General features: G+C 38.9%; 3 protein-coding genes, 2 long non-coding RNA genes and 1 pseudogene across 6 annotated transcripts in view; 4 read left to right on the top strand and 2 right to left on the bottom strand.

Moving 5' to 3' along the window:
* Window positions 1-4,292, top strand: part of LOC106913042 (cadherin-1-like) — an 8,727-nt gene extending 4,435 nt beyond the window's left edge. Inside the window, exons 7-11 of the mRNA XM_088010752.1 lie at window positions 532-679; window positions 2,125-2,297; window positions 2,710-2,838; window positions 3,108-3,293; window positions 3,457-4,292. Of these exons, the coding sequence (XP_087866878.1) occupies window positions 532-679; window positions 2,125-2,297; window positions 2,710-2,838; window positions 3,108-3,293; window positions 3,457-3,711 (891 nt within the window). The 3' untranslated portion in view covers window positions 3,712-4,292. The remainder of the gene's footprint in view (window positions 1-531; window positions 680-2,124; window positions 2,298-2,709; window positions 2,839-3,107; window positions 3,294-3,456) is intronic.
* A 4,975-nt stretch (window positions 4,293-9,267) lies between these two features.
* Window positions 9,268-10,159, top strand: LOC148155946 (uncharacterized; annotated as a pseudogene).
* A 1,949-nt stretch (window positions 10,160-12,108) lies between these two features.
* Window positions 12,109-21,192, top strand: LOC148155945 (uncharacterized). Its single transcript, XR_015764818.1, has 2 exons — window positions 12,109-12,807; window positions 20,979-21,192. It is a non-coding gene; the product is annotated as an uncharacterized LOC148155945 (long non-coding RNA).
* Window positions 21,193-33,387: 12,195 nt separating this feature from the next.
* LOC106908906 (uncharacterized) lies at window positions 33,388-35,367 on the bottom strand. The gene is made up of 2 exons (XR_001415930.2): window positions 34,163-35,367; window positions 33,388-33,849 (listed from the first exon to the last, which is right to left on the bottom strand). It is a non-coding gene; the product is annotated as an uncharacterized LOC106908906 (long non-coding RNA).
* A 2,205-nt stretch (window positions 35,368-37,572) lies between these two features.
* Window positions 37,573-44,160, bottom strand: tmed2 (transmembrane p24 trafficking protein 2). The gene is made up of 4 exons (XM_014975172.2): window positions 43,797-44,160; window positions 40,099-40,291; window positions 39,005-39,112; window positions 37,573-38,910 (listed from the first exon to the last, which is right to left on the bottom strand). Exons 1-4 carry the CDS (start codon window positions 43,974-43,976, stop codon window positions 38,786-38,788), a joined length of 606 nt encoding a protein of 201 aa, XP_014830658.1. The 5' UTR covers window positions 43,977-44,160; the 3' UTR covers window positions 37,573-38,785.
* Window positions 44,161-45,427: 1,267 nt separating this feature from the next.
* Window positions 45,428-63,409, top strand: ptpn11a (protein tyrosine phosphatase non-receptor type 11a). Of its 2 annotated transcripts, XM_014975167.2 has the most exons (16): window positions 45,429-45,779; window positions 48,330-48,452; window positions 52,473-52,667; window positions 54,072-54,264; window positions 54,384-54,503; window positions 54,575-54,688; window positions 55,508-55,604; window positions 55,688-55,767; window positions 56,441-56,599; window positions 56,732-56,863; window positions 57,002-57,156; window positions 57,648-57,715; window positions 58,843-58,994; window positions 59,081-59,199; window positions 59,287-59,392; window positions 60,354-63,409. In XM_014975167.2, the coding sequence occupies exons 1-15, from the start codon at window positions 45,766-45,768 to the stop codon at window positions 59,354-59,356; spliced, it is 1,791 nt and encodes a 596-aa protein (XP_014830653.1). In that variant the 5' UTR covers window positions 45,429-45,765; the 3' UTR covers window positions 59,357-59,392; window positions 60,354-63,409. The 2 variants fall into 2 exon arrangements, 1 of the variants encoding a protein (XP_014830653.1); XR_015764817.1 differs by having other exon boundaries at window positions 45,428-45,779; window positions 58,843-59,199.
* Window positions 63,410-63,669: the final 260 nt, after the last annotated feature.

The raw sequence follows: 63,669 nt of genomic DNA, 5'->3' as shown, positions 1-63,669 counted from the left end.
AATTTGCCGGATCCTCAGTTCTACTCTTTTCAGTCAGTTGTGCCTCCCTGTATTTTCCTCGTGTTTTTTTGGACTTCTTTTTTTGTTGTTTCCCTGGTTCATGTATTTTTGTATTTCTTCATCCTTTTTTCATTAAATCACCAAACTCAGCTGCTGCCTCCACCTCTCTGCATTTGGGCCCAACACTTTACCAACATCATGACAGTGATAACAGCCTTAAACTTGATGCTTTTCTGTCCAATTGATTTTGTTACATCTGTGATATAACATGTTAATCTTTAAATCCTCAGACGATTGCACTGATTTGATCAGAACATTAACATTTCTTCACTTGACTCTAAAAAGCATTCAGTAACTCAGTCTGTTACAGAATACTTAATTGTAATTATTGAAGACTATTAATATTAAGTAACTTTTAATGCCTGCACAAAAAACTACACAGTAAAAATAAAATGAGTTTTCATCAATATGAAATGAAAATAGGAACACAATATAATTGTTCTGGTGATGAAAATTTGCATCATTTTACAGCTTACAGCCCATGCTGTTACAGCAGGATCCACTACAAGTGCAGATGAGCCTATGGATATCATAATCAATGTCATTGACCAGAATGACAACAAACCTGTTTTCAACCAGTCTACCTATAAGGGAGAAGTTCCAGAGGCCTCAGAAAAAGGTAAAGTCACACAAATTAATAATGTCTTACTTTACATATGTAGATATGGGTGCAAAAGTGTAATCATTTTAAAAGTCACAAATATTTGCAACTTTTATCATTTGCGACATGAACTAGCTGCATGCTGAGGAGAAAACTGAGGCTGAATTACATCCTCAGCCTGCAGTTAAGTTCATCGTCTTTGTTTTGCTGATGAACTCATTGTGACTCAGTCACAAGGAGACCATTTCAGATGCATCCGTAAGAGTTTTTTGTTGTTGTTGTTGTTTATGTTGTTTGTCCACATGGATCCGGCTTTTTGAGAGACCAGAGGTGATCTTTTCTGAACAAGGGTCCCAGAGTGGAAACATTTCAAAACTTCAGTTTCATGTTTCAGTTTATACATGTAAGATGTTTTTTTTTTTTTAAACTATGACTGCTGTAGCTCTCTTTGGATCCTACATTCACCTCACTTTTATAAATAACATGGTGACGTTCAGTTCTTTTTTTGTTGTTCTGTGACAGTGTTAGAGCGCCACCAATTGACTGGGCATACCCTCTACGGTGTTTTCAGTGGTGCTACACATTTTTTCTAAATGTTTTATTTTTATTTTTTACAAATATTCACACTCTGATGGTGGCAAACAACTAGATAGTTGGCAGAACCCTGTGGCTGTCAGACATAGGTTCTGGTTCTGCTCTGCATACTCAGAACCAAACATGGAGAGGCAGCATTCAGCTTCTATGCACCACAAATCTGGAACAAACGTCCAGAAAACTGCAAAACAGCTGAAACACTGAGTTCCTTCATATCAGGGGTGTCAAACTCCAGTCCTCAAGGACCGCTGTCCTGCAACTTTTAGATGTGCCTCTGCTGCACCACACCTGAATAGGATAATTAGGTCATTAGCAGGACTATGGAGAACTGATCTACACATGGAGGAGGTAATGAAGCCATTTCATTCCAGTGTTTTGTACGTGTGGCACATCTAAAAACGATAGGACAGGAGGTCTTGAGGACTGGAGTTTGAGAACTGTGCTTTAAATCAAGGACAAGATAAATATTCATTAAATGTTTAAGTTTAGTCTAACTTTTCTTTGCTTTCTTAAATTACACCACTGCAATTTATTTTTATTTAAACCATGTGAAGCTCTTTGAATTGTCTTGTAGCTGAATTGTGATATAAATCTAATCCTGCCTCACCCATCAAACTCAGCGACAATTCAAATACAAATTAAAAATCTCCCACAGATTGCAGAGTCTCAGTTATCGACATAGAAAGGTCACTGTGATGACTTTTAGTGATTTGTCGAGATGTAGAAAAACCTTTGACCTGAATGACCTGTCTAAAGGAACCTGGAATCATCAGCTGGACATGAAGAGGTTCTCAGTTCAGCTCAGCCTCTCTGTTGATAAACTGATGTCTCTGCTCTCACTGACCTGCTTCATGTTTCCTCTTGATTAGGTTCTGAGGTGATTCAGGTTGTGGCCACAGATGCTGATGAGCCAAATACTGATAACTCTGATATCCGGTACCGTATAATGAGTCAGAGGCCACAGCAGCCCAGTCCCAACATGTTTACCATCAACCCAAGAACTGGAGTCATCAGAGTTAATGAAACTGGACTGGAAAGAGAGGTGATGATTCCAACAATAGTTAATCAATGAATCAGTCGACTTTATTTCTTTAGCACATTTCAAAGACTGTTAGGGTCAAAGTGTCTCACTAAATCCTCATGGTCAGATTTCCTGTTTATAACATGTAGCTTTACATTTTGGCCAGAATTCAGCCTTCATGTATTCTTGAAGGTCGAATTATAACTATAGAGCCTGAGAATAACTTAAATATTATTATTAATTATTTATTAATAACTTAATTTACTAAATAAGTTTGAGGCAAGTTTTATAAAACTCAGTTCAGATTATTTTTCCAACATATGATGCAGTGATCAGGAATCGATCCATCAGTGTAAAGTTTTACACTGCAGTTAACAATTTGTAGCCATCAGTAGACAAAGTTGGTGATTCAAGTTCATGTTTGTTGCAACAGAAAATCCCTCAGTATGAACTGCAAGTACAAGCAGCTGACATGAAGGGAGAAGGTTTGACTGCACTTACCAGAGTGATCATCAACGTGACTGACGGCAACGATAACGCTCCGGTCTTTACTGAACCTTCTGTAAGTAGAACACATGACTGCTTTTATTAATCTGCCCCTCTTTTAGTAGCTGGTGGTCAGATTCTACAGTCTGATAGTAATTACTTAGAATGTTTTATTCAGTTTTGTTCATCCCAGTTGATTTGTGCAGCAGCTGGTCAGTAAAGCAGTAGATCACTCTGAATGCTATTAGTGAGTCCATGAAATATAAAACAAATCATAAACTGATGATGGATGATTCAGTAATAACCATGTGGAACTTTTTCTTATGTGTACATCTTCTGTCTCAGTATTCGGCCAAAGTTGAAGAGAATAAAGTCGACGCTCTGGTTGTTAAGATGGAGGTGACAGACAGTGATGATCCTCATACTGCAGCCTGGAATGCAAAGTTCAGCATTATTGATGGAGATCCAGGAAATCTGTTTACTGTGAAAACAGGAACAAACAAACAAGAAGGAATCATCACTACTGCTAAGGTAGGAGGAACAGCAGGTTCTTACTACTAGAGCATAAATGTTAAATATGATTCTTTATTACACTGTTTCAAATAAAGGGACATTTTCTAAACCTGGTATAGGTAAGTGATTGTACTGTTAATGTCTGATCAGTTGATCTATGATCTTTCTTCCATTAAACCAGGGTCTGGACTTTGAGAGGACCAGTAAGCACACTCTACTGGTTACAGTGGAGAATGAGGCTCCTTTTGCTCCTTCTGTTTCATTGGTCACTTCCACTGCTACAGTCGTGGTGACTGTGTTGGATGTCGATGAACCTCCCATCTTTGAATCAGAACAGAAGCTTGTGTCTAAAAGTGAGGCCCTTGCTGTGAGCAGCTCTGTGGTGCAGTACACAGCTTCTGATCCAGACACTGCAGCCAAACAGAAAGTCATGTAAGGAACCTGAAAATCCTCCAACCTGAAGAGACACAGCATACACCTTTAAATTAGATTTCATTTGTGTTGTACATCTGAACCAATCTTGTTTTCCAGTGGTAATTAATCAGGCAGGAAATGTTACTATAGCAACACTGATAGATGGATGTTTTTTTTTCTGATCATACTGCTTATAAAGTCTTGCTTTGTCTTGTCATTTAAATCAATTTTTGTCCTTGATGTTGTAGTGGCAAAATTTAAGGTTACTATGATTTTTAACCGAATCTATGCATAGCAGCATTATGATTCTTGTGTGATGCATGAGCTCATAAAAAATACTTCTGAACAAGTTTAGTTTCTCTGGCCTTAACATTACAATAAAGTCATTGAATTGTTTCTTGATCTCTCATGACTCCTAGTGAAAGAAGACGTGTGTTTGCTGTCTGTTCTGTAATCATGTAGATGATCAAACTGCGATCAGAATGAACCTCTCTCTATAAAAGTGGAAGCTGTGTTCTGCTCCAGGCTCTTTCTCCTGACTGCGCTCAGTGAGCAGAGACTTTAAACGCTGTAAAGCCTTCAAATAAATACTGATTAAGAATATATTCTTTCTCTGGTCCTTGAAACAGGTTTCCCTCACTCTTTGTTAAAGGAAAATTTCCATAACAATGTCCAGGTATAAAATAATCAGTGACCCAGCCGGCTGGCTTGGCATTAATAAGGAGACTGGTGAGATAACAGTGAGAAACCAGATGGACAGAGAATCCAGCTTTGTGAAGGAGGACAAATACACAGCCCTGATTGGTGCATATGATGATGGTGGGTGTGAGGGTTAACTGTCTTAATGGTTTTGGGGGAACTCTTTGTAAATCATGGTTTAAGTTAAAAGGAATTTAATTTAATGATTTGAGCTAAATTTCAATTCAGTTCAAATTCAAAAATTAGATGGATGTTGGAGTTGGGGATATGACCCTGCAGCCATGTCTCAGTAAAACACATTACACTGTATTACCTACACCCTTGCTGAGTCCTTGTCGGGGCTTGTGGCTGTGTGGGTAGAGTAGTCGCCTTGTAATCGGAAGGCTGTAGGTTCGATTCCAGCTTCCTCCTGCCACGTGTTGATGTGGCCAAGGCACATGATCTCATGTTGTCCATAACAAGGGATGATAGAGATGTTTGAATGTCTCTGCTCTGAATTCTCTGGGATTTCTTGCTTCAGCTATGGTATTATTTCAGCTGTTAGTCACCCATTAATCTCCCTGTTGTCAACCACCTTATTACTATGGGTGCACATCATAAAAAAAAAAGTATAAAAACATTCTGCCAAAAATCAGTTCAACTACACAGCACCCAAAACAAAGATGGAACAGTTTCCTAAAAAAAAAAAAAAAGCTATTTCCCCCCAAAAGGCAGGATTGAAAGTTTGAAAAGGAAACAAATCTCAATGGAAGTACAAAGCTACAATTCTAGGATTTATTCAAAATTCAATTCACACTGATCTGTGAAAAGCCATAAAATAGCAGGAGTCCAGGCCAGTGGAGGAGAAACTCTGCTTCCACTTTGTTTAGATAAAGGTGACAACTAGTGTTTGATTTTGAAAACAAATTGCAGGGAGCTTCTAACTTTTAAGAGGGTCCGAGACAGCTCCTGGTTGGTTGAGCAAAGATACGCTTTATTTGAATATGTTAAAGAGAAGAATACGCCTTTACTACAAAAGTTTGTACACAGGACAGTGTTGTGTTCAAGACCACTTAACCCGAGACCAAGACAAGACCAAGACCAGAGTGTATCGAGACCGAGACAAGACCAAGACTTTTGGGGTCCGAGACCAAGTCAAGACCAAGACCGAGGGGAGTCGAGACCGAGTCAAGACCAAGACCAGCGGCCCGTGCTACATGACACAATAAAATGTAAAATATGATCGAAATTGCTTCTCAAAATAATCTGAAAGATCCATATTACCATAAAACACCTAGATATTAAATACTTAATACATTTTACCAATATTAAATATTCCATTTCTGTGCTAAAAAGTGTGATGGTCTCGTGCCATCCCTAAAAACATAACGCCCTGGGCATTTGCCCATATTGCTCATATAAGAAACCACCACTGTCTGCACCATTAAACATAGCAAATGAGGCAACGCCCTGATGGTAAATAATGCTCAACTACGAACACGGACCAAGTAGCAACAAGCAAGAAGTGACCAAACAGAAGGCGCTCATCGTGACTGCTTTCACTCTCTATCCCAGTACATGAAGCCAGGCAGTCTGACGCCATGGCAGACATTACAGCTGCCACTTTGAACAAAAACAATCAAAGAGCAGTGTGCATGCTCTGCATGCTCTTTCGTTCTTGTGTTTTAGTTATTTGTTAATTTAAATATTAACGTACATAATAAAATAAAATAATGATGCAGTGTACACAGAGCATTACAAGAACAAAGAACGGGTGTTCTGTCAGGTCAGATCGTCATACGCTTAGCACGAACTCACGGTGTTCTGTCAGATCAGCATACGTTGTCAGATAGTCGTACGCTTAGCTCAGATTTGCATACGCTGTCATTACCATATGATTTTATTTAATCAGTAACATAGGATCATGACGTAGATCATCATACACTTGGTTATTAACAGTTGTATGGCATCCAGCTGCAGCCAGACCTGCTTTAAACACACTTTGAAACCACGACAACGCATGTATATCCATCTAGTTATCATATTATGTCATATTATAAACAATTTAATGACTTAGTTTCGTCATAACTTGTTGCATATACTGACAACTCCACTGACGGTCGGACTTCTTAATGCGCATGCGCTGGCATGGTACTCACTGCATGTATGCTATTCTGACAGCGTATGGCTATCTGATAGAACACCGGCTATATCTGTCAGACTCGTCATTACCATAAGATTTCATTTAATCAACAACATAGAATCATGACGTAGATTGTCATACATTTTGTTATTAACAGTTGTATGGCATCCTCACTTAGCGGTTAAGTGAGTTTTACACGGTCGTGTGTTGTAGTTGACTCCAGCTGCAGCCAGGCCTGCTTTAAATACACTTTGAAACCATGACAACACATGTATATCTATATAGTTATCATTGAAAACAATTTAATGACTTATGTTCATCATAACTTGCTGCGTATGGTGAACTGACAACTCCTCTGACGGTCGGATTTCTTAATGCTTAATGCATGTATGCTAACCTGACAGCGTATGGCTATCTGATAGAACAACGGCTCTCAGTGAGTGACACTCCAGTCCTATCTAATAAGTAAAGAGCCGTGGAGAAGAATCGACTGTTTCTGAATGTCACATCACTATATTGCAGACTTTTGGACATAGCGTTGTCCCATATATGCGACAAGTCAGTCTACACCTCCGCACAATAATTCAGCGCAGTGAGTGATAACATTTGTCATCACAATGTGTCTCTGTACAGCTAGCTTTGCTAACATCACGTTAACGGAGCTTACCTTCTTTGAGCTACTTTTCTAAGTGACGAAAAAAGTTAGACGTTGTCTCCACCGTCTGTGAAAGCGAAGCGCTGCTGAGTTAGCTGTGGCCATCGGATTTCTTACTATTTATGCAGCGCTATTATATTACTGACGATTAGACAAACATTTTCTGCCGCTGAGAGGAAACCACTGTGCATGTCCTGGAGCGCTGCGCGCGATTGAAAGGTGGGGAGGGGAGGGGGAGGGAGAGTAAAAGGTGAGGAGGGGAGGGGGGAGTAACAGAAACACTTAGTTGCTTGGATTTTAATTGGTGCGTTTTGCATCCACTGAAAACAAAAATGTTAACAAATAAAGTGGACAGAATGCTGTACGTTTAGTGATATTTTCACAGTTGCGGTCTTGACTGGTCTTGAAATAAAATGCCGAGTCCTCAGAGCCTGAGACCGAGACAAGACCGAGACCAAATGCGGTCGAGTCCGAGACCATCAAAAAATGGTCTTAAGACCGGTCTTAAGACCAAGACCAACTTCGAGTACCACAACACTGACACAGGAGTAACAAATCAGATTTGCTCTTGCAATTCTCCAAAGACGTCTTTGCTTTTCTTTCTCTTTCTTTCTTTCTTCTTCTTTTCTATTTGTCTCAGGTAAATGAATGGTTTTAGTGTGTTTGAAATGTCTGTGTTGTTGATGTGATTTTAAACTTTTAAATGTTAGAATAAACTCTGAAAATGTGGAGCGTTGACCGTCATCTCTGTGTGGCTTTTGTTTCCACGCATGGAATCATTCAATCCGGGAGCACAAGAGAATATAATGAGCCAGAAGTTGATGATTTTATTCTCTTAACACTATACATTTTATTAAAATATGCTGACCAATTTGTATTCTCCTCACTTTATCATTAGAGGTTTCCATTTTAAGTTGTTTGGAATAAGTACAACACAATCATAATTATTTTCTAGTATGGATTTAAAGTGTTTTGACGAATTCATTAACATAACATTATGTGTTATTTTATTTGTTCAATTTCCAGAATAATAAAAAAAAGAAAAAGAATAGTCACAGAAGAAATTGTTCCAGAGGTGGAGGAGCTACGGAGTGAAGGGGAAGCCTATGGTGACGATGTCTCTTCAGATGACAGTTTCTGGGCTACAGTTTGTTATGGACTTAAAATTCCTAACAACTCAAACATTCGCTATAGTCTGCAGAAGGCATATATTACATGCAAGGTTGGATTGGTTAATTTTTGTAAAACTACATTTTTTGTTTTATTTTGTGGAGCCTTCTTCAAACTAAATATTACAATTCTTGTAAAAACAAAATGCACAAGATTTGACTCAACACTTCTACCACCTACAGCCTGAGACTTTATCCACTCCACAGGAGGAAACGGAATGAGAGAACAACAACTACCTAGTAAGTCTCTGTCCACCCCACCCACCTTTTTAATTCTCTTGATTGGCCTAAGATCTAGGTAATTAGATGCATTTGATTATTTTTTTTGTTTTGTTTGTTTAATTAGGTCATCTGATGTGATGCATGGGAGATTAACTTTCAATAACAACACATTGGAAAAAAAGGAACTCGACTACTTGTCAACGTAAACATTTACCTATTTTAATGACATATGCAGACTTGGTCATATCCAGATCCATTTAGCTCTAAGGAAGTGCTTCTATCTATTCTGAACCAAGACTATGTTTTTCTTTGAATTATAAGAAATGTTCTCGACATCATCATTTTTAATAGAGCTTATAACTGTAAATACGTAAAGTTCAAAAAATTGAATTGAGGAAAGAGTAGCAAACATTTTTCAAATTTGAATAGATTTTAATGCTCATCCTTAATATATATTTTTTCTTCTGTTAGGAGATACTTGGTGAATCATTTGAGGCTGCATTTGTAAAGATGAACGTACCAAGCTCGTCAAGTTTTTTTTGGGTTGAACAAAACGAATGGACCAAAGTGCAGAATAAAAGAAAAAGAAAAACATTCAAAGGATTGCACTGGACAAACATCATTAGCAAAGGAATTAGGTCCATACACCCGTACTGTTCTTTTGTGTTTAAAAGGGACATACTGAAGGTGTTGGGCTCTACAAAACCTGGTCCACAGTTTCGTTGCACAGGTCACTGTAGATTTGACGACTGCCGTGTAAAAGCGAATGTTGAAATAGCGAACGACAAGGACTTGAAGGCAACTGTGAACTTCGAAGGGGGCCAGACCGTGCAACGCAGACTGTCAGGAGACCAGTATGTGCTGATTTTAGAGAAGCCATGGCAAAAAAACTAGAAAACACGCTTCCTCAAACAATGCACCTGAATCTCCTAATCAAAATAGAAAACAAAACAATAACGATAGGCGCCAGAGATGAGGCTTCAACTAAAGATGTCCTGAAAAATATTTCATTTGAGGCGAGAAAGAAATGTGGACTACGCAACAATGAAATGATCAGTCTTCAGAAAACAGTAAAGCAGAAAAAAAGACATGATGAGGACGTTCTCCAGAAGATGACGATACACCCCAAAGGGGTTTTGTTGTGGTCTGGTCAACTAAGAGCATCAAAATTTTCCAAGAGCGGAGCTGTGAGGACATAATATATCTTGACGCTACAGGCAGCATTCTTAAAAAGCAAAAAGGTTGTCCACCATATTACATATACGAATTAGTTGTGCGCAACCCAAAATGCTTCCCCTCTACCCTGTGGCAACGTGTGACCACGTCACATATTTCTTAGAAGCATTCCATACTGACGTTTACCGGCACTGTGGTAGCAAAGGTTTACGTCCCCAACTCATGATCATGTGTGATGGTTCCATTGTTTTGATGCAGGCTATATGCCTAACATTTGCAAGAAAACACTTACATGAAAGCATAAATCAATACTTCAGCATTGCTGCAGGAAAAGCAACCACAGGACTTAAAAGCTCCACTGCTGCATCGTTGCCTGAGCCATGTCATGAAAAATGCCAAGAATGTGTTTTCACTCCACCTACATTAGTGAACCGGAACGTGACATCAGGTGACCCTAACCCCTAACCCTAACCCCTTTTGAGAAGATCGACGAAGTGGCCAGGTTCAGTTCGAGCTGGCGTTAGAGGAGCTTTTCTATGGGCGTCCTCTGTCTCCTTCACATTTCTGAGTGTCAGCCTGGGGACCAACACCGTTAACCCGTAGATTCTCACTCACACCAGAGGGTATATCAGGTTGGCCCCTCACTCAGCCCTAGTCGAGTGAGGTGGATTGATGTAATAAAGCAATCCACATTTGTAATGCTTAAAGAACTCATCACAATAAGTGAGGATAATGAATATGCTACATGTAGCATTATTTAATATACTGCTAAAGGATGTTACATATACACAGGATACTAAAACATGTCCTAAACCTCACTGAGTGTCCCTCCTTCACTAAGAAGTCATAGCACACAGTTACTTTGTTTAATTAACATTACAGTACATGTACTTCTGCAATTAAATTAGGAAATCAAGGGAAAAAACTACTTTGCCAAGCATTACCACGACGTGGTTGACAGAGCTGCCCTGGATATTTGGTGACATTTTGTGAACCAAATGTCTACTTCTGCAAAGGCTTGATGAAACATGTCACAAAGTACCTGCTGCCATACGCCGGTCTCTGGACAGGGATAATGCTTGGTTTGTAATAAAGCAATCCACATTTGTAATGCCTAAAGCGTTTGATACTACTTCTGCTAAATATTCTTTGCATACTGCTTGATTTAAGGTGACCTTGGGCATCATGGAAATAGTCAGCCATATGAGGATTACTCAAAAAAATACAGCTGTTACGACCGGCGTCGTAAGGTTAATTACACTAACAATGAGTGTGGATCCTTCATGTTGTGACCTGACCCCCCCTAGACGGGTCGTAACAACAGCTTTCTTAAAAGCCGTAAGAGACAGGTATTACAATATTTGAAATGACTAATTTTAATAGTGCTTCAGGTATAAAGCTTTTGTAATCTTTACATGTTTATTGTAAGTCACTTTCAGAACATCACTATCGACAACAGAACACAGGGCATAATGGAGGAAAGCCAGTGGGACCTGAAACATATCCGTTTCACTTCAGGAAGGATGAACAAATTGGATGACATTGTTGTTTGCTACCAGCACCCACACAGCACTTTTGAAAGAGTACAAGGACTCGAAAAAACAACTCCAAGAAAAGGTAATTCACTTAAAAATTAGCTTTTTTTGTCAATGCACAAGCAGCATACCTAAAAACATCTGTATGATGCATAATGTTACTTTTAATTTTAGGATATATCTTACCCCCAAGCCTAATTCTGCCTTTATGAGGGGTGACACTTCAGATGATACTGCCCTTTAATTATTGCAAAAGTGATGTTACAGTTTCCACGGAAGGAATCTATGATAAATATGTTCCTCGTGTTAAGAAACCTATAAGTACTGGTCTATATTATTCCAATATGGTTATGGGTTGTAACAGATGTCCCATTACAAAGACTGTATTTTATTAATATATTTAAAATAATGATTTATACATTAAAAACCTAATTACATTTGAACCTGTATGTGCATTTATTTCAAGTGAGAAAAGAGCAGTGGAAAGTTGAGGAAGAAGGGAAGATATGCATCAGCTATATGCAAGTCTTTCCCCTATCAAAAAGTAACAAAGAAGGTGTGATTGACCTAAACAAACATGTAAAAAAAAAGTCTGTTATGTAATTCCTCAGATAAGCCATTGCCTCAAATGTAAAAACTGTGCATATATACATTTGTGCTGGAATGTTGAATTAGTAATATTGCAATATTGGTTTTGTGTACTTAATCTGCACAAGACCATATTACAATTAAAATTGTGTTACATGTGTTCCACATTGTTACATGGTCTCTTGGCGTGTTTAGCAGCTGTATATATAACTCCCTCCAGGCAGAAAACGGACACAAGGCGTTCTTCGATAGTGTAAGAGCGGAAATACTATCTAAGGAGTTGTTTGGCGGAAAAATGACACTGGCGCCTCGGCGAAGACTTTGGCTTCGCACCAGGTCAACCTGACCAAATTCTTTCCTTCCATTTGCGTGCAAAGCGCAAATGGAGCCAGAATTTACTGGAAAGGATGTCTGTTTGTGCAAGATAAAATCAACAATTTGAGATAAATTGTTCTATTCAGCAATTCTGAAATGGAGCAGATGTTGAGTTCGTGAGGTCCAAAATATTTTAAAGGTCGTCCAATACACACTCAGTATAAAGCGTGCCAGAATCTTTCTGCAAAACAACAGTTGCACGCCATTGGTTGAAACTTTCCAACACACACTGATGAAGATGGAAAAGTATAAAACAGGTCGAGATTAAGACTTCGAGGAGATTTTTTGTGACAAGACGATGATGATGAAGATTTTGTATTGAACTGAAGAAACTGTAAAGAGGAAGCCGTGGAAGTGTAATAAATCTCCAGCTCGTCTATGGCCTAGCAGCAAGAACTACGTCTCTGTGCGTTATTTCTTTTACTTAGATATTTAAGAGTATAGCCACCTTTCTAATCCTCAATAAAAGTGGTGACCCCGACGTTTGAATGAACAATTGAACAACCAGGAGAAGGAAGGTGACTCGCTTCAGCCTGACTGCGGACGGGAGCCGTCTGGGCCCAATCACAGGAAAGAGGTAAGCTTTTATCTCTTTTACTTGTTAAAAACAGAACGGTTTCCTGTCTGCTGGCGGTCTGAAGTGCTAAAAAGAGTGATTAAGTTCTTTCTGCTTACCATAGGCGAGTAATTTCTTTGCGCAAAGAACGAGCTGCCAAAAATCTGAGACTCATAGGTATCTCATACATTCTGGAAACATGCAGCTTGGAAAATAAGCACTTTTTCAGTCTGGTCTCACCCGTTTTGGTGACGGTAACAAGGAATTTTCTTCCATTATAAGTTACCATATATCAGCCAATCTGGTGTAGTTCTTCTGAGCAGGCACTTTCATTGAGCTGACTAATAAATAATATATCACGATTTGTTAAATTTGGCAGGAGGCCAAGAAGCTTAACTTTAACATTAAACCAGCTGAGCCACGAAGAGAGATTGGGATCTCTGTGAAAAGCGCTATAAAAACAAAGAATAAGAATAAGAAGAGGCCAGGAGAGGACAGTTCTTCTTTTCTCTGTGAGACCACCGAATGTCTCCATGAGAGAGACAGCGGAGTTTCCTTAGCGGAGGGAACGTGTTTTTCTCCGAGGAGTGACCACGACATATCCCATCCACGAAGAGAGCAAAAAGCTCGTCTGGTGGGAGAAACCAAAGTCCTCCATGAGATGATGTGTGGCCTGAAATAGAGTTGAAAATGAGTAAAAAGTGAATAAAGAAGTTCAAGTGAAGAAAATAGAGTTTTACAGATTACTTTGTGAGTTAAACTGCAGTAATTGTTCTTTCATTTCTTTGAGTTTTTGGTGAGGAGTTTAAGTGTTTCTGTCAGCCTTGGCTAAAATAACTGAAGTCCTAATATAATTAATTGTGTGCACACATTAAAATTGGACAGCGGCTAAACAGCCAACTAAATTTATATATTTATAATAAATATATTAATAAATATAATTACACTAACTAGAATCCCCGGGGAGGAGAAGGAGTAAGGAAAGAATAAGGAGTAGAAATGCAAATGGAATGATTGTTGCTGAGATGAATGCTGAATAATTGGGAATGTATGTTGTCTATTGTGTAAGTATTTGATTGGCATGCCTGTATATATTGTAAAAATCTGAAATGTGCATGTTTTTGGCTTTTTGGCTTATTAAATAACTGACTGCTTTCAAAGTAATGTTGAGCATTAGAAGCCGCCGTGCTCTGTATTAAAGTTGAAATTTGGTCTTCATTTTGACTGCAATTGTTAACGCTGTTGTAACGTCTAATTTTATGCTGTGCAATATAGATAGGAAATATCCATATCTCGCTGCTATATTTCAGAAAAGTTGGGAGAAAGAAAAGAGTTTCTTGGCTGAATTCCCAGAAACACACACACGAACTTTCCCTCCCACCCCTTCTCTCCCTATCCCTTGACCTCCCTTCCTCACTCTCTTTCCTCCCTCACCCTTTCTCTCTTGCCCTGCCCCTATTCTGCCCCTATTCTGCCTCTCTCTCCCTCTCTCTCTCTCTCTCTCTCTCTCTCTCTCTCTTTCTCTCTCTCTCTCTCTCTCCACAACACGTCATTCGGTCCCGGATCTGTCGTGAACTGAGACCATTCTTTGGTTAACACCCATTTGTAGTCCATAGTATTTAAGACGGCCCACTTCCTATTACGCAAAGTTGGCCCCCACCTTTGCTCATTTCGGACTGAAGCAGACTGAAGTTTAGTTTTTCCTTTTTTCTCTCCTCTGCTTACAACGGTGAACAGGTCCAAGCCTAAAACCTTGCGTTGACTCACATAATACAGACTTTTATCCAAATAATCATTGTTTCTGTGACACTGAACTATGTTAAACATTTTTCAAATGTATATTTTACTGTAAATAGAGTTGAATAACTGTAAAAAACTTGGTTAACAGTTACACTTATTGAAGAATACTTAACACATGTAACAATATATAGCAACTATAAGCAATAATACTACAAGGAAAAAATATTATAAGAATAACTAACTAAAAATCAACTTATTTTTTACTAAATTGGAAAAATTAAAAAGTTAAAGGACAACAAAACTGCAAAAGACAGAATTCTAACAGACAACTGCTAAATAAGCAAGATGAGCAACATACCTATTGTCATTATTGGTTCAAAAAACCCAGAATATGCTTCTCAAATTCCAAAAATTTCTAAGAAGTGGCAAAAGAGAACGCAAGGACTTCCATGCCCATGGCCAGAAAATGGGAGCTTTGACTTATCTCTTTGTGAACAGATGGAAACTCGGATTGCAGACTACAAAGCAAAAAACAAAGGAAAGAAAAGACAAGCCAAAAGAGAACTAGAATTAAACATTTTACAACTATTCAAGGAAGAAGGTGAAAAATACCGGAAAAACTTAAAGCAGCAGGTAATTGAGCTAAAAAATAATTATGAAAAACCAGACGATGATCAAATGAACCCTGCTGGGTTGTATCCAGCCCTGACAGGAGTTCTGAATATCACAGGTGATTTTGGATACAGGAATGATGATCAAATTAGGGACATTAAACAAGGTAAAAACAATGAGATGGAAACTCAATTAGACAGACCCTCTACAGGGCACACACCACGATCAACAGTGGTTCAAACACCAGCTCCACCCAGAGGTGCACCACAGACGAGCACAAGTGCTACAGACAGTAGCACAAATAATAAGCACTCAAAAAGCATGGAACTACCAACGTCATATGCAAATGCAGATGGCTATAAGCCAGCTGGCAGATATGACACATCATTACCGCCAATCAAACCCAGAAGTCAAACCTCTGGTGCCGGATGTTCCACAACACGGACAGTTGGAAATATTAAAATTCTTGACTGCTACGCTGGAAGTAATAATAATAAATTTTTTGATGGCTACGCGGGTCATCTGAAAAGACGCAGAAGCGGAGATGCTTATTGGTTAAAGTTAGGCCCAGAAGTCTTTAATATAGAACGTAAAGCAAACCAAACACAGATACAGGAAATAGAGGAAGAAATTGATGAAGGCCTTGTACGATTAGCTGAAACAGAGTCAAGATGTGATAATGGTGAAGACGGAGCAATGGCTGGTCCAAGTACAAGCACTCCGGTCAAAGAACAAAAAGCCCCAAACCAAAAAGAATACGATTTGAGATCCAGACCTGACATACGCAAACCTGATCGTTATGACCCCTCAAAACAATTACCAATCATATTAAAAGGAGATATTGCTCAATATTTGCCATTTGCCTCGATGGATCTGGTAGGGTTAGTCTCGCGGTTGCCGGACATTCATAATGGTGCAGGAAGATGGATAAGAGCACTAGAAGAAGAGACAGTTGGCAAAATCCTGGCACTTGGAGACATCAAAGCCATTCTAGCAAAAGTTGTTGGAATTCCCACCATGCAGAACATTTTGAAGGATCATCCCTGGATGCTACAAGAAAGAGCAGACGGGATTGAACTAAATGCATGCCGGACAATGATCTGGGCAGCCTTGAGGGCAGAATTTCCAAACAAAGTGGACCCTAAGAACATGAAAGCGGAACCAATTGGTGACTCGGAGAATCCAGCATCCTACGTCGCCAGGCAGTTGAGAAGGTGGAACGAAATAATGGAGTTTGATGTTGACGAGTACCCAATGATTGCAGGTGTGTTTCGAAAGTCATTGGTGGATGTAATGCCTGAGCCAGTGCGCACCAAACTTGAAGAGGTGGTGGCTCTGATGTCTATGCCACACAAAGAATTTCGTGATCATGTGGTACACACAATAGAAAAATACCGAAAAGATGAACAAAAACGCACTGACCAAGACAAAAACATCCAAAGGAAATTGGCTCAATTACAGCTTGGAGAACTTCAAGGAAAAAACAAGACTAAGACCCAAGCTGCAGTGGTAAGGGGGGACCAGCATCCCGCCCCAAATGTAGCCAACCTTCCTAATTCTGTGAATTCAGCGCCACAGATGTATACTCCAACTTCGCAAATGACTCAGCCTTCTCAACCAGTGGTGAATATTTATTCACAACCATGGAACTCACGTCCATTTGTGCCTCGAGGAAGGCAGCAAAGAAGCCCTTCATGGCCTAACAGGGGACGAGGCGGTCCGCCCAGAACACCCGGAGCATGCTGGACATGTGGTTGTTTTGGACATCGTGCTGACCAGTGCCGAAATGGTGACAACTCTTTCCAAAGACGGCCGCGTGGCAGAGCCAGACCAGGTCCACCGACAGCCCCATACAATCACCAAGCAGTTCCATACAATCAACAGGGAACTCCATACGATCCTCAAGGAGTCCCATACGATCCACCAGTTCAACAAAATTCATCAGCTCAATACAATCCACCAAATTTTGGATACTAGGGATGCCCAGAGGACCCTAGGGGAGAGAGTCAGTACCCAATTCTAACTACAGGTGCTGACGATGAACCAATATTGAAAATTCAAATTGAAAACAGAGAAACTCCAATGTTGGTCGATACAGGAGCAGCTTACACTTGTGTAAGTCCAAACTATGCAACGCATCTCCCCATGTCTGATAAATTTGTATCAACAATAGGGTTCTCGGGAACAAGACAATTAATCCAAATGACAGCTCCTGTTCGACTTACAACAGATGACAATGAAATAAAAATACCAATTTTGGTATCTGATCAAACCCCAATAAACCTGTTGGGAAGAGACGCTCTATGCAAATTAAAAATAAAAATCTGGTGTTCTCCTCAAGGTGTGTATGTTGAAAAAGAAGGTGTGGATCTTCAAATGTTCATGCAACAACATGAAGCCAAAGTTTATTGGCTTGGAGACATTAATAACTCTATTGAAGAGGTAATTTCCAAATGGGGACAGTACATTCAAATTCAAATTCCAGAAGCTAAGAAACCATTTCTAGACTATCATTGCACAATGTACTATGACATTTCAAAAAGTACAGAGTTTGAAGAACAATGGGACAAGGAAACACAAGGTGAAGCGGTGAACCTTGAGTCCCAATATATCATTGTTGGGAGACAAGGAGCAGCGCTAAATGTAGAAATTAATGATTTCATTTCACAATGGTACAACGTTGCAGAATCTGTACCCCACATAACCTTGTTTGTAAATAAAAACTTTCATGCCAAAGATCTTGGACCAATGATGAAAATTGCAACACAGATTAAATGGGAACAGACAGAAAGCCCATTAATTTTCCAATCAGAAGATGCAACAATGATTAAAATAATAAGTGAAACTACTATGACAGCAAAACCACAGGTGGTAACAGTACCGATTAATGACACAAAACAAACAGAAGAAAAAGATGAGTCAGTTGAAAACCCATTAATGCAGGACATGTTAAAGCTAGTTCCTGAATCAGTATGGTCAAAACATGAAACAGATGTGGGATTAGTGAAATCAGCTAACCCATTTAAAGTTGAACTGAAACCAAATGCTAAACTTCCATTTCGTCCTCAATATCCATTAAAACCAGAAGCAGAAGAAGGAATCAGCAAAACCATTGAAGGATTGTTAACAGCAGGAGTGTTGGTGGAAATTGAAAGTCCATGCAATACGCCAATTTTTCCAGTTCTGAAAGCAGATAAGTCAAAGTATCGCCTGGTACATGACCTTCGCACAATAAACGATGTAGTAGAAGACAGATCATCGGCAGAAATGCCCAACCCACACACACTTTTAACCGCAATCCCTGCTGAAGCAAAATTTTTCACAGTAATTGATCTTTGTTCAGCATTTTTCACCATTCCCTTAGCGGAACAATCTCAATACCTGTTCGCATTTACCTACAGAGGTAAGAAGTACAGCTACACCCGATTACCCCAAGGTTTCAAACACAGCCCTCATTTGTTCAATCAAGCACTCAGACAGGACTTAGAAGGATTGGAAATAAATAGCACATTGCTACAATTTGTTGATGACATTCTAATTGCGTCACCTACATTGGATGATTGCCATCAGGATTCGATAAAAGTCCTTGAAAGACTGGCTGAAGGAGGTTACAAAGCCTCCAATGACAAATTACGGTATTGTCAGACACAGGTAGAATACCTGGGTAGACAACTCTCAGAAGGGAGCATTGGCATATCACCTTCTCAACTAGAGGGTGTCAGCAAAGCTCCATGTCCACGGTTGGAGAAATGATGACATTTCTCGGTATGACAGGTTTCAATGCTGATTGGATAGAAAGTTATGCAGAAAAAACAGCACCACTCAGAGAACTCATGAAAGAACCAGGTCATCAAAACCAAAAGAATCTGATAAATTGGACTTTAGAAGCAAAAGTAGCATTTGAATCTCTAAAATGTGAAATGCAGAGTGCACCTGCACTAGCAGTTCCAAACTATGACAAACCATTCTACCTATATGTTGCGAACAAAAAAGACATGTATGTCACAGCAGCTTTGATGCAAGAAACATGTACAGGTCGAAGAAAACAACCAATTGCTTATTACAGCACAAAGTTGGACAATGTAGCACAAGGCTGGCCACCATGTTATCAGGGGCTAGCAGCAGTCTACCATGCTTATGAAAAAGCTTCAACCATAACAATGGGTTATCCAGTTACAATATTAACTCACCACAAAATCGCAGAGTTAATAAATCTAGGAAAGTTTGTCGTAACACAAGCAAGAAGTTTGCAGTATATGCTACTTCTGACATACCCTGACATAACTATTCAAAGATGTATCACCAACAATCCAGCAAATGTGATTCCTTTGGATTGTGACGGAGAACCACATGAGTGTGTAGCAGAAACAATGAAATACACAAGACTCAGACCTGATTTGGAATCCACTCCATTGCCTGACGCAGAAGTCACATACTTTGTTGACGGGTCATGTTTCAGAGACCACCTAGGAAACCACGCAGGTTTTGCAGTGGTACAACAAATAGGTGAAAATTTTGTAACCATCAAAGCTGAAAGATGTGACCAACCATGTTCTGCACAACTTGCGGAACTTAAAGCATTAACTGAAGCCTGTAAAATGGCTAGGTCAAAAGTCGCAAATGTGTTCACTGATTCAGCATATGCCCACGGCGTATGCTTTTTATTTGCCGCAATTTGGAAACAAAGAGGTTTCAAAAGAGCAGACGGAACCCCAGTGCAGCACGAAGCACAACTGAAAGAATTAATTGCTGCCATGATGCTTCCTTCGAAGCTGGCAGTGATCAAGTGTCAAGCACATCGCAAAGGCAATGACATCGTTGTGAGAGGTAACAACATGGCTGATGAATCAGCAAAAATGGCGTCCAGGAGCCAAATGGCTATCTTGGCACCTGTGATAGCTTTAGAACCAGCTGTAACACCGGAAGATGTCATTTTGATGCAACAACAAGCAAGTAACAGTGAACGTGATCTTTGGGCACGAAGAGGTGCTACGATGAGTGAAAATGGCTTATGGAGGTCACACCAAGGCCTACTAATAGCACCAGTAGCATTATTAACATTATTGGTCTCAGAAGCCCATGGCTTAGACCACTGTGCCCGAGGAAAAGTCATGGACAAATTGAAAAAACAAGGTTTCTGGTCTCCATACATGCAAGACATGGTGGATGAAATTCTAAGCCAGTGTGAAATATGTGCCGAAAACAATGCTCGGAAAGGCATAAAGCCAGGTATTGGACACATTCCAGTTCCAGACGGACCTTTCAAACACCTGGTGATAGATTATGTAGACATGCTCAAACCAGTTCAAGGTAAAAGGTACATGTTGGTGATAATTGATCGTTTCAGTCGATGGGTCGAAGCAGTACCATCAAAAACCTTAGGAGCAGACACAGTTATCAAATTTTTGACAAGAGAAGTAATTCCAAGATTTGGAATTCCATCTGAAATCAGTTCAGACAATGGTTCGGCTTTTGTACAAAAAGTTGTTAAAGGCATTTTGCAAAAGCTACAGATCAAACAACGTTTTGGCGCAGTCTACCACCCTCAGAGCCAGGGAATGGTGGAACGCATCAACGCCACGTTGAAAGCAAAGCTTCGGAAAATTTGTGCATCAACTAAACTAAACTGGGTAGATGCTTTGCCACTAGCATTAATGAGCTATCGCATGCAAATGCACAGAAGCACGCATTTAACACCGCATGAAATGCTGACTGGCAGACCTATGCCTGTGCCGCAATGGAGGTTACCTTTCAAGGGACCTCCCCTTGAGCAATTGCAAACTGAGTTGAAAGACTATGTTGAACAACTAACTGCTATCCATAGAGCTATCTATTTGCAGGAAAAATCCAGAAGTCCAGAGTCGACGGTGTGGGAACCACCGGTGAAACCTGGAGATTTGGTGTACATCAAGGTGTACAGACGGAGATGGCATGAGGCCCGATGGGAAGGACCTTATGAAGTCAAGAGAGCAACCCCAACGGCTGTCCAAGTAGAAGGAAGTACCACTTGGCATCATTTGACTCATTGCACTAAAGTTCAAAATAAAGACAAAATGAGACTTGAGTTTCACAAAGAAAATGAGCAGAAGCCTCACAGCGATGAGACTGATACTGATAACTGTCCAACTGTGGATATTGACAGAAGTGGTGAACCAAGCAGCAGTGACGGCAAAGACGAACTTACACAATCTGCAGCCGACACTATGGACCAAACCAACCACGACGAACCACAGTGACAGAGAATGGACTCAAAGACAGCCTCCAGGGGGGACAAACGGTGATTCAACGATGACTGTTCACAACACAAGATCCATCCCCAATGACAAAGATAAGTATCACACAACTTATAGAAATCCAGACAAGTACATACCAGTGTTCTTTCCAGCAAGTGTCAATTTAAATGTACCCACAAAATTGATTCGTAAAACTAGATATGTGCACTTACAATGGAAATGGACAGCAAGTTTAACAGATACCGAATTTCAGAATAATTCAAAAACAGAGTATGAAGCCCATGTGAGCTATGCCAACCGGAAACTGTGTGGCAGAGCTCTTAAAAAGCAGGGGGAAAGATACATTACAGATCAATGTTTAATCATTATGTACATTAAAGATGACGGCTTTGACATTGAAGTGAAAATGGGAAAACAGTGGAGTGCAGACGGTGAGTTTAAACATGATATGATAATGACAAACATCGAATCTAATACTTCGATAACAGGTAAAGGCACTTTAAGACGAGTATTAGACACGAAGAAAGAGGGTACTGTTGAAATTATTAATGACAGAGTCAAAATACATATTTCAATTGATGATGTTGGTGACAGCATGTTAGGAAGGGAACTAATACTTTCAAGGATAGTGTTCAACAGAGATCGTCGAGAGATGTGTAGATGGTTCATGAATTTGGAGAGTAATGTCTTAGTCAAAGACCAAAATGACACAAAATGTAATTTACAAGTCACAAAAACGACTTGTGGTTGGACAATTGAAGCAAATGTTTTAGCCTTTCGAATGGATAAATCATACGAAATAAAAATTACCAATGGTGTAATAGAAGAAATCAGGGTAATTTGGAAATTACCAGATGTAGAGACAGCAGTAAGTAACTGCTTAACGCTTATTAGCTACACTACCAGGCCAGAAGCAACGGTCAAAACCATTACAACAGCTACACCAATTACCACTGTTAAAACAATCAAACCTGTTGTCAGCGCAGCTCATACAACCATGAAAATTATTGAGGAGGATGAAGATGATGAGGATTTTCCACCAGTAAAAGATGTGACAGCTGTGAAAGTTCAGTTTATCTTAACTACAAAAGCCTTATCCACCCAAAGACCTTCGAAACCAAACCCAATTAGGAAATTAGTCACTAAACCAACAACCTTAATTGATGTGACAACACCCTCAAAGGTTCTTGTAACACCAAGAGTTCCAGGAGAAAACGCAAACACTAGAAATGAGCAGATTGTGACACCTCAAACACAGAAATATGTTACCGTAGCAACAAGAGTTAATAATGAAATCGATAACAGTGAAAATTTAGATGTTATTCAAACCACACCGGCACAAGACCAATTGGCTAATAAGTCAATTTCAGGTAGATATGGATGTTCTGAAAAAGAAGGTTGTCATGAATATCATGGCGGTTTAGATACGTTCTACAATGAAAGACAGGACGCTAAAGTAGCTCCCAGAGCAACGCATACATTAAGGGACATTAAATGGCCCTCCTTCCGGCCAAGAGGAGATCCACTTTGGCAAAGAGCGATTCAGAACACCTGGTACACTTGGTCTTGGTATACTGCAAAGGAATTAACAAAAAATGACTGCCTAGTTTGTACAGCTGCTCCTGGAGCAGCACCAATTGTTATTCCAGAGAAATACACATCTTCAGAATGTGCACTAAGACAACAACAAATATGTAAGGAAGGTAAATTTGTTCCTGAAAAAGATGTAGTTTCATTCTTTAAACTACCAATGTGTGGTATGAACTGTAGATTATTATATGGTTCACGTAAATCACACCGTTATTTAGACAACTGGGCAGGTTATAAGTTTGAAACTGTTTGTGCAGAATTTAATATTACCACTACACAGTCTGGTCCTCCAGTAAATTATGAGGTAGATTATGATGCGGAATATGAATGTTTTGCAAATGGCGGATTTGAAAATAACGGAGGAACACATGTAGGTAATACCACGGTTCAATGTAATGTTACTTGGGTTTTATCTTGGTTCAAACATGCTAAGATGACACCAATATTTGTCAAAACTCCTGTCTGGTATCAAAATCCGGACTATAAAGAACAAAAATGTGTAAATATAACTAGGACTATCCCCACACTATTTTTTCTTGGTGATCAAACATATCCGGTAGCAGACAGTTACTGGATGTGTGGTGATGACGTTTTGATCAACACTTTGCCCCTAAAATGGGTAGGCCTTTGTGCTCTTGTACGAATGAAATTACCAGTAACCCTAGTGTATGAAGGAGTTAAAGACTTAGTAGGAATGCACAACAATAAAACAAGGCTTCGTAGAAGCCTGGGGGATTATGGGTTGAATGAAGGAGTATATTTAAATCTTATAGGTCAACCAAGAGGAATTCCAGATGAATTCAAAGCGCAACATGAACTTCGCGCAGGTTTTGAATCTATCTTACCTTGGATCACAATTAACAAAAATGTTGAATGGATTAACTATGTTTATTACAATCAACAGAGAATGATCAACTTTACAGTTGAAGGATTTATGGCCCTAGGAGAACAACTCCATGAAACAAGTAGAATGGCAAAACAAAACAGACAAGCATTAGATTGGATCTTAGCCAATATGGGAGGAGTTTGCCATATGTTTGCTAATGAATGCTGTACTTATATCCCTATGAATACCTCGCCAAAAGGTACATTTAGAGCAGTAATGACTAAGTTGAAGAAACTGAAATCGGAATTCAAAGAAAATGCAGGAAAGAACACTTGGTCATGGAAAAGTCTGGAGGAAATTTTAGGTGAATGGGGAGCCTTTGTAGTTAAAATAGGAATAACACTGGTAGTAATACTAATTGTTATTTTTCTGCTTGTGTGTTGTGTGATCCCTATCATGAGGAAATGGATTGTAGGGACTGTATACAGATGGATGACCAAGGACGGTAAACATCAGACGGACTAAGCACAAGGCCGCCCGGACCAGTGAACCTATGACCGATTCGAAGGACTGCTGAGCTCAAGGACAATTGATGCCTGAATTAAAATGGCTTATGGAATGTTGAAAGATCTAAAAGGTTCAAGGGAAATGAAGTCAAACTTGGGTTGGAATAAACGGACTCATGAAAAAGACACTGTTTGCATACACCATTACACATACTCATTACACATAGTTTATACACTTTATATACAATACAACACGGGTGGCCCACACATAGTTAACACACTAGGAACACGTGTGAATGAGAATGAATGTGTGAGACAGTATGAACAAGAATGTGAGTATGAATGATAATGTAAGAGAGCGTGGATGAGCACAAGCATTAAGCGACCAATACTTTGATCATTATGATTAGCATTTAAATCACACAATCACTCTGATTATATGTGCGTCATGGACACTTCTTCATAATTGTCATCAAGATTATGTATCAATGTTGAAGTACTATTGTTACCATGTATATCTATGATTTTGGTCACTGTGGATCCATGATTGTGTTACATTTGTGCCAGATTATGGAATACTGGTGGTCGCCCATGGCGAGCGGGGGCCATAAGGTAATTTTTTCCCTGGAAAGCAACAAAAGGCCAACAGGGTTTTTCGACCTTATACAGATGGAAGAACAATCATGGAAGCAATGACCAAGCAATGTTTAATCAATGTATTGGAATTGTTGTATTAGTTACAGTAACTCATGAAACAATGTTGCCCCCACTATTCATTTTATTTCACTTTTAAGTGACTTCTATATATATTTCTAAGGTTTATATACAGAGTTGTACTCACAGGTAGATATGTAAACTTAGTATAGCAATTAACCAAACAACTGCTAAGGTTAATTAGGATTCCACTTGAAAGCGGAATAGGGGGGATTATGTAAGAGCGGAAATACTATCTAAGGAGTTGTTTGGCGGAAAAATGACACTGGCGCCTCGGCGAAGACTTTGGCTTCGCACCAGGTCAACCTGACCAAATTCTTTCCTTCCATTTGCGTGCAAAGCGCAAATGGAGCCAGAATTTACTGGAAAGGATGTCTGTTTGTGCAAGATAAAATCAACAATTTGAGATAAATTGTTCTATTCAGCAATTCTGAAATGGAGCAGATGTTGAGTTCGTGAGGTCCAAAATATTTTAAAGGTCGTCCAATACACACTCAGTATAAAGCGTGCCAGAATCTTTCTGCAAAACAACAGTTGCACGCCATTGGTTGAAACTTTCCAACACACACTGATGAAGATGGAAAAGTATAAAACAGGTCGAGATTAAGACTTCGAGGAGATTTTTTGTGACAAGACGATGATGATGAAGATTTTGTATTGAACTGAAGAAACTGTAAAGAGGAAGCCGTGGAAGTGTAATAAATCTCCAGCTCGTCTATGGCCTAGCAGCAAGAACTACGTCTCTGTGCGTTATTTCTTTTACTTAGATATTTAAGAGTATAGCCACCTTTCTAATCCTCAATAATAGTTACTGGCATTTAATAATTATGCCGTGAGAACTATACAAAAGACATAAAATACATTTTACAGAAAGAAAGACATTCACATAAAGAAAACTACGGTAAAACATTTACAATAAAGTGGCTTGACTTACAAAAACAGACTCATTACGTGATCCAACACGTGGCTAACAAACTCGACAAATTCTTAAAATAAACATTCAATTTACAAACAAAACTAAAATACAAAAATGTGTACCTCATTGGCCGCTTCAACCTGAAAGGGTTAGTAACAAAACTCCGTGTAGCTTCTTTTTGTAACCCAGCTACACGAGTCTCGGTGCCTCACCAAATCTCTCCATCAACAAAGGAAAATAAAGCATGCTGCCCTCTACAGAGTGTGGCGTGTAACTAAAAATATGTGCCTAAACGAAACAGCAAATTAACATTGGTTCCACTCCGGTAACCTTTGCACAACTTATAATAAACATAAAATATTTTACATCAACTTAAAATCATTAAATTAAACCAAACTGTATAACTGCCGCCGATGGCAGCCACAGTTAACACAAAGAAAATTGTGGGGGGCTTTTTCTTAAAAATGTTTTTATCAAGTATGCACCTAAAGCAAGGTTTAGCAACATTTACAATTCAAAGAGCCATTTTTAAATTACCTTGTGGGGAAAACATTATTTTGATATGTACTACAGCAATTTTGTCATTTTATAAGTAACAATTTTATGACAGTTTTGAAAATTTTGACAATATTTACATAAGAAATAGGAATGAATTTACAATGTGCAGTAATGGTTAAGGTGTTTTGGACTAGTTACATAAATTCGAGGTGGCATGTTCAACTCTAATATTTAATTCTGTCTTCATATCTCTTTTAGTAATTTTCCACTTCCCTCAATTTAGCTCATTGTTTGACTAATTGTGTAGGGGCAAACAGGATGAGAAAATCTAATTCTTAAATGCTTGATACTGGACGTTTGTAGAAATAAAAATATTACAGGACAGCAATAATCAGCATATTTCAATGGTTCAAGATTGTCATGAATATGTAGTTGAACCTTCAATGAAACCTGTAGATCGATATACTGGTTGTATTCTAAGGCACAGATTAATGAAGAGGAATCTAGCCAAATTTGGTATCAATCTTACATAAATATAGGACACAGTGCAAAGTACATCACAGTTATGCTATTTCAAGTTACACAAGGGTAATTTTTAGTCAATCAAGCTGTGCTTAAGTAGGAAAGTTAAAATATGAGCAATTAAATGGCATATGAAAACAAATATATGTTGCTCATTTCCAAATGGTGCACTTATCTCTACAAGCAATTTGAGTCTATGGCAAAAGCATATCAAAACTGAAAAGTATCGAACTATTAATACCTATGAAACTGTATGCAAAACAGATTAAGCCATGTCTTAAACCCCAAAATGTATTTTTTAAACTCAACTTTAATCTTACTTAATTAGGTCTAGACATAGAAAACTGCAACATTAACATTTTTTTAAACAATGAAATCAGGCTGCACAGTGGTGCAGTTGGTAGAGCCTTGTAGCAAGAAGGTTCTGGGTTCTTTCTGCATAGAGTTTGTATGTTCTCCCTGTGCATGCGTGGGTTTTCTCTGGTTTCCTCCCACAGTCCAAAAACATGACTGTCAGGTTAATTGGCCTCTCCAAATTGCCTCTAGGTGTGAGTGTGTGTATGCATGGTTGTGTGTCTCTGTGTTGCCCTGCGACAGACTGGCGACCTGTCCAAGGTGACCCCACCTCTCGCCCGGAATGTTAGCTGGAGATAGGCACCAGCAACCCTCCTGACCCCAATAAGGGACAAGGGTGTAAAGAAAATGAATGGATAAACAATGAAATCAGTGTTTGATTATTTTTATGATTTCTTTGCCACTATTCTTCCTTTCTCCAGCTCAGCATCAAATGGCTGCCACAGAGCACCGGAAATCACACAGGTCTCATCATTCTCCAGAAGGACTTCTTTTGTGTTTGGATCATCTGTTTCCATCACTCCAATGATCACAGCTGTAGTTTAGCCCTCCTTTTTAGCCTGTTAATACAGTACAAACATATATTATATTATAAATATAGTCAGGTTTGTGAGTTTACATGTTGTCATCTAAAAACAAGAACAAAAAAGAAAAACATCAAGACTAGATGTAAAATAAAAGTAGCAATTTGCTTAAGCTTTTATAATATGTATTATTTACTTCTGGTTTATGTTTTTTAAGTTCAAGTTCATTTGTTTTGTACATTTCAGCAAGCAGGAAGTTCAAAGTGCTTTATATAGTAAAATATCACCAACTGTAAATCAAGCAACAGTAAACATGACATTTTGTCACCTGTCATGGCTCTAGATCTGTGGTGCATATATGCTAGTTGTGTCTCCTTTTTTAATTCTTGTTTTGGCAATGCATAATAGACTTCAGCCATAAAATATTGACAAGTTAACAGGATGTTAATATAGAGGGGTGATTCACTGATTTTGAAGTTGGCATTGCAAATTGCCATCTGAATAAAGGTGCTGATGATACAAGTTTACCCCCTTATAGCTGACAAAAAAATGTATAATGGTCTTTACTGTTTTCTTTAGAGGCTGATTCTACACCAGTGTTTCTCAACCCTGGTCCTCAGGCCCCCCTGTCCTGCATGTTTTAGGTGTTTCCTTTCTGCCACACCTGAATTGTATGTCTGGGTGATTAACAGGCCTCTGCAGTACTTGATGGTCATGCAATCATTTGAATCAGCTGTTCTGGAATAGAGGCACATCTAAAACATGCAGAGCAGGGGGGCGGTGAGGACCAGGGCTGAGAAACACTGTTCTACACCAAATTTACCACAGGGGCCAGTGCAGTCAGTGTTTTTTAACTGGTATTGCAGTACTTAATTCATTTAGAATTATTTTTGTGATATTTATTAATGGAAACTGCGTACAGCATTGGCTTTATTTATTTGAAGAATACTTTGTAGTTCAATACAAAATGTTGTATGTGTACAAAATATTTGGATAAATAATGGGTTATTATGATCCTGGTGGGCTGCACAGTGGCGCAGTTGCCTTGCAGCAAGGAGGTTCTGGGTTCGATTCCCAGCCTGGGGTCTTTCTGCATGGAGTTTGCATGTTCTCCCTATGCATGGTGGGATCTCTCTGGGTACTCTGGCTTCCTCCCACAGTCCAAAAACATGACTGTCAGGTTAATTGGTTGGTTTCTCTAAATTTTCCCAAGGTGTGTGTGTGCATGGTTGTGTGTCCTGTCTGTCTCTGTGTTGCGACAAACTGGCGGATTGTCCAGGGTGTACCCTGCCTCTCACCCAGAAAGATATTGACGTTTCCTTTTTCCACATTTTGTAATGTTATTGTTATTCCTTATTGTATTGATTTAATTCTGCACACAAATATCCCATTAGAAACAGAAATAAGGCTGGTTTTATCAAAACAAAAAAGATAACAAATGGCAAAAACTAAATAAGTTTTTTTTTTTAAATCTATGAGTCTGACAGTCTAAAGTTTTTGCACAATGAAGTTAATTTATGCATATCTGATCAGGCTTAATTAACCCTTGTGCATGTGAGGACTGAGGCAAATGATACAAGTGATATGGGTGTGGGATCGGTTGGACCCCATTTGTAAACACAAGGGTTAAACTGTGAGGATTTGAGTTTTTTGTGTTTATTTAGGTTCCTGTGTCAGTTGAGTCCTGTCTACCCCTTGATTGATCCCAGCTGTGTCTTGTTTCCTTGATTAATCCCCTGTGTATTTAATCCCACCCACCTGTGTCTCTTGTTTCCTTGTCGGGTCCTCTCTATTCTGTCTCAAGTTGTGTCTGTTGTCAGTTGTCTTCAACCTGTTGCTACCAGTGTGAGAGTTCATTGCTCACCTGTGCTGCCTGGGAAATATTAACCAGCTGCTATCAGCGTCTGAGCTCCTTTCCTGTGCTGCTTGGATTGTGTATTTTATCACTTATCATTAAATAATCAATTCTCTCACTTCAACCTGGGTCCACCTCATCTACCTCACCACCCCTACAACCGCAAATCATGACAGAAACAAGAAATCGGATTAATCCTGACGATTCGACTATTGAAATAATAATTGGCTAATTCAGGCTGTTGATAAAAACACAGTCTTTAATTTAGACTGCTTTTTCCAGTGAAAACAAAGATGTAGACAAATAAACTGGACAATATGCTGGCAATTTTGTGATATTTCCGCAGTTGTGGTCTTAAAATCCTGAGTCCTCAACAGTGACGAGCGGTGAGGTGCATTGCTGGTGAGGCACTGACTTACGACTCATAGACACCATGCATGTTATTGGACTTACGGAAATTTCGCGCAGTCATACAACGCTGGGGGACAAAAAGACTAATCTTTTACATGTCATCCATAGCCGCGTTAACCCTCCTGTTATGTTCACTTTTGAGGTACAGCAATAATGTTCGCGGGTCAATTTGACCCGGGGAGTTCTATAGTGTTCTATAGTGTCAGAAACCAAAAAAATCCTCCAAATCTTTTTTGTGTCTGATTAACTCCTATACTAACCATTTCAATCAATATTTGTGCAATTATGTTTTTTATTCCTCACAAATAAAGGATCAATGACAACAATTTACTCATTCGGACATAAAAAAATGTGACTTACATTTTTTTTATGGCCACTGAAAAACCTAAACACAAAATAACACTAATTATCTTTGAAAGTGACTTTTTGAAAAAAAAAATTATATTACATTTAGATTTTTTTTTGAAGGGGTCATCTTTATAATTGAACTTGAGACACTATTCTGCCCTGGGTCAAATTGACCTGCTGACTAAAATCAAGACAAATGAGTCCTGAAGATGATCCTCCAAGTGGATTTCCAGTTTAAACCTGCATGTCCAAAACATAACTGGGTTTTTCATCACATGCTGCCCAGATTTTTATGTCATATTTAGCTGGTGTGGAAGGCATATATAGCGTAAATGAGCAGCGACCTCTGAATGCCAGCGGTGATCTTTATGAATGCCACAAATCTTCCACCTATTGTGACATTGATTATAGGACAGGAGAAGTTACAACCCACATGTTCCACACTGTTCTATTAGCTGCTAGTTTGTCTTGTCTGTCGATTATCAAATCAGATTACTCTGGAGAAAAGTCTCCAGAAACATTATGGCCCATAATATTACCCTGCCTGTCTCTGCATCCCTTAGACTGGCTGTTGATTCATCCTTTGACTTGAAAACTCTGGTCAGAATGAGGACCTCCAAATATGCATGTAAATGCATCTGGTCCAGCTCCTTCCAGTTCTCTCCAAAAACTCGCCTTCCTTTTAGACTTGTCATTTCAACAATGATTTTCTGTATTGCACTAGGCATGAGTAGCTCAAAGACTGACTTGATGTTTGTGATGTGAATTACTGCCATCCTGGCATGATCAACAAGAAGTTCCAGAGCTTCTATGGTTGTCATCTTTTTATTTCCTGCTGCTCATTTCCTGATCTCCAACAGTGACGATATTACATGTACCTTCAGTGTGTAATGCGTTTAGGACTCCCTTGCAGAGAGTATTTATGTCCCCCCCCCCACTTCTGCTGAGTGTCCACTCAGTGTGGGTGGAGTTTGTCCACAGGAACAGAAAAGGTTCCTGTCAAAAGTTGCATGAACACCTGCTTTCTGGCAGCTTCCTAGTGAAGTAAAGAGAATAGTGAAAGAGTGGGTTTGTGTGTGTGTGGTGTGTGTGTGTGTGTGTATGTGTGTGTGTTCATGCATGTGTGGTGTGGTGTTTGTGTGTGTGTGGTGAAATATGTCTCATAGGTGCAAGGAAACAAATAGAATTGGACATTGTTTTAACCTTTTTACCCTTCAACTTGTATGCCGGGTCAAATTGACCCATAACAGTACGTCTGTAACAAATGGACCTAGGGGGGGCTGCAAGTGTGTAAAATGAACCATTTTCATTTTATACACAGAGTGCACCTATTAAGACAAATAGAAAAAGTTTCATGCAGAAAAAATACTTACTATACTTACTAATAATACCCGCAACATAACAGGAGGGTTAACTCAGTGAAACTTAGAAATGTAGGTATTAATTTCGTGCTATGATCCACAGCAAAGGGAAAGAGCGAGAAAGCACTTTCTCACTCTTTTTTCCGCCAAGCTACACGCAGACTTACCTTGTCTTACCTTTACTTAAAAATGAAATCCATGCACCGCTAATTCTGCACAAAAATATCGGTTCATCCAAAGCCAAGTCTATCCTCAGCATGTCTTTTCTACTCTGTTTAAGAATCATCAAACTGTCTCGAAGCAAAACTTTCAGCTCCGGTGTTGGTCTTCCTTTAGTTATTATCTTCTGCTTCAATTGAAAATCCACTTTAGAAAATTGTTTAAGTGTAGACGTCGGAAGTGTTGACGTCGGAAGAGAGGAGAAAACAATTATGTCGCTGTACTTTACTTATTTACTGTATGGCTAGCTCCATGGCTAGCTCACTGTGTCTTACTCTGCAGTTGTGGAGTCACAATATCTGGGATCATGAGCGCCCCCAGGCGATGAGGCAAGAGAACTGCCTGCCTCACCTCCAGTCTGTTCTCTGCTGTTTCTGATCGCTCCTCACACAAAGCACGATACACACACAGTTGGTAACAAAAAAGACTGTACTGTATGTATTATATACATAAGCTAAATTATGGAAAATCAGTCCATATATTCAATGTTTTTCTAGCCATTTTATAACAGGTGTTCTATCTGTCATACCTCCTCAATCCAGCATACCTTGTGGTAATTCGCATGCGCACATCGATGTTACGTTTCTTATAAATCCGTCATACCTGTAGAAGTTTCATTTTTATAAATCCGTCATAAATGTAAAAGTTTCATTTTGTGTGTTTTAGTTCTCAGACGTTTACGATAAATGAAAAGAAAATTAAATAAGAAAAACATTTTTTTTCTTATTTCCACTGCGTGGAAATAACTAGATTTTTCTTATTTAATAAGCAGAACGTGTTGTTCTGCTTGTTGCCTAACAGCTTCGGTAAGCATCCAGCGTTATTCATGTGTGTCTTTTTTTTTTTATTTTTTTTTTTTAGGACGTATTCCGTGCAGTTTTCAGCATTATTCGTGTGCTTTTATCAGATCACAACCAAATTTGTAGTCAAACAGTATTTGTAGTAATAGTGACGCTAAACGGGGCTAATGTCTTGTTTACAGTATGGTAACGATATTGGAAACAGCAAAAGTCATTTATGTTAATATGTTTAACATAGCAGCTTAATTAAATAAAATTTACCGTAAAACTTCTGAGAAATAAAACACACAAAATGCAACTTATATGACGGATTTATAAGAAATCTGCTGAGCAAGCAGTATGTAACGTAACATCGATGTGCGCATGCGCATTACCATAAAGTATGCCGGATTGACGGGTATGACAGAACACCTGTTCACAGACAGGACCAACATGCTCTCATAGAATGGCAGTTAACCAGGTGAGGCTCAGCTCGCTGCTGCCTCACTGGCTTCGCTTCTGAGCATTTGAATGGGAAAATGTGAAAATCCAGCGATTTTGAAGAAAAAATAATCAGAATTGGTTAAGCTAAGTAAAAAAATAGGTACTTTATTGTACAAACCACAGGGTGAAAATAGCAATATAAATGATTTTATTATTATATATTTTTCCATGATGACAGCCTCCCCTGACCCGCACGTCACTGGTCCTCAATGGCAGAGACCAAGACCATCAAGAAGTGGTCTTGAAACCTATCTCGACATCAAGACCTGTCTCGAGTACTGCAACACATGCAAGGCCTATGCCGAAGCCCATGGTGAAATATTTTAAGAGACGCATGTTACTCCGTGGCTGGTCTGAATCCAGCTGCCTTTCCTTTTCCTTCTCTATTTTCTTCAGCTTTTCGGTCAGCTGTTGCACTTTTTGCTCCAGTGCCTTGTTTTCTTGAAACAATTTGACAATTTCCTTGTCCATTTCCTTAAACCGCTTGTCGTATTCAAGCTTGATCTCTGCAAGTTGAGTCTTTAGCTCTTTGTTTTCTTCCATGGCCATTTCTGGACAAACAAATCACAAACAAGCAATGTGGTATGACCATAAGATATCCTAAATGTTCAATATTTTCCTGGTTGTTACCTAGAATTCAAGAATGCTGCTTTATGATGTCACACACAGAAGAGCATGATGTCACAAATTGATGTAACTGCCTCAGCAGAACAACTAGAAACTTCTGAAGTCTGAATAAAAACAATTTGTATTTTCTATTTCAAATTGTGAAACTAGGAAAAAAAACTATATAAACATAAAACATTTTATACCAGTTATCAATGAATATATGAATTACTTTTGAGCCAGTGATATTTATCATACATGTCATATGTGACGGCTCCTCTTACTCGTCCCATCATGCACACAGCGGAGGCCAGTCAGTTGGATTTTAGATGATTTACTGCAATTGGTGGTTGACAAACACAAATGGCGCAGTTAGCCTCCCTACTGGTCAACTTATCTATCACAGCAGAGCTGAGTTCCAACAAAATATTTTCCGTGACATGTGATCATATAATGGTTTCAGAACACAAATCAATTTTAAAAAAATCTATTGAATACAATTTGTTTTAAAAAAAATAATAAATTAGAAAAATAAATACAGTCAAAATTAATCATTAAATTACTTGAGAGCGCCCTCTGGTGATTAGCAGAAAATAAACCTGGCCATGTCATGTCGTCATAGAAACAAATAAAAAAACAAACTGGCTAACATAAATGACAAACTGACAAACATAACTGACTACATAAATTACTGACATTTAATGTAACATAATGACCTGCAATTGGTGGATGACCAACACAAATGGCGCAGTTAGCCTCCCTACTCGCCAACTTATCTATCTGCATACTGTAACAAACCTCCAAGTTACCCTTTGAACAAACCTCCAACATCACTCAGAAGAGAACCGGATTTGTTGACTTACCACAGCAGATCGCTGAACAGACTGCGTGGAATTCTCGGTTTCTCATCTAATTTATACGCAACCAGTAGGGGGCGCCAAAAACCACCAACTACAGGACAACTATGAAGAATATTTTAGCAGGAATTTCATTTGTATCTTTAATACTCGTTACACTGTCTTTAATCAAATAGTAGAAATTAATTGCATTAAGAATTAAAAATAAATAAATAAATAAAAAATAATAATACAATTTAACTTTCATGTGGAATATTTTCCCAAATCATCTGTTCAGCAAACTAGGGTGTCTAAATTTGTTGTTGTGTTGTAATTTTTAAGTTAGAAAATATCCAGTCAAATTAGCTAAGTTTCATCAGCAGGTTCTGTTGCTGCATAAAAACAAATCATTACTTCTACCTAGCTGGGTTGATAAAAATATAAATTTGATAAGCCAGTTACTCCATAGTAATTGTGAATGGCATACCTATGAGTGTTTTATGAACAACAATAACAGATATATCTCAAAAAGAATTTGGATTGGTCGGTCAATAGGCCTGTTTTTATAGCTTACATTCCTTCCTACCCATTTTCTTAAAATAGTCTTGCCTGTCATTGCTAATGACCTGATTAAAGTAGTAACTCTTCCCTCTCATCAGGTGTTTTCCCCCGGACTTTGAAAACAGCAGTTATCAAACCACTGAAGAACAATCTGGACAAATCACTACTGCAGAATTACAGGCAGATCATGACATGTTACTGAATCGACTGAGAGTTGGGCCCGACTCTGTGGTCCAGTATTCAACTGGTTTGAATCTTACATAAAGCACAGATATTTATTTGTTTCAGTAGGTAACTTCTCATCAAGGTGGACAGATGTCAGATGCGGGGTACCGCAAGGTTCAATCCATTAAAGAGCTGATGTTGTATTAATATTCCAGACTTAAATGTTGATGACCTTAAGAGGTTTATTTGCTTTCACGTTGTGAAAGCAGCACTGAACGTCTCAAAGAACTGTCTAATGGTATCACTTCATGTCAACCTAAGCATTTTGTCAATGGAAATTAACGTTAACAGTAGTGAGTCATTGGAACCAGACAATGTGTTATTTGGATAAGAGCTCAAATGCAAGTGTCTTAAATTATAAAATAACAAAATAACCGAATGCTACATCCGCCAATGCTTTTGTGATTTTTGAAAAATTGATATTCTGATGACAATTGTGACTCAGCATATTGTTCTGGTTTCATCAGCTCATTCTTAGTCACTTCTTCCCCCATTCACTTTCAGTTCAACTCAGCAGTTTAGTTCATTGAATTTCCAAAAGCTGAAAACTAAATCAGCCTTAAACCAACATTTTTTTGTTTTAGATTTCAGGCGTCCCAAGGTGTTTTTATAGAAAATTAAACTGTAATTCTGATTTATTCTTCTGTTAGGTGGGATGTTGTACTTGTAGCTGCGTCTGAGGTTTTTACCGGTTGCCTTGCGTTCATCGCTGTGTGTTTGTTTTTTGTTACAGACAGCACTGACTGTTGTTGGGGCAAAGGTAGGGAACAGGAGCAGAGAACGTTCCCTCATAGGTCCAGATGTGGCTGCTTTTTATGTGGACAAGGTCTTTATCCTATGTAGACCTGCTAATGAGCCTTCAGTCCTGTTCAGTTACATCACAGGTGTCAAACTCCAGTTCTGGAGCGCCGCTGTCCTGTAACTTTTAGATGTGCCTCTGCTGCACCACACCTGAATAGAATAATTAGGTCATTAGCAGGACTCTGGAGAACTGATCTACACATGGAGGAGGTAATGAAGCCATTTCATTCCAGCGGTTTTTGTACCTGTGGCACATCTACAAACTGCAGGACAGGAGTTTGACACCCCTGAGTTACATTATAATCACAATGCATGCTGTCAATGGCAACTGGAAAATGGTGCCAAAATAAATAAAAAAAGAGAACTTTGTAGCATAAATTTGATCTTTGGAGTTTTCCAGAAAGTAGCATTAAAATCTTATCCCCTCATGTTTTAGGTATCGTTAGCAATGACCTTTTGTGACCTACTCTCCTTTTGGAGGGTGTCTTCTGGACAGTCTGTCCATGATTTTGTGGGCCATACCTTAACATTTCTGTATCTTAACACGTCTTTAGCTGGAAGTCTTAAGTATAAAAAAGAACAGAAAACCTTGGATTAATGAGGTTTTTTTCCCCCTCAAAGAAACACCAATAAAAACACAGGCATTCAGTCTCAGGAGTTGTGAAAAGAGTAGAGCTACACCGATCCTATACTAGTATCTGTCTCAATATTGAAAAAGATTCTAGATCTGGTATTGTGACCATGTATGATAAGGGCAGATCTATTGTCTAATTCAATGATCTGTGATCTAAGCAACACCATGTTTTACTTTACATTATATTTCCAATTCATAATTTCACTTTCTGAACCTTTTAAAAGGTTTGTTGCAGTTTTTTACTTGTTTGACCAAAGTAGTCAAACTGGTTTTTGTCAGTTTGTTATTTTACATTGGCTGTTATACTCCTAATTGCATTGACTGAACAAATGAACTTGTTTTTTTCCGTTTGACCAAGCTTGTGTATGTGTGCTGTACTAGTGCAGCAAATAAATGTTCAGTACATTTATGTAAAAAAATAAATAAAATCAAAACATGTTGTCATTGCAGAACCGTTTTTCTGTATTGGATCATATCGGCCGACACCAATGCAGATATCAGGGGTTCAGTATCGAGTGAAAAAAGTGGACTGCTGCATCCCTGGACAAAGGCAATCTCCTTTCTTCCTAGAAATTTGCTGCTAAAAGACGTTTTATAAAGACAAAAAGTCATACAGAATATTGGCTTTATTATGAAACCTGGGGCATTTGTTCACAGGAAGCCATCCTACATTTGTACAGACCCATGAAGCAAGTTGTTGTTGCAATCACAAAAACAAAAGGAGACACTGTGTCCAGAGCAGGCTGAGGTCGCCAAAACTGTTTTAATACAAAACTGAAGCATGTTTCGTTCCACGCAGCGTTCAGTGACCGTAGGAATTACGCCGCAGCGTTCTGATGGCTGCGTGACACTCGACACGCTCCAGAAACAAAACATGGAATATTGTTGAAAACGGTATCGTCGTGAAACCCAAACCCTGACGAGAATTCTAAAAGCAACTAAGCCCGACAAAAATATATTAAGTGTATAAACCCCCACCCGACCCCCTTTCCACCCTGCCCTCAGTCAACATTTAATATGGATTTCAGATTTCATTCACTTTGTTTTTGGAGCCGTCATCCAAACAGCTCAGTTAAAATCTGACCCTCAACGTCCTGCAGTCGAGTTTTAAACTGTGTAAAAACGTACTACATGTGTGAACAAGTGGCCTGGTTGGATTTAGTTAAATACACGGGGAGCAGAGACGAACCTCCATGAAAATGTCCACCGAGTTCCCCCTTGGCATGTTCCACTTTCAATCCAATAACAGTGGTAGAGGTTGTCTCATTTTTTATTTATTTATTTTTTTAGAAAGACCAGCTGCAATATGAATCCTTCAAACTTCAAAACATGAGTGGAGTTGGTGAACTTTGACCCTAGGAACAACCCTCCACCTCCTAGATACTGCGTTCCCAATTGAAATCCTACATTCCCCCTGTGGTGACACCGCACACGTGTTCTGAAATCTTGTGTTGTGGTTGCAGAAGCCTCTGCCTCTTGCGCCAGCGAATGCTTCCTGGCAAGTAACCGGCGTTTAGCTAGATTTTAATCAAACCTCGACAAAAAACTGGCAAACCCAAAAAGAGAAGGAAAAGAACTAAAGAATCCGACATCTACAAGCAGACTCTTTTGGCCATTTGTTTCCAAACATACAATTAAAAAGGGAATCAAGCAAGTAACAGAGCAGCAACAACAACAAAAAAAATTCATCAGATCAAATCACATGTTGGCTTTTCTCAAAACGGCCAGTCTTGTCTTTCAGTGTGGAAATAATTGTCTTGATGTTGGAGGGGGGGAAAAAAAAAAATAAGAACAGTGGAGGACACACAGGGATGGATGAGGGAACTACACCACTCGTCGCACTTCGAAAAATCTCTTCAAGTAGTAAATCTGTCCGAGTGTCATGGCCACCAGAACAAGGGCTTCGAAGAAGGACCACAGGACCACTCTGCTGTTTGTGTTGTCGTTAACTAGTAGAAGGAAAAAAATAAACAGGAGACGAGATGTGAGGATAACTTTTACTGCGTTCATCAGATCAAACGGCTCTTGAGTTTGTGTTCTTACCCGCTCTGTGTATCCTCTCGCGGACCTCCATGTACTCCTGCTCGTGCTTCACTGCCGTCATGGCGACGGCGAGCTCGTTGATCATCTCCTCCAGCTTGTTTTGATGAGCTGAAACGAGCAGCGAATGAGCCGTTAAACCCAGAAGGACGACATGCACAGAGGACATGCGTCAGGCTTTTACGCGGTACATGCAAAACCTTTCTTGCATCTGTGACACGATTCCTTTACATCTACAGTCTGTGGAGGAGTATTTGTTTCGCTTATGGATTTCATCTGCCTCACATTTAAATGACTGCTGTCAAACAAAAAAAAAACCCACACTTGGATAACATGAAGAAATACAAAATGGACAGATGAGGCAAAAGTGGAACTTTTTTTTGGGAAAGACCTGCAACTTTTCAGAAAAGAGAACCATACAAACGGTGAAACATGGTAGTGGCAGTATGATGGTCTGGAGCTGCTTTACCGTTTTAAGACATGAAGTGATGAAACCATGATTTTTTTTTCTCTCTAGAAGAAAAATCCTGAAGTAAACAAATGTTCAGATGTTTATGCAGCAGGTTCAACCCAAGCAAAACGGAAGGCTTCTGAGTGTTTCGGTCGTTGTGTGCACTTAAACCAGATCGAGATGCTGTAAAGTAACCTTACACCTTAAACTGACATTTGCATCAGTTAATTTCTGTCTGATGCTCTTTAGTAACCAAGAAAGACGAGCTAAACCTGTTGAAATCCATAAAAGAAGCAAATACTTTTTCATAGCACACCATTTTTCTGATACAGTGCAAACAGTCAAACCGTTAAAAAAAGAAAAACAAACATTAAGGCTGCCTCTGTTGCAAACATGTAATATTAGTTTACAATATAAAAACAAGACTGGTTAGAGAAAACTCCACGGTGCATCCCAAACTTAATGACAGTTTTCACTTATTCTGCCTTTCCCGTTTTTTTCCTACCATCCCAGCTGTCACCACCTATAAAGGAGGGAAATTTACCCAAAGTAAAGTCAAAAAAGAAATTCAAAAGATAAAATCTTTAAAATAGAAATAGCATGACAAAAAACGGGCCGTGTACTCAAGCGTGGCCGGTCTGAGTACCTTCCGTCTCCATGTCCTGGCCTTTCGGCGCTTCTCCGATGTCAATGGTGAACATGACGATCTTGGGTGTCATGGTGGACATCTTGTTGCTGAAGCAGAACTTGTAGGTTCCGTCCATGTGTGCAGCAACGGAGTATTTCCCACTGGACTCTCTGTCCCCTTTGTAAATCTGTTTACCATCAGGCCCTGTTATCTGAAAAGAGAACGATATCTGGGTAAAAAGTATTGAAAGAGTGCAGTTTCACACCTACAAAACTTGCTAAGCCTGGTGGTAGGGGGCACTACTGTGTTCGAGTTAAACAAAAAAGACCAAAAACTCAAATTGTGTAAAATAAAAACACCTGACCTCAGTCTCCCTACTTATCTGCATACTGACCATTCTATGTTGCCATTGTGCTTCCAACCGTTTCACTAACTAGAGACTTGTTAACCCATCTTGATGGTCCATCAGGCTTATGAAACACTGTATGGGGCAGATATATAGTAAATTCTTTTTCGACAATTTTTATTGCCATTGTACATGCATCCATCCATCCATTTTCTTTACACCCTTGTCCCTTAGTGGTGTCGGGAGGGTTGCTGGTGCCCATCTCCAGCTATTGTTCCGGGCGAGAGGCGGGGTCACCCTGGACAGGTCACCAGTCTATCGCAGTTATACATCCACAAAAGCACAATAACACTCTCAAATAAAGGCCCACTCACCTACAATCTCAAAACTGATTTTCAGTAATGTTTAAATTTTGTGGAAGGTTTAAAAGAAAATGACAGGGGGAAAAAAGTGAAGTAGTGAAAATTTTACCCATGTATCCATCGCTGCTACGTCTTAGGCAAAAATGCCATTGTTTGGATTTCTGGTGATCCAAATCTTTAGTGAGGAGAGAGAACTACTTGTGAGCTTTACTCAGCAGCCTGTGGTCTCTCACTCTTGCGATAATACAATGACGGTGTCTATATTTCTTCAATGTCATCTCGATCTGATGAGAGCATCTGCTGCCAATGGACTGTCCAACATTACGTTAACATAAAATGCAAGTTCCCAATAGTTGACATATATTAGCCAACAATTATCATGCTCCAGTCAACATGAATACTGCACTCTGGTATCATGCAGTGAGCAACGCAGGAGTTACCCTTACAGCCATTTAGAATATTTTAATAGCAATTTATTCCAAGTTTTAACATCTTATAAATAGAGACCTATCAGCATAGATGCAACTCTGGTTAATAAATTATGACTAATGGAAATGAGTAAGAAATTGATCACTTTATCAGTGTGAGGAACTCAAATCATGACTCATTATATACAATCATATTGATCCGCTACTCATTTTAAATGAGTAGAGGAGTCCATGAGTTAAATCTCACTTTGAAGCTTCTAAAATACAAGATCACTTTGCAAGAGGGAAACAGTTCACGGTGAACTGAATTGTCTCTAAACACCCTCCAAATTGATTGAACCATTTTATCATCAAACTGTTAATATTTTTATTCAAAAATTCCTCCACAACAAACTCAGCTATTTTTAACCAAATTTATTGTTGTATTAGGGCTGCACAATAAATCAATAATACATATATCGCAATACACAGGTGACATCAGCAATAATACATCTCACAGAAAGATTAATATTCAATTTATAGATTGTTCACGGAACACCAATCCAGAACCGCACAGCATCCTGGGGGATGTAGGCAGAGTAAAGTCTTTAGCCACTCAACCTCTCAGCTGACTCGCTCTTTCATTACCTAGCAACAACCTGTTGAGTAACTTGCGCCGCAGCAGTTTAAGGTTTCCTCACAGTGCCTAACTGCTTAAAAATAAAACTGCGTATAGTGAAAACTTCAGATATTTAAAACAAACAAAAACACACAAAACACTATAGACAAAACACTGATCTCATGATACGATTTTCAGTCACATAGTCCAACCCTAATTTGTATAATATATTTATTCAATGACAAAAACACCAACGTTCCAGTTTCAAATTGCTAGAAGACACTGATAAAATGACATTACTGTCAGTCTGGTTTTTGTACAATCAGAGCTACTTCTATGAAGCACACATTATTGGAAAATAAGACTTAATTTTTCAATCATGCACTGTACAGATTGGTAATCAATATACTTTGTGAATTTTCACCATCATCAAGTCTATCTTGATATGGTTCAGTTTTGATGGACAAAACAATAGAGAAACAGAGAAACTGCCCGCTGACCAGAATCAGATTATTTTCAGTTAAACAGCCCTTGATCAGAAACTGGAGAGTTAAAAAAAAAAAAAAAAACAAACAAAATGAAATCTAATCTGTCTCTGACTGCGCCATTAAAAGTCTCTTAACTATACACTTAAACACAGAATGAAAAAGTCACACAGGAAGTTCCGAGATGAAATTTTTTTGTGAAACTTCATCAAGACACGTTGAGGGGTGAAGTCATTCACGTTGTGAGAGGGAGTTACATTTTTTAGCCGAAAATGGCTAAATGGAGTAAAGGAAGGTTACTCTGTTTTTCCCTTTGACATTAAAATGTCAAAGGAAGTTGGACATGGTGGCCTCTTTTAGGAAATCTCAAAACTTTAGACTTTAAGTAAAGATCTTCACTCCCCAGGGAAAAACACAGAGCCTGCCAGTCCGGTAACGCTGGCTGTGCAAAATGCAAAAACAGGAGTTAAAAATGTCACATTTGTAATATTTTTTTCTCCCTTCAATAAAAGCCACAAATAAAAAACACCAGAAACACAACCCTGTTTTCCAGCAGAGGCAAGATTTCAAAAGTATACTCTAAAATCCATTTATCTTGGAGCTCAGCATAGCTGTGTATCGATTTTGTGGAATCCATTAGTCTGCATGCTTCATTTTTTTGTTTATTTATTTAGCACATGGTTATGTATTTGCTCAAGCAAAAAGAAAACCATCACAATTTAATGAATGTATAAAAGCTAACATTATCAAATTCCTTCTTATGTAAAAGTGAACGGCTGGATAAAGAAAGTACGACTGACCCAGACCAGGAACAAGCAGGTGAACCCAATGGGTGGGTCAGCTGCCAGGTCAGGTTACTAAGCAAAATTTATTATAAAGCGTTTATTTCTGATGAAATACGACATAAATTGTTATTTTTCCAGAGGTGTCGTTCCTTTCATGTGTGATTTTGAAGACCTTTCTGTTTGCTTCTGCGAAATCTGGCAACCCTGACACGATTTTTACCAAATGATTGAGAGGTCGGCATATGGCAGCTGCCAGGGGGTTAAATTATATATATATGTGTTTGGCTATTTGAGTTAGAAGCAGAACTCCAGAACACTTGTGGGAAGCAAAGCTGAACTCTATTTTAAACTTACAATTCAAAATATACTCCTAAATGCTGTCTGATATAGTAGCCTACCCAGATATAATGCTAAAGCTGCATCCAATTTATCAACACTGCATCACCCTTGCAATGTCTTAACCACAATGGCGACTTTGTGATATATACAACGAGATAAATGTTAATTCCTTGCAATTGACTAAAATGCCATAAATAAATCCGGACCATAGGTACTTAGCTTCAGGTGACGTTTCACAGAGAGACAGCTAATCGCTAGCAGCTAACGTTAGCACAGGGCCTGTCGATCCAGTTCAGAATTTGAGTAGAAATAGCTCCAAGTCGTACACAATACACGGGTATGATAGTTGGACGCACTTGAAGAAGCATATTACCTCTACGTCGATGTCCAGGAAGCCTCCCTCGGCCACCTCGAACATGAGGCCCATCTTCGTGCCGGAGTTGACCCGCTCGTAGAAGCACTCTTCAGCATGAGCATCTATGCTAACAAAGTAGCCGGACGCGGTAGCACACAGAACGGCCAGCAAGACAACAAGTTCTGAGACGGTAAACATAATTGAAACGATGTGCTGAAAACACCAACGCTATAAGGAGTGTCTCTCTTTTTCTTTTACAGAACAGACAGGAAAACTGCCGTGTTTCCAGGAGCGGACAGTTGGAACAGGGAAGGCGCTCCACTCTACAGCCGTGTTCCGCTCTCTGACTGCCACGTACGGTTTATTAAACGACAAGCTGCAAGGGCCAATCTTTACGGCAGCGCCTCAGGATGAGACACTTTACGACTTATATGAGAATTAATTTCCAAATCACAATCGAAAGAATTCCGATGAAAGTCTTGAATAAATTCACTGATTTCTAATGGAAGTCATGATTAAAAAGCAAGTTAGTACGCAGAACCTAAATAACACAATGTTCTTAGGGGTTGATTTGATGAACAGTCTTTGTCATATTGTTGTGTTTTGTTATTCAAGTTAACCCTTAAAAGTGAAAATAATAATCATAACTCAAATGACTTTAAAAATTCTGACTTCTATTTAAGTGTTTTTGTTGCCTTTTGCTTCATTTGTCAGGTTAGTTTGATCTTACAAGACAATTATTTTATCACATATGAGCAGGATAATTTGGACTTTTTTCATTAAAGTAATTATCAAATTGGATATCACATGTTGCATTTACTCAGGTTATCTTAGAAATTGACATTTCCTTGATCGTCTGAAATATTTAAGCAGGACCAAAAAATAGGGGTCAGATAATTTTTCACAGCACTTTTAATTTCAGGTGGCTACACAAACAACATACTTGTCACTTTATTATCAAAATGCAATGTATTACCTGTTTCTCAGCTTGTTTTTAGCATTTAATCTCAAGTGCCTTTAAATCTATGACTGTCTTTTTGTGTTTTTACAATGTCATGAGGAACCAAAATTCAGTTTTATACTTCACTAATCTTATTTAAATCAAGAGTGAAAACTCACGTGTTACCTCAGATTAAGATCAACTGAAACATTTTATAGTGTAGTTTTTCTTTTGCTGTGCTTATTTTTGTTTTTCTTCTAATCATGTAAAGCATTTTGAACTGCCTTGTTGCTGAAAACGTGCTATAAATAAACTTCTGAAGAATAGAATAGAATCTTTTTTTATTTTCACATAATCCTCTACCCTCATAATATCATACACTTGGTGAAGTGCCAAAAACGGGAAAGGTTTATTCGGATTTAGTGTAATATCTGGTTTCAACTATCCTTATTGAAATATACTCAAACAAAAATATATAAACAAGCAAAAGCTTGAGTCCAAGATTCAGCGGAAAACTGCTTCTTTAAAACTCCTAAAGACAATTATAGTTTGCTTGGATCTGACACACTCCGGAGTTAACTCTTTTTTTTCTGATGAGCCGTCTCTCTCGCAGCTAAATAACATAAAAAAGGACTTTAGTGGGCATGCGCAACGTAAGGGTTATCGGGGCTTTTCATTTTAGTCACACCGTTTGCCGATTAGGGGGCTCGGGCGGAGACTGTACAAAAGCTAACTTTATATCAAGGTTCTCAGAAAACGGACACTCACGGTAACAAAATCCGAGCAGCCTTTGTGGCGTCGCATGTTTGGTGACGTCCAACAGCCGACTGGCTGTGAAGTCTTCAGGGCCGAGGCCTAGAGACTTTTTGCAGCGGACGCTACTGTCATTTTATGTGGATGTCTAGCCAGTTTTCAGTGCCCGGTCTGATGGGGTGTTGTCCGATGAAGCACTTTATTGACTAGCTGAAGCGGAAACGGTCGCAAACGTTCGTCATCTTGTTGACGCTACCGCTAAGTGCCAGCGAGGAAGTAAGAAACGGAAAAAAAATGACATCTCGGAGGTAAGGGGGGTGTAGGGGGGATTTTGCTGTCTGGAAAACAATGTCTGGTCACAATGTTAGCTGAGCCAGCTAAGTTTAACAGCGCTCAGCTGTTTGGGGTTCGGTTTGTTGGGGGTAATGAAGGTTCTGGAAGAAAAGCGAAGAGAGTGAAACAGTTAGCTTGGTTAGGTTGCCGGGGGCAGCGCTAACGGTCACTTGAAAAGCCCACTCTGAACATGTTCAGTAAACAATACTTTTTACTCTGTTTTCAGCAACTCTTTTCACATTCACACGTTTCCCTATGCATCATTTATCCGTGTAGGGGGGGGGGGGGGACATATATTGGCTATTAAGATGAGCTTTTTATTCAATGTGTATGTAGTGTATAATTATATCAGGTATCACATCACTGAAACTCTGGTATTTATTAAAAATAAACATACAAATAAAATAAAGTCCGAAATTCTTAGGTATTGTACTTACACTGAACATGTTTAATTAATCGTCAGAAATAAAGTTTCAAAACTGAGGAATCCGATCATATCACATTAAAGTAAGATTTTACTTTATTAGCATCAAGCTAATGTTGCTAATGTTTTTTTTTTTTTTTGCAAGCATTTAAAAGGTTTTGGAAGGGATGGTGAGAAATTTTTAAAGAGTTGTAGCTGTCTTCGAAAGTTTATTTTAATCTCTTTCAAATAAGTTAATTTGCATGTAACTATTTTGAAGGTTTACGGCTTGTATTTCTCTTTCTTCAATTCATATTCATAAAAGTTCAAGATACTAAATAAATACCAATGAGTCTATGAGTGGTCACGTTTTTAAGGGTAGCCGTTGCATCTGCATACATAATATGCATCAAAAAGACATTTGCTGAATGAAATGTCTTTGAGTCATTTCAGTGATAGAATAATTAATATGTGTGAAACTTGAATAAGCGTGAAAGGTTGTGGCAGAGGACTAAAAATATGACTTCCTCTAGGTTATGTGTTTAACAGAATAAGTTGGTCCCTGTTGGGTTTGACTGGAGTCGCAGACCTCTGCTCAATGAAGGTCCGCTGGTAGACATGACAGAAACTGAGTCTGTTCTGGGAAAAATACCGAGTCAGCATCACATGCAAAATATCATCTCTGCTCAGCATACGTTTATATTTGGTCTGAATGGATTAACGGAAAATGCTGGTAAATGTTTCTCTGGCTAACATTTCGAAAACCTTGTTGTGTTCAGCAATAATAATAACTTGAAAATTTCTGAATAAATTTAAACGGGGCCTGCCAAAGTGTGCCCAGCGTTCTGATGCTAAAAATTAGCGTCAATACTAAGTTTAGCTAACAATTACAAAATAGAATGTGGAGAGTCACAAGAATGTTAACTAACATGGACTTGCACCATTCAGTATATTCAAATTAATGCATAAGCTAAAATTATCTAAAGTGCTAATGTTGGTGTGAATGCTGTCAGTAGCATGTGGGGCATCACTAGCATGTTGTCTGTCATTGACTTATTCCATTCAGTATAGTAAACATGGCTAATAAGTAAGAAAAATAGGTAAAAGCTTTTATTAGGGAAAATGCTAATGCACTGCCTTGCAAAGCAACATCTCATTGCTTTGCAAGGGAGTGCATTAGTGGGCGGAGTGAAATGCTAATGTTTGTGCTAATGTTAATGCACTGCCTTGCAATACATGGAAGGCACTGCCATGCAATGCCTTCCATGCATTGCATGAGAGGCAGTGACTGACTTCCTTTGAAAGTCAATCACTGTCCTTCCTATGTATTGCTATGGGTAGGCCCCAATAAAGAGACATTCTATTAGGTGTAGAACAATAGATGCCTTCCATGAATTACATGGAAGGCAGTCACTGCCCTTCCTTATGTAATGCTATGGCAGGCCCCAATAATAATAATAATAATAATAATAGCCTAATAAATAAAATCAGTTTCACCCTGAAAAGTAAGAAAAACTAGAAGTTTATATTTTGCAATTAAAGAAAGCTATGCTTAAGTTCTATTTGCACATCTGTTGAAATATGTTTGTAATTTATTTATTAATTTGCATCCATCTCTGCCGGCCTATGATAATGCAGAGCAGCAAAAGCAAATGAGGAGGATTAGCAGCCAGCAACTGGTTGTCATCTAGAACATTTTACTGCGGAATATCATTTCTGACACTATTTTTTAAGTAAGTGGTGTCCTGAAGAAGCCTGTTTTTAAATGATAATGTTTTTGTGTGTGTGTGTGTGTGTGTGTGTGCGCGCGTGTGTGTTTGTGGCGCTATGGAGTCACAGCTATGCAGTTAACTAGAAAACAAAACAATCAATTTCTTAGGATTTTTATTGTTATCTTAATAGTGCTACACAATATTATGAAAAAAAATTCCACCCTAAGTTACTGCCAGAACTATATTGATAGTTCATTTCATGCGTTTGCGTTCTGGAAGATGAGTGTTTTATTTTTATTTTTTTTTTTTAAATGGGTAGTTATGGGAGTGATGCTTTATATTTTTCAAACTTAGTTCCCCATTTAAAATTGAATCCACTTATGGTTTATCCTCATTCCTCCATGTTCTAGGTGGTTTCACCCCAACATCTCAGGCGTGGAGGCGGAGAACCTCCTGCTGACCCGAGGAGTGGACGGGAGCTTTTTAGCCAGACCCAGCAAAAGCAATCCAGGAGACTTCACCCTCTCAGTACGGTAAGCCGCGAGGCTCAGGACACAGTTGGAATTCAGATGGGATATCCAAAGCAATAAATTGCAAATTGGCAAGCTTCTTCTTGGATTTGTCCGGAATGAAAAGGGAACATACTACACATTTTAATCGCAATCTTTGCAGGAAACGCTGTCGGAGCCTTGGAATACACGACTTTACGTCACCTAAAATGTAATTTTCTGAAAACGGTGGCATCAATAAATAGAAACTCGGGATTTGAAAGTATTGGATATGCAATTTAGAAACTTAATATTTTGCAGACAGGTGCTTTACGTAGGGCTGGGCAATAAATTGATTTGTTGTTGTTTTTTTGTTTGTTGTTTTTTTAATGATTTTTTTTTGGACAATCTGTTTTTTTTTTCTTTCACAAATCCGCTTCCTAGGTTTCCATAGGTCAGAGGGATGTCAGCGCTCCCAGTTGACAAGTGTGTTTTAATAAATCTTCTACTTATTAGGTCTTTAAAATTAAGTGAATTCTGTTATAAAATATTAGGGTCAGACTAGGATTTAAAAAAAAAAAAATACGAGAATGAAGTCATAATATTACCAGAATAAAGTTGTAATTTACACAAACTCCAAAACAAAAAAATAACAGATGAGGAATGTTGAGCATTTTGTGAAGTTTTACTTCACAAAATGCTAAGTATATGTTCTGTAAAACATATACTTAGTATATGTTTTACAGAAAATACTAAATATAAATCCTTCGTCTTTTAATATATTAACATAATTATCAGCAGCAGTACTTTGAAACTATCGGGAAAACGACCAAGTCTATTTCGAAGAAATAACCACACAAACTGAGCTGGTCAAATAAATTCCTGATAACTCTATGGAAACTTTTTTTTTTCTCGTTAAAGCAACATTTTTTTTCTTGTAATTTTAAGACGTTTTTCTTGCAATATTGCGTCTTTATCTTGCTAATATCCAGACTATATTCTAGTAGAAAAGCAAAAATCCTTGCAGTTTGGCCTTAATGCTCTGATGTACAGCTCACAGGAGGGATTAGGGCTGAAACGATTCCTCGAATGATTCGAGTACCTCGATTACTAAAATTCCTCGAGGAAAATTTACCTGCCTCGAAGCTTCGTTAATTTATGTTTTATTAGTTAGCGCACCGTGTTCCGGCCGGGACTTCATTTGCGTTGCGCGGAGCTCTCACTTCCGCCTCTGAGTTGTTGACAAAAGCTAATATAAGTCTCAGCGGCATAAAGTCCAATCTTCAAGATTGGCCCGTGGGGATTTTATTGATTGATGATAATGCCCGACTTTTTATCGTTTTTGGGGAACCAATAAGCGTCCTTAAAATGACTGGGGGATGCCTGGAGTACGGAAGCATTTCTCCTCCGGGGCTGCTGGTTGAAAGCGAACGGCGGGAAGAGCGCTGAGGTGAGCGGATAGACTGAACAGGGCGGGCGACTGAGTAGCTGATGCTTACCGTGTAAATGTAGCTTTACCGACGAACCGCACAATAAATTTCATATCCCGGTCTGAAGAAACGGGTGGCGGAGCGCATCGTACATGACTGGTAGATGAGTTTCTGAGTGTGACCAGTGAAGGTGTCGTAAATATCCCGTATTGCTTCCCCCCGTGTTCGTCCCCCGGTCTAACGGTTCGTCAGTCCGCTGGTCTATTTCTTCCCCTCCACCCCATGTTCGTTCATTCGCCCTCTCCTCCCACTCCAGGCGGCATTTCCCGTATTTTCAAACCCAAAGCGTGACAGGTTAGGTGGCAAGGTGAGTTTAATTAATCTATTAAACTCACTGAAGATGAATACATAAACTAAAAGCTGGATTGTACACATTTTTTATAAGCATATTTGTGAGCCTGCCTCTTTGTTATTAAATTCAATATAATTTCAGATTTTTCTATAACTTTTCTTCTGGTTAACTTAGAAAGTGAGCTATTATTGTTACAGGTTAGTTTTCTAAACTACAAAAAAGCAACTGTTAGGGATGCTCAAATATGAAAAATTGAACTGATATTGATATCTGATAGTAACACCGGTATTATGCCAGATTTACCAATATTTCATTTTATAATTTTTTTTATCCGATTACTCGATTAATCGTAAGAATAATCGATAGATTACTCGATTACTAAAATATTCGTTTACAACAGCCCTAGGAGGGATGATTAATAAATGGCAGAAAATATTTTCTTTCATTTGTAAAAAAAAAAATAGAAAAAAGAGAGTAATATTGAATCTGGTATGAAATAATTGGATATTTTATTTTTAAGTAATGTCACCCAATACTAGCTTTACCAGAGATCCCCCACTTTGCATCTGCTTCTCTAAACTAACCTAACAGAGAGGCGGTTAGCTGCTAGCCGGGCAGCATGCAGCAGATGGTCCACCAGGAGCTCGTAAAGAGCAATCCAGGCCTAAAAGGAGAGCAAATATTAGACTTTCATTTATAAGCCAGACACAAACATGACTTGGAATGAAAGCTCAGTGTTTTCTGGAAATGTGGATTTAAAGCATGTTAGTGTGCCTCTCCCTAGAGAACTAAATTGACAGTAGAATCATTCTAGGATATTTATATTAAACTGAGTGAATGATTGCCAGGAAAAAAAGCACCATTCTTTTTTTTTTTTTTTTTTTTTTCTAATATGAAACGTGGTTTTATCTCTGGTCTGTCAGGACGTTCATTTTTCAGATGAAGTATCATTAAGTCAGTGCAGCTGACAAGAGACGATGTTATTTTAGTCGCAGGCTTGTATTTCAGCTGTACGCTCTCTCATCTTTCTCTGTATTTACTTCCTGTGGAGACAAAACAAGTCCCGCTCGCCTCGTGGACACGGGGCGTTCTCACAGGGGAGAACCAGTCGCTGCTGGTTCAGACCAGCAAGTCTCGTCTCTTAACTCCCACAGCCACCAGTAAGCTGGCGACAGTTACATGTTGGTGAGCCTCTGACCTGCCACAAGTTCTCTTTTTCTATTTTCTCAGAGAGCGGTGGTCGCCTGCAATGACTAAGTTTATTTAATCTGTTGGGTTGAATCAGGAAGAAGAGATATGCTTTTTTTTCTTTCTTTTTTTTTGTTGGTTACAAAACGCTCACCATTCATCTGACAGCTTCTTTAACTGCACTTTCAATATGTGCAGTTGGTATAAGGGGCTCCTGGATTAAATAATAAAACATTAGTTTATAGTTGGGGTGCACCAATTGCAGTTTTCTGGCCCATTACTGATATTTAAAAATCCTAAACTGCCGATTCCGTTTTTTTTTTTTTTTAAGTGGAGCTAACTGTATCGACTCCAGCCCTCTTTAATCCGCAGAACTCTTGTTCTGTCGCCTATAAAGTCGAGTTCAACCAAAACAAAGTCTAACGCCAGCAGGAGAATTGGCTCATTTTCTTCTACCAAAGAGAAAAGGCAAATCCTTCAACCACTAAAATCTGACGCCACTCCATTTTTGTTTACATTTTGTGAAGAAGGAAGTTGAGCTCAATGTCTTCTTCAGAGGTTTTTGTGTAGTTTCCTTCAGTGGTTCTTGGTACAGCACCCCCATAGGCTAGGAGATGAACATTTACATTTTTTTTAAAGGTTTTGGTTGGTTTGTTACAGTTCAGTGTGAAAAAGAACCACAGCATCTGAAGTTGTGACACGTCACAGTTTTGGTCTCCAACTGAACCGCTATCAGCTGTGAAAACACCCAAAGTGAAGGAAATTAAGGTCAATTTATTGATGCATCCCTAATTTTTCTCCACAGACGCACTCAAAGCTTGTTTCTCTTGTTTTAAAAAATATAACCCAGTTTTTTTTTTATCTTATCTTGTTTACTGTACATCTACAAGACTGAAAACATGAGGCAAATTTACTTCTAAAGAATTAGTATTTTTATTTTTTTTGTTTCAAGCATTTTTACCACATAGTTGTTGACTTTAGTCTTTTTTGAATAAAATTTGCTCTCAGAGCTAACAGTTTGGCTGTAAACTCTGCTCTTTGTTTTGATTTGATTGCATTCACATTTCCTGAACATTTTTTTGTCCCTCTGTTTAGGCGAAATGGAGCCGTCACCCACATTAAGATCCAAAACACAGGAGACTACTACGACCTGTACGGCGGGGAGAAGTTTGCCACGCTAGCTGAGCTGGTGCAGTATTACATGGAGCATCATGGGCAACTGAAGGAGAAAAACGGAGACGTTATCGAGCTCAAGTATCCGCTCAACTGTGCTGACCCCACATCAGAGAGGTGAGCGAAGGATGCTGTCAGACATCCAGATCATTGAGGTCCGATGATGATGCGGTAATGTCACGAGACTATATCTTTTCAGGTGTACACATAAAGGTGTTTTGTTACATCATGTCCAAATTCTTACAGTTTCCAGATTAAATTAAGTGATGGGATTTTAGTTTGGAGATAAATACTGTTACATTTTTCTTATAAAGTCAGAAACCAGTGGTATTTGGGTTTGGTTTAAACTTATATTGTTAGCAATCCAAGTTTATAACATATTTCTCTTCATTTAATGCATGTAAACACAAAAGATTCATGATATTTTCCAGAACTATACGTACCACTAGTTTAATGAGATAGAAGCAACTTTATCTACATGGTATAAACATGGCGGCCATATTGGATACAAAAGTCAGGTTTCCTTGGCGAGTTCCAACTTTCCCAGTCAAAATTTTCAACTTGTAACATCAGACAAAAAATGATCCTAATGCTGCTGTTACAACTGTTACCCATACTGTGATGTATTGAAACTCAATGAATACACTGGTCTGAATCAGGGGAAGCGACGTGGGTTTTGTAGAAAATTAAGTCCCATTACATCTTTGATATTACTGTATATTTATTTCAATGTATTTGTGGTTTAAACAATATGTGTGTATTGGGATCAAGGTTGTGGCATTCAATATATTCCACAGAACATTTATTTATTTATTTATTTATTTTTCCACTGTGCTTACTTTCTTGAAATGACCACCTGTGAATAAAGTTTCACTGCAGTAGCTGTCAAGGGTAGAGTTACTTATTGGCAGAATAATCAGAATGTAGGTCATGGCATCAGTTTCACTTTCAGGTTTAGATAACTGGGATCTTGAGGTGAGGTAATGGTGTGGTGGGCTTGGCGTGTGAGAGCCACAGTGCTGAAGGAGGAGAAGTTTTTGACATGTCAAAAACACCCATGGCTGCCTGGCTTTGCTAGCATCATGGAACAAAAGCAACATGTCATCTTATGCCATGGAAATCCAAGGAAGACACACAACAGATTACAGGCTTATGATATTTAAATTCGGCTTCACTTAATGCATGCCACCTCAAAGGAAATCTACAGAAATATTTCAGTCCAGTTTTATTTTCAGTTATTTTGAAAGTGTATTGTCAAAGAAATTTTAATTCTTATATAAATATAGCATTTTTATAACAGCTGAACTTAACTTAGTTACTTGATTGTGCTATAAAATGGCATTAAAAGCTCGGTTTGAGTGTAAGGATATATACTTGAGGATGTGATGTAGTTTTGTTATTTTAACAAAGGTTTTACCTCGATACTTTGATCCTTTTGGATTGCAACATGTTTTAGTTTGTGTGCTACTCTCTTGATTTATTACAAGGTTTATTTTTTTTTTCTTCCTCTTCTTCACCCAGATGGTTTCACGGACATCTGTCAGGCCGCGACGCGGAGAAGCTGCTGACGGAGAAAGGCAAGAACGGCAGCTTCCTGGTGAGGGAGAGCCAGAGCCACCCCGGGGACTTTGTTCTGTCGGTCCGCACCGGAGACGACAAAACGGACACCAACGACGGCAAACCCAAGGTCACTCACGTCATGATCCGCTGCCAGGTGAGAGAGGTCAATTCTTTTATGTCCAGCTTCCGGTATGACGTTACGATACGTTCAAGTCGTATATCTAAAAAGGTCACATTTACCAGCACAAACTTAACACGTGCGTTCTTTCTCAGGGTGACCTGAAGTACGACGTGGGGGGAGGAGAGAAGTTCGACTCCCTCACAGACCTTGTAGAGCACTACAAGAAAAACCCCATGGTGGAAACTCTTGGCACCGTCCTCCAGCTGAAGCAGGTCTGCTCTGTTTTCAGTTCAGTAGGACAATTTCTGCTCAGTAGAAAGCTAACCTGTCCTTCCCTCTGCAGCCGCTGAACACTACCCGCATTAACGCAGCCGAGATCGAAAGTCGAGTTCGGGAGCTGAGCAAGCTGGCAGAGGCCACGGACAAGGTCAAGCAAGGCTTCTGGGAAGAATTTGAGGTAAAAAAAAATCTTACTGTTTACAGAACAAATACATTTCATCTTTTTCTACTCTGATATTAAACGTATGTTTATAGATGTGCATAATGAGAGTCATGGGGAGTTATTTTCCAATGCAACAGACAATAACCAAATCTTCCTAGCAAATATTTGATAATAAAGTACAAAAGTTTTAGTATTTTGTTGGCACTAAACCTGTCGCAGTCGGCATGATAAATCAAAATGAGCTCAATTCAATTTCCATTCTGATGATTTAATATTTTATCGATATAATACCTGGAAATGGTCTCAAAACCATCATATTATTATTTATCGCAATGATCTAATCAATAATCCTGGTGTTTATTTAACAGAAGTGAAAAAAGTAATTTTAATTGTATTTTTTTAAAACTCATTCAAATTTTCTGTGAACCTTAAACATCTTTTTTATGCAAAAAGACTAACATAAAGTCTTCTACCCACACGGCTGGAGCAATACGAAAGTAGTGTAAGATTTTCATAAAAATCTGATGTTGGTGCACACTTCAGTGTTCACCATCCACAACAGATACTTACTCAAATCCATGCTAGGTTTGGGGAAATTTGTGCCTTTTTTTCTGCAGAATTCATCTTTCTTTTTCTAGACCCAAACCAAATGATATGAAATGTTGTTTTAGTCAACAGTAATTGATGGACAAATAAATAAATAAAAACAAACAAGCACTGCAAGTAGTTTTGAAAGGCCTCCAAACCCTCATCAGTTCATCTCAGGGCCTGTTAAAAAAACAAACAAAAAACCCCACAGTGACACCATTTTGTCTCTTCTTTTCTCTCGTTCAGACTCTGCAGCAACAGGAGTGCAAGCTGCTCTACAGCCGCAAAGAGGGTCAGCGACCAGAAAACAAAAACAAGAACAGATACAAGAACATTTTGCCTTGTGAGTATTGCACACGGCTCTTTAGATATAAAACAACTTGAGTCGGCTTTTGTACTAAGTGTCTTGTTTTTTCTGTTTGACAGTCGACCACTCGCGCGTCGTGCTGAACGATGGCGACCCGAGCGAGGCCGGCTCCGACTACATCAACGCCAACATCATCATGGTAGACTTTCCTGTCCCCATCACCTCCTTCAGGGCCCAAACAAATACAGATATAATTTGTTTGTAACACCAGAAGTTATTTAGTATATTGTTGGAAAGCTTAGTAACTCACATAGACAAGCCTTTATTGCTGTGAATTATAATGACTTTCTCAGTTCAGCTAAAAAAAAAAAACACCCATGAAGTTTAAAGGGACAGTATTATGTAAAATTGACTTTTTTGAGCTTTACATCATGTTATAATGTCCCCCCCCCACATCAAAAACATACATGAGGTGTTGCCTTGCTTCTTTCATGAATGTTTGAGAAATCCTTTAGTCTCCCCTGGCAACCATTCAAAAAACTCTTGGGAGAACCGAAGGCGCATCGCCTCCTCAGAGCTTCCGCCTCACAGAGCAGACCATGTTGTGATCACTTCCTGAAGGCGGAGTTTCAGAAAGAGCAGGAGTTTTTAAAGAGACAGAGGCCCAATTTCAAGACGTTTCATTACAAATAACAGCTGATGTTAACATAGTTACTTGATGGTGCTATAAAATGGAACTATGTGCATGGGAAATGCATAATGCTGCCGCTTAATGCTTAGAATATTACATCAAAAACATTTTTATTCCAGAGAATCAGTTTCTTTCCTTGCCAGTTGATTTGTGTTTCTTGGCCTGAATGTGTGCTTTGCAGCCTGAGGCAGACTCCAAGTGCAACAATGCCAAGCCGAAGAAGAGCTACATTGCCACTCAGGGTTGTTTGCAGAACACCATCAGTGACTTCTGGAGGATGGTGTTTCAGGAGAACTCTCGGGTCATCGTGATGACCACCAAAGAGGTGGAACGAGGGAAGGTAAGGATTCCTGGAGTTAGATTTGTTTGTTGTGTTAGCCGGTTGTTTTTCATCTGTCTTTTAGCAGCGGCCCTTTAAATCCAACTGGACAGATTAGAATCAGACTTTAAAATGATGGAATTATCTCCACAGAGCAAGTGTGTAAAGTACTGGCCCGAGATGTCGGCTCTGAAGGAGTATGGCGCAATGCGTGTCCGCAATGTCAAGGAGACGAAAGCTCACGACTTCATCCTCAGAGAACTGAAGCTGTCCGAAGTTGGTCAGGTGAGTTGCCCATCTACCCGTCAAGAAGGTTTGTCGGAGCAGCACCATGAGGATTTGGGAATTTAAAAGTTTCAGACAATGGATGCATCACATTTCTGATTGGAAAACGTTATACTTGCAATCCCAAACTGGCTTCAGGGTAACACAGAACGCACAGTGTGGCAGTACCACTTCAGAACCTGGCCGGACCACGGCGTCCCCGCTGACCCGGGCGGCGTGCTGGACTTCTTGGAGGAAGTCAACCTGAAACAGGAGAGCATTTTGGATGCTGGGCCCATAACAGTACACTGCAGGTACTCACAGATCTACACTAAAAAAAAAAAAAAATCTCACTTAAAGCTGCAGTATGTAACATTTATAAAAGTATTTTTACATATTTCTTGAAACTGTCAACCTTCTCCCAGTGCTCTTAGAAATAACCAATCAGAGCCAGGAGGCAGGTCTTAGCACTAGCATAGCCTGCTATGAATGCTGGGCTAGTTAGCATAGCCACCAATGATGGTGGATAAACGTTTTTTATTTATCAGTGAGTTGTTTCTGGCCATTAACATATTGAGCAACAAGTAGATGAGAATGATTTACAGCGCTAAGACCCGCCTCCTGGCTCTGATTGGTTGTTTTTGCGTTGCATTTCTTCAGACAGCATTATAGAGGAGGTGGATGAGATTGGTCTTTTCACAGATTATCTGCATCATTGTCGCATAGTTTTGTAAAACTTACATACTGCAGCTTTCATACAGAAGCAACTTTAACTCAGACTTTGGTTTTCCCACCCATCCATTAGTGCAGGGATCGGACGGACAGGGACGTTTATAGTGATCGACATCCTGATCGATGTGATCAGAGAAAAAGGTGAGAACTTCTTTTATAAGGATACAAAAATGATTAAAAAGTGTTACCATTTAATTATATTATTTTGTGTAATGTTTATAAAGCAGTTAATTCTGACAAAAGGAGAAAAATGACATGTTCTAGTATTTTAAGTCAAGTTTATTTGTATAGGACATTTCAGCAACAAGCCAGTTCAAAGTGCTTTACATTATGAAAACATGGTAAAGTCACCAACTGTGAAACAAGCAGTAAACATGACATTTTGTCAAATGTCATCATCAAAATCATTAAGCCAATACACAAAATATGTTGATCAATTTTCTATTTATTACTAATCAAAGGCATCTCTAAACAAATAGCCTTAGTTTAAAGGATCTCAGTGTCTTGCAGTTTTGTGAACGTTTGTTCCAGATTTGTGGAGCATATAGAAGCTGAATGCTGCTTTAAATCAAATAAACACAGTAGTGAACAAAATGTTGAACCCTCCCCCCACTGAGTCTTGCGACAAACTAAGGCTGAATCCAGTGGAGCTCGTTGCCACTTTTTTTTTTTTTTAGCTCTAACCCAACATTTTGAGGTAGATCCCCCCTCTAGTGTTTTGCAGCAGGGTGCAGGCGAAGCGGCACGTCTTTTCAGCCCACAGAATTTTCTGTGGTTTACTTTGAAATTAAAGGGTAAGGACTGTGCTTTTAAACTCACAAACGCAGCATACGCTTAATGGCCCAATAAACACTGTAATCTGTAGCTCAAAGTGTGAAGTGTAGTTCCTGCAACGCGAGGTAAAGTCTAGGCAGAGCCGCTTAGAGCAGGCCTCATGAAGCAGACTGGGAGGAACAAACTTCATGTATTGGTAATTAATAAAATGAACTTACAGTGTTTTTGTAAATATATCAGATTTAGCAAATTGACAATTTCCATCCATAAAACAAACAAAAAAAAATACAAACATTCATACATTAATAAATACAGTAAAAGAACCCAAAAACAAAGTATAGTTGGGAAAACATATTTCAAGAGGCTTGTATTAAAAAAAAAAAAAAAAAAAAAAAAGAAGTTGTCTGGTTCATTTCATCATAGAAAGATCCAAAACCTGTAAACCTGATTTATACGAGACGCCGTCGTCTGAAAGTGTCTCCGTCCCACGGCAGGGGTGGACTGTGACATCGACGTGCCGAAGACCATCCAGATGGTTCGCTCCCAGCGCTCGGGGATGGTGCAGACGGAGGCGCAGTACCGGTTCATCTACATGGCCGTGCAGCACTACATAGAAACACTGCAGAGGCGCATCGAGGAGGAGCTGGTGTGGAGCAGGTCGCATCACGGCTTCGCCTCCAACCGCACGGCTGTTTGCTGTAACGATCTGTGTGCTCTCTTCCCCGTCCACAGAAAAGCAAGATCAAAGGACGCGAGTACACCAACATCAAGTACTCGTTGTCTGACCTGTCCGGCGGAGAGCAGAGCCCCTTACCGCTCTGCTCGCCCAGTCCGACTCCCGTCTGCACAGAGTGAGTAATCGTGGGAGAAGGCGGAGCGAATTTCCGATATTTCTAACGCTGATGTTGTTTCTGACTGAACGGTGTTGGTGTGGTTAGGATGAGGGACGACAGCTCCAGAGTTTATGAGAACGTGGGGCTGATGCAACAGCAGAAGACCTTCAGATGAGACTCGCCTTTAATTCCAGGACTCTATCAGTACCAGGTAACTTACTGCATATATCAAATCCCTGCATTATGCAGTTCTATTCAACCCCTTGGATCTTATGCCGTTTTTATTGCCTTCATAAATCAATCATAATCAACAGACGTTAGCTTTTTTTTTTTTTTTTTTGCAAAAAAAAAGACAAAAATATCTCTTCAGTGTCAAAGTGAAAACTAATTTCTACAACATAATGACAATTAAATTATATGCAAGCTCTTAATTCAAGAGAGGTCAGTTCACTTCAAAAATTATATTTATTAATTCAGGGTGTCCACATATTCCTAAAGTTTATCTACATCTAAATCCAAAGTGTATCTACAATTAAAGCCTTAAGACGTCCTAAATTCATTTTAAAAGGTTGGCTTTAATACGATAATCACAAGTTTAACATTTTGTCTTGACAGGACTGTATATATTACACGCATATTTATATTTGATGCTTTTTTCGTGTCAAGTAAAAGCTTGAGTTGAATCTACGTATCTGTTTCAATGTCCTAAATCGACTCTTGTGCATCAGATTTGCGGGCGTACCAGAAATGTGCGAATACGAAGGTTCCTGCCGAAAGTTTTTGCATTTAAAAAAAAAAAAATAATCCGAACCATGCGACTGTACATGCGTTTAAAATTTCTGTAATTAATTCATTGAAATGAACGGGTTAAATTCCCTGCTTTAGTTTTTGCAAATTGAGTTCTCAACAAAAGTTAAAACATTTAGTTGGTTAATGCAAAAATGAAGCTATTCATTAAAGTTCAAAGAAAAGAAAAGAAAATCCATCCTGCAAATTCAACAAAATCCAGTGGGTCCAACTAAGAAACAGCAGACATATCTGAAGAAGCTAGATCAACAGATGACATCTCCAAGAAGTGATCTTATTATAATATTCTATCTTGTATTCAAACCAGTTTTTAAGAAAACTCCCCCCTCACTCCCTATCTCCCCCAATTATGTTTCTCCTTCCAGGATCCTGATATCTGACAGTTTTTCGCCAGCTACACCTTGACGCCTGAGACTTGACCATGTGGAACAATAGGAGGTGGGGTTGGGTGGGTGGAGGGATGGGTGGGGGGCTATTGGACATACAACAACCAAACTAAAACCTGAGGGAGAACCAGATGGCGGGCTCATAATCTTGTCGCGCTTTCTACTCGACCATTTTCCCTCAAGTTGAACTCTAAACCACTGTGATCATCAGAGGAGCCTTTGAGAAGCCAAACGCGTCACCTGCTTAAAGCCCAGCTCCAGTTCAGTCCTTGGGTGTCAACAGGGGGGATACACAGTTAACCTTCGCTCATCTTCTGTATATTTTATGTTTTTTTTTCTTTATTAACCAAAGTTAAGGTAGAGTATTTAGAAAAAGATGTGAGGAGTTTCTTGGAAAAGGCCTGTGCCAAACCCACAAGTGATTTCTTATTTTCATTGGTTGTTTTTATTTTAGCTCCATTATGTGAACCGGTTAGCCTTCGACACAGGAGAAAAGACGATGGTTTCTGCATTGTAGGGCAAAATTACCATCCATTAATGTTTGTAATTAATGAAATGATTGAATATTAATTTAGATTTATAACCCAGTGACTTCTAAAATGAGGGTTTAGGTTGTTTTTTTTTTTGTTTTTTTTTCAGGTGTTGAACCACCTGAAATGCACTCAAACTGAACTTGTTTAGAGTGTAAATGATCTTTTTTTTCTGTCTTCTAGTTTACATAGACTTAATATTCTTTCAGTGGAATTCAGTCTGTTTATTAACCATTCCTTAGCTGAAGCCGGATATCCTTAATGCTGCGCTTTTTGTTGAGCAGCAGAGCAGTTTCAGTCTTGAATTAGCTTTTTATAAATGGTCTCATTCTATGTTTTAGGGGAGGAGTCACCACGGCGGCCTGTATTTCTGCCACACACAGTATGTTGACATACTGAGATTTCAGGGGAATCTGTTGTCTGTTTCACCTGCTGGCATCGTCACAGGTCCATGGCTGCCACAGTGTTTTTTTTTTCTTATTTTTTAATTCCTCTTTTTTTTTTTTTTAAGTGCATTTCTTTATTTTTATTTTTCCACTATTGAAGACAAATGCCTGTTGTGTACCATTGCCTTTTTACGAACACCACATGTACTTAAGTTTGAGAGTCACCGTTTAACGAAACAATCGCACATCTCTCAGCTTCTAGAGCGTAACATTGGTCATTGACTTGGTTTATGCGTGCACACACACACACACACACACACACATACATACACACACATCTATACAGCTTTTTAGGAAAGTCATTTCAACTGGTGTTTAAAGAAAATGTTTGACATTTTGTGAAAAGAACTGATTTACTTTATCAAGGCTTGCGTTCATTTAGACAATTGCATTTTTTTTCTTTTACATTGTTGTCAAAATTTACTCAAACTGCTGAATCCAGAATTTAGTCGTGTTTTATAGAATTTTGTGGATTTTCTAACCAACATATATTGACACATAAAGAAGAAAAATGTTGCTTCTCGTTAATTCCGGTGTTCCACAGGGCAGTGTCCTGAGCCCACTGCTCAGCTTGTTAGTACATGTATCCAGAAACAGGCAGAAATGCTGATAGAACTTCCTAAGAGGGTCAGCGGTTTATGATATCCCAGCATTCTCTCTTAGGTCCTCTAGCCTGGGTGGAAACCGTGGCGCCATCTTAATTTTTAAACAGGAAATGGCTCCTCAGCAGCAACCCTAACATCACTGTAGGCACATTTGGGGTGGTATTGAACTAAAATGCATCTAAAAGACATGTAAGCTTTGTAATACTTCTGCACCAACGATTTCAAATCGTATCTTATCAATTAATATATATTTTATCAGGTAGCTGTACTAAAATGTAGCTGACGGCTACAAACCGACTGAATGAGATATGTATCTAGGGGCTGCGGGTTCGAACGGGGCTAAAACAAGAAGCAGTTTCAAGAGGAAGTTAAGTGCTGGACTTATTTTCGGGCTAGTTTCATACGTTAGGTTGACGAGACTAATCAGTATCTCTTTTTCTTTTTTTTATTTTTATTTTAAACATACATTTTCTTTTAAGAATCATAAAATTGGAGGGATTTTTTTAAATTTTATTTTACTTTTTCTAAATGTCAAACTCCACAATCAGCTGCACTTGCGCAGAGCAGTCCTAACTCTCACTCAGACATGTAACTTAAGCGTTGCTCCACTTGCTTTTGGCTGTTTAGGGGCGTGGGGAACGAAGAGGAAGTCGCTGTGCTCTTTGCCTTTGGAGACACTTTTTTCACAACCACTGAATCAGGGCCGACCAGCTTCTCTTTTACTGTAGGAATCATGAAGTTCTCCCAGCGCGGATCTCTCCTGCTTCAAAGTGTTCTTTGATTATTCTGATCGAAGTCCATCCTCTGGTAGAGACGCTCTGTGGTGTGGTGTACTGTATGCAGTTTTCTCGTTGAGAGGATGACTTTGTTCTCGTCTGGTCTCTTCTAGAGCACTTGCTTTCTTTCTTTAGTTTTTTTTTTATTTGTTTTTCCGTGGTGTGCTCGTGTTCTCAGATGCTTTTTTCTCTTTTTTTTCCCCCCCTTTTTCTTCCCAGATGATTGCTCTTCTCTATGAATCATGAAAGCAATTTTAATGCATAGAGGTGCCTTCTATGCATAACGTATATGTGTATAATAAAATGGCTGCTCTTCTAGCTCCGGCGCCATCTTAAGAACGAGTAACAACTAAATGTGAATTCCTTCATCATGAACATCCTGAACAAAAAAAGGAAGAAAAAAAACAAAAACAAAAGCAGGATCCCGAACCAAACAAACTATATTTTTTTGACATGTATATTGTACATGAACACCAAGTAGAAGAGAATGTACTTGCTAAAACATATCTACTTGCCAATAAAATATACTGTATGTATATTCCTCGCAGCTCTTGTCCCTGAGACATGGGGAGGAGCCTCTCACAGAGCTTAAGAGGTGTATTGTATGACTTTGAATACAGTTAACCATGTTAACTTCCTCTAAACAATAAATGGCTAGCTCATGCCTTGTTAATGCAACGTCTTGCGTCTTGTGTGTTACTTGCGGCTCAGATTTGCTTTTGTAAACTTTCATTTTGGAAATTTGTTAGCTCGGATGCTGTTTCAGAAACAAGAGTGAGGTGTTTCAAATATGAACTTTAACATCAGTTGGAGGGGAGAAAAAGGTGGCTGCGTAGCTGTTAGAATGTTGAAAATGTAACTTTAGTGACAACCTTGGATTTTAATGGCGTACTGTGGCCACTGTGGTTTGGACTTTCTAAGCATCTAACATGTTGCTA

The sequence above is a fragment of the Poecilia mexicana genome, unplaced genomic scaffold, assembly GCF_051168715.1.
Source record: "Poecilia mexicana isolate PSO_F unplaced genomic scaffold, ASM5116871v1 scaffold_12, whole genome shotgun sequence".
In the NCBI taxonomy this organism is placed as follows: domain Eukaryota; kingdom Metazoa; phylum Chordata; class Actinopteri; order Cyprinodontiformes; family Poeciliidae; genus Poecilia; species Poecilia mexicana.
The sequence above is the reverse complement of the archived record's forward strand: the minus strand, read 5'-3'. Positions and strand labels throughout refer to the sequence as shown.

Coding starts and splice junctions, on each gene's coding strand:
- ptpn11a (XM_014975167.2), top strand. Junction 55,605..55,687: donor ATACAAGAACATTTTGCCTT/GTGAGTATTGCA, acceptor TCTGTTTGACAG/TCGACCACTCGCGCGTCGTG. Junction 56,600..56,731: donor AAGAGGTGGAACGAGGGAAG/GTAAGGATTCCT, acceptor TTATCTCCACAG/AGCAAGTGTGTAAAGTACTG.
- tmed2 (XM_014975172.2), bottom strand. CDS start 43,976: ATGTTTACCGTCTCAGAACTTGTTGTCTTGCTGGCCGTTCTGTGTGCT. Junction 40,292..43,796: donor TCCTGGACATCGACGTAGAG/GTAATATGCTTC, acceptor TTCTCTTTTCAG/ATAACAGGGCCTGATGGTAA. Junction 39,113..40,098: donor CCAGGACATGGAGACGGAAG/GTACTCAGACCG, acceptor TGCTCGTTTCAG/CTCATCAAAACAAGCTGGAG.